Below are 72,089 nucleotides of genomic sequence, written 5' to 3' on the forward strand. Positions count from 1 at the left end.
CCCCCCGAGGGGAAAAAAAGATCATCTCCCCACTCCCAGTAAGAGCTAGGGATGAAAACGGACAGGGGTATGGTCGGATTCCATATTCTAACCTATATTTTCTTTTAAATTCGAAGCTCGGATAATATATCGCTCATCTAATATCCTATCCCATATTAATTATTCTTCGAATTAGATTCGAGAATGGATATCTATTTGTGTCTCTAATTCATAGATATTGAATATAATAAGATAATTAAAGTATTAAAAAGATATATCTCTACTATTATAAAAATTGAAGATGTTTTTCCCGGTATTTTGGTACGTCATCCGTGTATGAGTCAGTTTTCAAGTTCGTTTGATTTTGAAAATACATATCCGTATTTGAGTCGGTTTTTTAAATCGTTCACTTTTGGTAATACAAAAGGAATTATATAAGATATATGTTTAAAAAAACTCGCATGCTAACTTGAGACGATCGGATCGACTCCTAACTGCAGCTCATGATTTTCTATATATATATATATATATATATATATATATATATATATATATATATCCAAGCGAACTCCGACAATGAATTTCGTCTTAACTAAACCATATAACAATAACAAGATTAAAATAAACTTCACACGTTGTAATGCACAGACATTTTTTCTAGTCAAGAGAAAAATAATACATTACATGTGAGCTCGTAAATAGTGATTAACCAATCTTTTATCATATTTATTGGTGTATTTATAATAGGATTTTATACATATTTTATAATTTGAGACAAACGGGCGGATGTATATCTTCCCATATCCTAACCCATATTCTCTAACGAATTTAGATAATATCAGGTGTCCCGTTTTTCCTCCTATATTCCCGCGAGCCTCGAATCGGGTGGATGGGTGATCAAAAAAATACCCGCCCCATCTTCACCCGCAGCTATATAATATCATCCATCCATCATCTATTCGTTTCCATTTCTTGGCACCACCTCCGAGGCTCTGACTTCCTAGTTCCCACTTCCGAGCAAACCTAGCTAGTTGCTCACCGAGTCACCGTAGAGCTAGCCATGGCAGTCGCCGCAGGATCCGCCGCCGTGGCGTGCCTCCTGGTGGTCCTAGGCCTCGCGGCCGTGGCGGGGGTGGACGGCGCGACGGCGAGCTCCCACCCGGCCCCGGCGCCGGCGCCGGCGCCGGCCGTGGACTGCACCGCCGCTGAGGCGCTGAAGGTGGGGGCCTGCCTGGACTACGTGACGCCGGGCAACCCCCCGCGGAGCCAGCCGTCCAAGGCGTGCTGCGGGGAGGTGAAGGGCGTGCTCAAGGACATCGCCGGCGTGGGCTGCCTCTGCGCCGCCATCTCCACCCATGCGCTGCCCCTCCCGATCAACGCCACCCGCGTCTTGCACCTCCCCGCCGCCTGCGGCGCCGACGCCTCCGCCTTCACCATGTGCCTCGGTCAGTCAACGTACTTTGATCTGCTTCTTCTTTAATCTCTTCTTTTGTTGGGGGTAGCAAGTTTACAAATTCGTACATCCAAATTGCCTTGAATTTCAAATCTTATACTTTACTATCTCATCACCAAACCGTGCCTAGATCATGTTTTAGCGCCTCCTTTTTATTCTAGGATTTAGTTTTCAGGTTCGCAGTTTGCGTTAGGTATGTTTTCCATCACTTACAAAAACAAACCCGAACGTCTATTCAGCTTTGTTTGGATCACTCGATCGAAGAGTATTCTCGAAACAGAATTTCGTTAAATTGATTTGAGAAATTCAACTCAACAGACTTAATTGGCTGGTAGTACTGCTTGAGCTTAACAAACTAGTGAAACAAACATTGTTCTTTCGCATGGGCTTTAGTCCCTTTGGTTCATATTAATGGTATAAATGGGGGCCGCCATTCTGTTCCAAATTCAATCCCTTCAGGAGAAAATAAAATTGTACTCCCTCCGTATTTTAAAAGGAAGTCATTTAAGATAATGTTTAAGTTAAACCTTGAAAATATAAATCATGAATAACCCTCAAGCTGTTGAGTTTGAAAATATAAAAATTATATGAATAGATTTGTCATGAAAAATACTTTCATAAAAGTATACATATATCACTTTTCAATAAATATTTTTATAGAAACAAGAAGTCAAAGTTGTGTTTTGGAGATCGTGTCGCTGTCCAAAATGACTTCCTTTACGAGTACGGAAGGAGTATGTCAGCAAGGAGGGTAATACTACTTGTGCAAAGTCAGCGCTAAGCACATGCTAACCATTGAGTTGATGCTGACTGATCCTTGCTCCCAAAAGAGAGGCTGGAAGTATTAAGCAGTAAACAACAGAAAAGCATCTGACATCACGATCTAATTAATTCCCCGCTATGTACAATGTATGTGTCAGCTAGTGATCAGTGTTTTCAAGCTGAAATGAATGGCATTGGATTGTTGCTGCTAATAAGTAAACGTGCCTTAGTTTTGGATAAAGAGACACGACTGCCACTGGTAGCCTAGCGCTTTTCTTACATCTTACATTAAAAAAAAACAGAACCAAACATGCTAGCAGCTGCAAACACATGCATCCAATCCCCAATCTGTTCGATCTGAACAAATCCAGCACGCATCGCGCTAATCCACTACACACGAGCTCACCGTTGCACAATGCACATGCATGTTAAGGAACTGGGCAAAAATACAAAGCGCAATGCACACACAGCATAATGCGAGTAACAGGAAAACTTAGATTCAACAAGGTGATAACCACAAGTGGATAGAAAAAAGAAGTCTTGGAATTACCAAAAAGAAAAACTCACCATGAGGCGTGATCAAAGAAAAAAAAAACCCTCCGGGGACATCGGTGGGAACGAATTGACCACCGAGGCCGCCGAGTCCCCCTCCACCTCGTCCCCGGTGAATCGCCAAATTGCCCGATAGCCGAAATCGACTCCTCGCCACGGTGAACCACTGAATTGCCAGAGGTAGCCGAATCGCGCCCCTCCTGGCTCCCGCAATCTCAAAATAAGCAGCGTACGTGAAAGAGAAAAGGGAAGAGCAATCTCACTCCTGTCAGTCCTGAAAGGGTTTGAGGGGGAAGCCACACATTTGGTGGCATATCTCATTGATATGTATAGCAGGAGTACAGCCTCATAACAACTATAACGAGAGACTCGGTACAGTGTGCGTATGAAGTAGTTGATCGGGCTGCTACCTATCCATGCAAAGCTATCCATGCAAACAGGCTATGCCAGCTATACAAGATGTACACTACGCTAACACACCCCCACGGACTCAGCCGGGACAGGAGTTCACTAACGTTGAGGCTGGATCTGAAGTCGAGGAAGAGTGACGACGTCAGTCCTTTGGTGAAGACGTTGGCGAACTGAGCGGACGACAGGACGTGAAGAACTCGAACTTGGCCAAGAGCAACACGCTCATGGACAAAATGCAGGTCGAGCTCAATGTGTTTTGTTCGTTGGTGCTACACAGGATTAGCTGACATGTAGACGGCGGAGATGTTGTCGCAGAAGACGACCGTAGCTCGGTGAAGTGGTTGAGGAAGCTCACGGAGGAGTTGTCAAATCCAGGTTATTTCGGCGACCGCGTTGGCGACGCCGCGGTACTTGGCTTCGGCACTTGATCGTGAGACGGTAGGCTGGCGCTTAGCAAACTAAGACAGCAAATTGGAGCCGAGGAAGACGGAGAAGCCCGACGTCGATCGGCGAGTGTCGGGGCACCTAGCCTAGTTGGCGTCCGAGTAAGCGGTGAACTTGTTTGGCAACGAAGCCGATAGAAGTATGCCGTGACGCAGTGTACCTTTGATATAGCAGAGAACTCGCTTCACCAGGTTCAAGTGACCTTCACATGGATCATGCATGTGTAGACATATTTGTTGTACTGCATATGCTATGTCTGGCCTTGTGAATATCAGGTATTGGAGAGCTCCAGCCATGCTGCGATATGCTGTCGGGTCTGCAATGGCAACGCCTGTGGCGGCAGACAACTTGGACGAAGTGTCGACCGGAGTTGAGCATGGCTTGCACGACGTCATGTCGGCGCGATCAAGGAGATCGGTGGCATATTTCTCCTGATGCAGGAGCATTGTAGTGCCACTGCGATGGACTTGGACGCTGAGGAAGTGGTGTAGAGGGCCCATGTCCTTCATCGAAAATTCCGAGCTGAGGGCTTTGATGATGCGTTGCAGCAAGGAGGCACTTGATGCTGTCAATATTATGTCATCAACGTATAGTAGAAGGTACGCAGTGCCGAGAGAGCTCCGGAAGATGAACAGTGAGGAGTCCGATTTTGCCGCCGTGAAGCCAAGTCCAAGGACAAACGCTTTGAAGCGCTCGAACCAGGCCCGGAGAGCCTGTTTGAGGCTGTAAAGAGAAGGGTTCATGCAACATACGGCGTCGGGGTGCTTGGCATCGATGAAGCCGGTAGGTTGGCGACGGTAGACCGTTTCTGAGAGGTGACCATGGAGAAAGGCATTTTTAACGTCCAGTTGGTGTATTGGCCATTTGGACGTAAGGGCTAGGGAGAGGATAGCCCGAATAATGGTAGGTTTGATGACGGGGCTAAATGTTTCGCCAAAATCAACACCGGCCTTTGGGGAGAAACCGCGGAGAACCCATCATGCTTTGTAGCGTTCAAGGGAACCATCAGGATGGAATTTGTGTTTGAAAACCCATTTCCCGATGATTACATTGGCTCGGGGTGGTGGAGAGACAAGTTCCAGGTATTGTTGGAGGTGAGAGCCTAGAATTCCTCAACCATGGCTGCATGCCAATTCGGATCATTTAGGGCTGAACGAATAGACTTGGGAATAGGTGACAAAGTAGTGGCCGAAGCATGGAGGTTGAGCCGCTCGCGCGGGCTGCGGTGAATGCCAGAGTGAGACCGGGTTTGCATGCGAAGTGCTGCGGCAGCTGTAAGAGCATATGGTGCAGTGGCAGCTGTAGAAGCATATGGTGCGATCGGCGCAGATGGTGCAGTGGCGGTGTTTGGTGCGATCGGCGCGGTCGGCGGCATGGCAGTGGCTGCTGTTGGCTGGGTTGCAACTAGCGGTGCAGGTACTGCTGGGATGTCAAAGAAAGTCATATGTTTCATCAGGCGAGGTAGTGGTGGTGGCTGCAAAAGGGAACACGTTTTCGTCAAAGACGACATGGCGAGAGATGATGATTCGGCGAGAGACGAGATCCATGCAGCGGTAACCACGGTGGTTGGACGGATAGCCGAGGAAGACGCAAGCCGTCAAATGGGGAGAAAGTTTATGTGGTGCAGTGGAGGTGAGATTTGGGTAACATAAACAGCCAAAAACTTTTTGGTGGGTATAGGAGGGTGGTTTTTTGTATAAAGCTTCATGTGGTGTAGAGAGATCGCCTTGCACCAGGTTGGAGAATTCAGCCTGTAGATGGATCGCCTGTGTGGTCTTGTTGTAGCGGAAGAGGTTCTCGATGGACTGCCACATGGAGGCGGCGGTGCCGCCAGGGGCTATGACGATGCCGAGTATCTCCTAGGAGATGGAGCCGTAGATCCAGGAGAGGACAGTGTAGTCCATCTGTCGCCAGTCGGCGTCGACGGGTGGCGCGGAGGGGCTTGCCGGAGAGAGGTGGTGAGACAGCTCGAAGAGGGTACGCCAATGGGTGTAGTTGGACTTGGAGAGGTCGAGGACGACCGGGACGAGAGACTTGATGTGGACGGCGACGGCTTGGGACCAAAGCTGGGCACAGGCTGTCTTGGCTACTTCAGCAGCGGCGGCAGTGGCGGCGGTAGCGCTAGCGGCGGAGTCGTCTTGAGCCATTAGGGAGGGTTGGAGTGGTAGAGTTGTGGAAGCGGGAGATGTGGATCGTGAGATCAATCTGATACCATGAAAGGGTTTGAGGGGGACGCCACACATTTGGTGGCGTATCTCATTGATATATATAGCAGGATTACAGTCTCATAACAACCAGAACAAGAGACTCGGTACAGTGTGCGTATGACTAGGTACAAGTAGTTGATCAGGCTGCTACCTATCCATGCAAACAGACTATGCCAGCTATACAAGTTGTACAGTACGCTAACAAGTCCCGTGAACTCTTCGATCCTAAAAGGCCATTCAACGCGAAGAAAATTTCATATCTACCATTGCATAACTCAAAATAGCTTCGTTAGAATACCACTCTCAATAAGGACATTTTCGCCAAAATACCATCCCGGATGAAAATGCCCTTGCCTCTACCTCTTCCGCCTCCGGTACGAGGAAATGGCAATGGCACGCGGCACGGTAGCAGCGAAGATGAGGAGCGAACGACGACGGTCTTCTCCGGCTCCTACTTCAATGCAGCATCAGACCAACTTGCTCGCCTTTGGCCTCTGCGACGGCGCCGCCCCTATCGCCGGCGAGTTCGTCCGTCCCGCCTCGACACACCACCTCCGTCACCGGCGAGTTTGTCCCCATCAACATGGACGACGTTGGCAGGCCTCCTCCCATCGCGGTGGGTAAGATGAAAGGCAGGGACGACGGGTAGGGTAGCACCCCTATCGCCACCGGCAAGGTGGAACCGGTGGCACGACAGTGGAGGTAGCCGTTGCTGTCGGCAAGCTCTTGTGGTATTAGTGCGAGGAAGAAGAAGAACTGGGGCATTTTCGTCCAAAGTAGCATTTTGGTGAAGACGTCCTTGTTGAGAGTTGTATTCTAGCGAAGCCAATTTGAACGATGGTATTCTAGCGAATGCAACCTTATGCGATGGTAGATACGTAATTTTCTCCTCAACGGTTCGCCTAACCTTGCCTCTCACCACCCGAAGCGTCGTGAGTTAATGGGTTGGGAGCGAAAAAATGCCACCCGTTAACGAATCCCACATCAGAAACCGAAGCCTGATTCCTGCACCAATCTTGAAGCAATATTTATGGCCCACAAAGTCATCTGAAGATTCCAAATTTTCACTCACCTCCAAAATAGAGCAAAGCTGGGAAAAAAAGAGAAAATTCTTTAGTTACCCATGAGTTTTCACACAATCTTTTATGTGCCCCTAAATTTTACCTCATCCTTCATATGTCCCTAAGTTTTTATTTTGATCCCTTCCATACCATTGTTGTGAATTAACTGTTAGAACCAAAATGATTATATTGCCCTTTGCTTTCCTACTTTAAGAACAAAAGTTTCGTTATAAAAAAAGCTTAATCTATAATAAAATTAAAAGGACATGATTATTGATACCGGATTTTGAAAATAAAATTTAAATTTTCAAATATTTTACAAAAGATAACGAAATCCACAAATATGTTTTATTCAGAATTTGAAAACCAAAAAATGTTTCTTATTTGGTTTTAAATTTCAGCGAAATTTTGAATAAAATTCATCAAATCTTATTTGAAACTTATCTAAAAATCTAAGTTTTAGTTTTCAAATTTATGATCAAGTAATTATGTCATGTTTGTTTTTATAAACGAATCAACTTTATGTTGAGAGCCATGTTTTTTTTTTCAATCAACTACTAAGCATATGACATAAGTTACAAGATGTTTTAACTTTAGTAAATGTCAAACTACTCTAAGTTTGACTAACTCTGTAGGAAAAAGTAGTATATTTACAAAAACCAGTATATTTGATTAAATTTATAATTGAATAAATTTTTATAATATATTTGTGTTGGGTTAAAAATATTATTAATTTTTTTTACAAAATTAGTCAAACTTAGAGTAGTTTTTGACAAAAGTCAAATCGTCTTATAACCTAAAACAAATGAAACAAAAGAGAGTAGATATTTTGGGGCAAATCTAACGGTCAACTGACAGCCAACTCATATAATGAGTCTATAGTGGATAAAAATGAAAACTTAAGGGTACGTAGAGGATAAAGCAAAATTTAGGGACACAAATGAGATTAGACGAAAATTAATGGGTACATAAGATATTTTGTAAAAAAAAAAAAAATCCATCTCCCCATCCCCAGCAAGAGCTATAACATCCATCCATCCATCTATTCGCTTCCCTTTCCTTGCACCTCTGCTCCGACTTCCGAGCAAAGCCAAGTTGCTCACCGACTCACCCGTAGAGCTAGCTAGCCATGGCTGTTGCCGCAAGAGCCGCCGCCGTGGCGTGCCTCCTGGTCGTAGGCCTCGCGGCCGTGGCGGGGGTCGACGGCGCCACGGCGAGCTCCCCGGCCCCGGCGCCGGCCGTGGACTGCACGGCGGAGGCGCTGAAGTTGGCGGACTGCCTGGACTACGTGACCCCGGGGAAGACGGCGCCGAGCCGGCCGTCGAAGCTGTGCTGCGGGGAGGTGAAGGGCGCGCTCAAGGACAGCGCCGCCGTGGGCTGCCTGTGCGCCGCCTTCACCTCCAAGACGCTGCCCCTCCCGATCAACATCACCCGCGCCTTGCACCTCCCCGCCGCCTGCGGCGCCGACGCCTCCGCCTTCAGCAAGTGCCTCGGTCAGTCACCCTTCTGCTTCTTCTTCTTGTTTACTCTTCTTTGTTGGGTTAGCAAGTTTACAAATCTTTACGTCCAAAATTATACCTTGAATTTCAAATCTTACTTTACTTTCATCACCAAATCTTTCTAGGATTTAGTTTGCAGGTTCGCAGTTTGCGTTAGGTATGTTTCCGTCACTTACGAAAAGAAACCCGAACGTCTATTCAGCTTTTTTTTAGGACCATTCGCTCGATCGAAGAGTATATGCACAAACAGAATTTCGTTAAATTGATTTGATAAATTCAACTGAACAAACTTAATTGGTTGATACTGATAGTACTGCTGCTGACGAAGATGAGCTTATCTTTCTACAATAAAGCGTGAGCATTTATAACAAAATAGCGAAACAAGCATTGTTCTTTCACATGGGCTTTGGTCCATTTGGTTCACAATAATGGCATAAATGGGGGGCCGCCATTCTGTTCCTTATCCACAAACTGATGAGCTAGCAGTATTATTAGTTTTATATTCTCTACCTTTTTTCATTATCTTGTTGATTTGCGATCGATCGATTGCATGTGAATCCTAAATAGCTAGCTAGCAGAAAGATAAAGACAAGAGCATGTAGTCGAAAGAAACTTTTTTATCATCCTAATCACATCAGTATCTTGCAGGCAAGTACATACAGAAACTTTTACCATCCAAATCACATATCTTTGAATGCATTCCTATCTTACTGCCCTCTCCTGAAAAGGACATGATATTTTGCATTATTGCGCAAATCGAGCTAGATTAGAACAAGTAATAGTACAAATTGATTCCTAGAGATCTGGATCTTGGCCAACTTGTACATACTGATTGATAGTGCAGCTAGCTATGCAGTCACGGGGTTAGTTAAGCTTGGCTTAAGTCACGGGAGCGTCCAAGCTGCTGCAACCTTACTACTAGTCAGCTAGCTAGGCAGCCAAAACGTAATGCGAATTCTCGACTAGATCTGAGCCCAGACAGCGGCATGTTGATTCGTGGCATCGCTGAGAATGACAGCCACTACTACAGGACACGCAAATGCTCTCCATCTGGCACTCTGTGTGATCAGGCTAGCTAGCTTTGCCATCCAGTGTCTAGACATTTCTGTTCAGTGGACGTACTACACTACTAGTAGTAGCAGTAACAGATTTTGGATTGTACCAAACTGACAACAACTGATCGGTACAGTATGTGGTTTCTGCATTTTCCCTGCCCTATTTTGCTGGCAATGAGCATGCGTAGACAGTGATGTTTCTCTCTTGATTAATTTGTGAACTTGCAGCACCGGCGCCGTCGCCGTCCGTGGCCCCGGGGACATCGTCCGGCAGCGGCGGTGCGGCAGCGGCACCGGCGAAGGGCGCCGCCGCAGCGAGGTCTCCGATGGCATCGACCACCGCCGTGCTCGTCGTCGCCGCCGCCGTGGCAGCTCCTCTGCTCGCCTTCTTTCACTTCTGATCGAGGAGTCCTTTCGTAGCCTCATTACATTCTACAGTTTGTCGTTGTGATCGTGATTAGACTCGGTGACTTTTTGTTGTGACAATTTGAGTTTACTGCATGCATGCACCCTGCCGTGATTAATTTAGCTCTCCAGAGTGAGCATTCATATTTAAAATAGTTTCCGTGAGTTATTTTTAATTTGTATCGTTATATGTGCATCATATTATTAAGAGCGGTTAAATTTGACAAATTGGCTACAAAGTATTTTATATCAGAGTTAATTGGATATGACATTACAAATTTGCCGTATTGAAAAATAAGGAATTGCAAAATATCATTCGATAGAAAACCTACCTTCAAATCTTTACAGATTTTGAGCCATCGGATGAGCTTTGTGATTCGTGCTCCTGCTCTTCTCTTTAACTCGGGTGACCTTCTCGTCTTCTCCGTCACCGGCGGCACCCCAAACTTTGGTAGCGACCTACATACTACTAGGGTCCAAGATTGGGAAAAGGGTAGGGAGGGGGAGGGGAGTTCACTGGCTTTAAAGGGATGTTCGTGTGAGGTGTCAGCCTAGCGGTGGGTGGTGAGGTCCCGCCGCTGAAGTCACAGGGTCGAAAAGCGGGAAGTGGGCTGGTGTTGGCAGTTGTGGCAAAGCAGAAATAGTGGTTAGGAGGTGGCGGCTAGTGGTGGCAGATCCAACGACTGTGGGCTTTTCGGCAGCCAGCGAGGCCGATGGCACTTGTCTCCAGCGTTGGTGCAAGTAGTGTGCATCTGGCTCTAGTTAGCAGCGATAGCGTGAGGAGGATACAGGAGTTGAAGGAAAGAAGGAAGGGGTTTTAGGGTTTGGTTGCCTAGCACGAATCTTAAAGCCATTGGACGATCTAGAATTTGTAAGATTTCTAGCAGGTTTTTGGTCAAATGATTCATATGCAGTCCCTTGAAAAAAATACCAAATTTTACAAAATTCAAACTATGTCATTGCCATCAAGTGTTTTACCTCCTTCTCGTCGAACACCATTCCATCTGGATATGAGGCCAAGGGGTATCTAGCTCGCACCCTCTATGGGCCAGAACTGGCATTGATGACATCATATTAGTGCTGATTTCATTGAACTACATGGCAGGGTGCCGGTTTTTTACACGAACTAACACCTTTAAAAGAATTATGTGCCAGTTTTTTTTAACTAACCAGAATAAAAACCATCAACTCGAGCAGTGCACTTGGGGGAGGGCAAAAACATTTAACTCTAAAAGCACGTCAATGCCCTCGACCACTCCAATCTCCTCTCCCACTCTCCCTATCACCCTGATGGACGAGTCTCCTCTAACATGGATCACTAACATACAGTAACTCAAAGTCAGATGGTAGTATGTGGGCGGAGTTACACTGTGGTCCCTGTGGTCCATGGACCACCATAGAAATCTAGCCCAAGGCCCATCACCCCTATGCGTTACTTCTAGAAAAATATCAATGGCAACTGTTTTGCTTCGTTTTTTCGCTGCAACAAGCACCGCGTCCCTTCGTTTCTATCACAATTGTCGTACCCAATTTTCGATCACGCGAGTCGACGAGTCAGCGACGACAACCAAGGCAGTGAGGCACTAACGTGTGACGGCGGCAGCCGCCGGCAGGCAGGCAGCGCGCAGCGCCGCAGCAGACCAGCGGCATCCAGCATGGAGCAAGCAGTCAGCAGCACTCATCGCCAGCAGGCATGCAGCACCACAGCACAACACGGCAGTAGGTTCTCAACTTCTCATCTCCCCCTCCAGCCCTTGCTTCTCTCTTTCTCCTTTCTCCTCTAAAGGCCCTAACAGTAGGAATTTTCCTTTAGGTTCAAATGTTCAATATCATTTCAATTTTAGGATATCCGATTGGAATTGGGATGGTAAATTGAAACCTTGCAATCCTGTATAATCCCATTGTAGATTTGCTGAAAAATGAAGAGGGGTGGAGATATTGCATCTCTTTTTTAGAAATAAGAAACTTTTAGACTTGTTTATTTTAAGATATTTGTAAGACCTCTTTAATTTTTTGATGAGAATATGGTTGTTAAATTTTATCTCTGTGCGTACATCGGCATATTACATCCATAGTATTAAAAATAATAAGTTGAGTTGGACCACCCCACCTTGAAAACCTGGCTACGCCACTGGTGATAGAGGGTGATAGAGGGTCTGACCCCGATCAAACCAACAACTGGTGATGACTCCCACTGTTACAACCCTAGCCGATGAGCGGGGATGACTCCCTATCACTACGACCCTGGATCTTGAGCTCCTTTCCCACTCCTCTACCTCTCCTCATGACCTCAATCCGGCTCTCCAGCTCGCCCCTCCTCTCTACTATGGGGTCTAGATCAGACGGATCCAACAGATAAAGGTCGGGGAGCAGCTGAGATCTTTGTAGATGGAAAGAGTACACCTAATAATTTAGAATCCTTTATCATAGTGATAATTTTAAGGGGCTGCCTATGTGCCTTTTGATGTAAAAAAAATCTCAAATCTTGCAAATTCTGGACCTTTGGATCACTTTGAGATTCATGCAACATACCTAAACCCTAGTTTTTCTCCTTCTCTCATCAGTTTGCCCGCTGTTGCTGCTTTCACGCCCTCACATGCTCCTCCATCTCCTGCGGCATTGCTGCCTGGCCTCGTCGGCTGACCTAAAGGGGTCAACAGCAACGAGGTCCCACTAGCTGGCCTCCTCCCGTCCCCCCCTTGCCACCCATCATGTCCTCTTCCCCATCTTCAGTGGCTCCCTACCATCGGATTCGCCAACGGATCCACCACCACCGGCCATAGCCTCCTCACCAATCTCGTCATTTGCCCCCGCTGCCAACACCGGGCTACCGCCCACTACCATCCCCACAGCTCCGGTGCCTCGTCGCCCGCCTGTGTCCACTACCCACAGCCATCTCTCAGCCCTGGGAAAACCCCCTTTTCCCTCTCCCCCAACCCCAAACCCTAATCCATATGCCCCCTGATGGAGTTGGAGTTCTCAATAGCACCAAAGAAGAGGGAAGCTTGCGAGAGTCGGAGGAGAAGAAACACATGCACGAATCTTGACGCGGATCAAAGTGTCCAAAATACGTAAGATTTCATTCTCAAATTTTTGTCGAATGCTACTTAGACAAATCCAAAAATTTAAACCTGTAAATCTTTTATATTTGTAGATGGAGGGAGTAGGAGTCAACTTATGTAGTGTACATAGGTAACTACGTATGGTTAAGTATGATTAGTTGAAGCCTATTTAGTACAGCAGCTCAAATGACAAATCTTTTTAAGACTTTAAAGTACTCATTGAAATCAATGGCCAACACATCAGTAACTAGATATACTGTCGCCGTTTTTAAATATATACTACCTTCGTCCCATATAAATTATAATTCTAGTTTGTTTAGTATATATTAAGGTTTGAGAACAAAGACTATGATGCCCCTTATTTAATGGTGTATAGATAAGAGTGAATGGGTAGTTGAGGGTAAAATAGGGAGAAATTTGAATGGGAGTAGGACCATTAGTACTCTATTGTAACAATTATTTTCTGACAAATTTAAATCCAACAAATACAATTATTATGGGAAGAGGTAGTATGGTGCAGTTGACATTTATATATAACATTTGACTGTTCATCTTGTTAAAATACTATATTAAGTATTAATTCCTTTGTTATGATTTGTGTTATTATTAAATGCACTTTAAGTATGAACTATACTTTTTTTATATTTATATCACATTTTTAATAATATGAATGGTTAAGTGGGCAAAATTTGCTATAGGACACTAGATTGCTCCTAGTGTCCGAGAGCAAATTTAGTTTTGTGCCTTTCGCCACAGAACATTCTAGTTTTATGGTTCTTTTCTAAAAGACATGTGGTTTATTTTAAAATAGAGAGATAAAACTTTATAAAAGATGATTTTACACATGAACCGCCTTGCATTAATCAAATTTAAAATCATTTTGGTAGAATTTAAACATATTTTTGCAAAACTCAAAACTTGTCCCAAATTACTGGAATCAAATACATTCAAATTTTTCAAAAAATGAAAATTGAAATATTATTTTCTAACATTTAGACATTTTTTAAAATATTTTTATTCCTGTAACTTGTCACAGCTTTTAAATTTTGCAAATGTTTAGAATCAGCTAAAATTTGTTCAGATTTGAATATGCTAGGTGAACCCAAGGGTAAAAACATTATTTATAAAGTTTATCTCTCAATTTGAAGATATCATTAAAATAATGGACTGAATGTCTTTTAACAGAGCCATAAAATTAGAGTATCATGTGGTAAAATCGTAAAACTAGAGTGTCCTAAAGTAAATTTTGCCTAAGTAATATATACAAAACATCTATGAGTATGGAGGTAGTATGTAGGTGTTCTGGAAAAAAAATCACAAAAAGAACAGTATATATGAACGGTTCTGTATCCCTAAAAGCATTGTTAATTGATTCTTACCTCCGTATTTTTAGATTTTTTAACAAACATTTGGCTATTCATCTTATTTGATTTTTTACAAATATAAAAAAATATAAGTGATGCTTAAAAAACATTTGATAATAAATCAAATCACAATAAAATAAATTATAATTACATCAATTTTCAAATAAGATAAATGTTTAAATATATATAAAAAGAAAAAAAATCAAAGCGTTATATATTGAAAAAGGGAACGGAGTGGGCATATGCGAAGCATATATATAAGCCACGGATCAGTAATTCGCATGCTTGCCTACGCATGCGTGCAGGGGCGGCGGCCATGGCAGCTCGCACGTAAACGTTTGGATGGGTCTGAAGAATATGAGGACGAAGAAGAATATGAAACAAAGGAAGAGTGATCTTTTACTGCAGCAGAACTACAATTCTGGTGAAATATTATTTGGTAATCATGCTCATTCAGATCCTGCCATTAGCCATTATCGGTTTACTATTGAACACTATAACACAAATTTTTGAGCCACTATATCATCTTAACAAAACCATTTCTGACAGTCGTGCAGCCCCACCGCTCATCGATATCACCGGCCGTGCCACTGGTTGAGCCCCCGTGCGCTCGTTAACCCTGCTCGCGTCAGCCCCGCACTCCTCGGTACCAGGGGCGTCACCGCTGCTCTCCGTCACGATGGGGTGTGCCGTCGTTGTTCTCCTCGAAGTGAGTTGCACCACGCTGCTCTCTCCTCCAGCGATCTCCCTTCTCCTAGTGCCCTCAATCTCCCTCATCAACTTTCCAGTAGTAATGTGTCTCTGCTTTTCTCTAGACATCTAAGGTGCCTTATTGGTGTTCGATGAATTGCCAGCCCATACAGATAATTTTTTATTAGATTGATTCCTGATACTTGCAGACCAGTAAATTGCTAGTTTTTAATACAATAATAATTTAAGTTGTTTATCTCAATATAGATTGTCTAAATCAGGTAACTCTTGGATGAACATGCCTAGATTTCATTGGGAATCTAAGTTCAGCTTCTTTGGATTTTGATGAAAATGACTAGAAGCCTTACATATATGGCCTCAAATTTTATTTACTACATGCTCACACTTCCATATATGTAGCATAATTGCATAATATTATAAATTCAAGAAGCCTTTTTTGTAAACATAACTTAAAGTTTTGTATTTTGAGCTATTTGATACTGATACTAGGTAAAAGCTCAACTTTAGTTTGATATAAACTTAAGTGATGCGCACATATATGAAATTTTACTGAACAATTCTTTCTCACTAATCTTCTGTAGTTCTACTTGATTTGTTTCACCCTTTTTTGTAGTTCAACATCTTCTGCAGTTTTGCTTCATCATGTAATATGCTGATTCCCTGTTGTATGGCATCATTTTTTGCAGATGATTGTTGATTGGTCTTTTTGATGAAAAAGTATATAGAGGACATTTTTTTTACTTCAAATGATACTTCTAATGATTGACCATTGAAGAATGACTTCCATGGAACGGCGTCATATTTGATTTGTGACTTAAAAGCATTGTCTAACTGCTAGAAGTTAGGACCTTATGTAGAATTTTAATTAGTGCACAAGTTTGTACTGTTATGTATTATGTGAAGTAAAGACATGGATGTTCAATGGTAACTTATGTGCTTTTGTGAAAATTTTGCATGTGGACACTGTGATTCTTTGTAACCTGTGAACTTTGGATAGCATCTCTAGTTGTTTGATATATAGATGTTTAATGAATTATAATAATATTTGTAGGCATGTGTGTATGCCTATTTTGTGACAGCCAACCAGTCACTAAAGGTATTTCCTGACAACTAAATTCAGTCAGAAAAATGATGTTTCGTGACTGTTACTACCATCACAAAAAGATTTTCCCAACGGCCGGTATCTCATCGTCAGGAAAATGGCCAAAATTGATGAATTGGTGGTATAGCCTTTTTGGTGACAGCTAACCAGTCACTAAACGCCTCGTGACAGCTTGCCTTCACGGAATATTAGATTTCGTGACCAATCAAAGGTGACAGATGTTTCGTGACAGTTTGCTGTCACCAAACCTCTTTGTGACGGCTTTAGGGCTTTTGGTGACGATGAGGGGCAGTCGGCAGCCAAGGAGGTAGGCGCCCCAATCTCTGTACTCCTTGCCGTTCCACGGCGCCGGCGGGTCGTCGATTACCCGGCACCGGCGAGTGAGTGGCTCGTAGACGGTGATGCCCTTGTAGGTGAAATTCAGCCGCCGGAGCAGGAGGAGGGTGCCGCAGCTGTCGAGGATCTCACGGTAGGAGCGGAGGAAGTCATGGCCAGTGGAGACCGATGCCGGCAACGACGGGAGGAAGAAGGGTACCGGCCGTCTGCAAGAATGGAAATACGCTTCGATGGAATCTTCGTGTCCGGTCGAGTAGTGGCCGTAGACGGTTGGCCGGTGGAGGGAGCGGATGCGGCGGAGGAAGCCGGCGGCGTCGTCGGCGGCGACGACGCGGCGCCATCGCTTGCAGACGGAGGCGGCGCGGATGAGGCAGACGGGCGAGTCCAGGCGCAGGAGAATGGAGTCCAGCAGGTCGTCGCAGAGGAGCTCCATGGCAGGGCGATCGATCTGTGATTTCAATTAATGCAGATCGATTGAGCACAAGCTTAATTAATTAACAACAGAATACAGAATTAATATAGTATCTGAAACTGCCCCTTCTTCCTTTGATCACGCCCATGATCATATCTTTTCCGTTTCACTTTCAACAACTTTTCAACTACTTATCTTAATTCTTGTTCGTAGTGACATGCAAACCGCAACTGCTAATTGGTGGGTATCCAAGGGCCAAGGCTCCAAGCGCCCTACCCCGCGCGGCGCGCGGAAAGGAGGAAAGCCGGATGGGCGCGGGAAGAGGCTGCACGTGCGGTTTTTCTGTTTTTTTTCTGTTTTTTTTTCCTGTTTTTTTTTCAGTTTTTTTTCCTTCTTTTGGTTTTTTTACGTACATATACAACTAGATGGTTTTTTTTGTTTCTTTAAAACGTGCGCATACAAAGTTACATATAGTATACTTGTATATCTTTTTTATACACTAAAAGTGCATGCATATAAAAAAGGAAAAATTATGAATTACCCCCTAACTGTCGTGGTCGACTGAATTACCTCATAAACCTGAAAACCAGACATTGCTCACCTTAAACTTTCAATACCGGACGAACTACCCCCCTCGACCCAATCCAGAGTGGTTTTTTTCTACATGACGTACGCATGGCAATCCAGTCAATATTTTCTTATAAAAAATGGTGGGGTCCGCCTATCACTCTCTCATCTTCCCCTCTTCCTCTCTCTCTATGGCGACGTCAGGAGCGGCGTCCAGTGGCCGGCAGCGGGCGTGGCGGGGGGAGGGGGGTGACTACGGCGAGCGGCGGCAACAACGGCGAGGGCACGCTGCAAGCGGCTCTTCCACCCCCCTTCTCTCTCTCTCTTTATGGCGTCGTCGGGAGAGCGGACCCCGAGGCCAGTGGCAGGCGCAACAGGGAAGGTTATGGAGCTCGTGGGAAGGAATCGACGAGCCCGCCGTTATCTTGAGCTCCCTCAGCGACCCTCTTTCTTCTTCCTTCTTCTCCACTTCTCTCTTCCTATCCGCTGCCGGCGGCGGAGGTCCTCCCGCGCCTCTCCCTGCCGACGCTCGAACGACCTCCACCTCCTCCGCCGGGGAAGGCCGAGGAGGCGACGCACCTCGGCGGTGGCCGAGGACGAGCTCCCCCTCCCCTCGCCGCCACCGCCTGCCTCACCGTCCCCTTCTTCTGCTTCGGGAGCCCCGGGGACAAGGTAGGGCGCGAGCGCACCGGCGCCCGCAAGTGCGAGGGTGGAGGGCGAGCGGGTGGGGGATGCCAAGAGGGACATGGCGTCGGGCTCCGGCGACGAGTCCGCGGTCCACCGCCCATCCTTGAGCTGCATCAGCCTCGCCGCCCTCTCCCACCGTCGTCCTACCACCGTCCTCAGCTCCCTGAGCAGCCTCCGCCACTACCCGCCGCCATCTAACCACCCCCTGCTGCGTCTGCCCTCACTGCCGTCGTGCCTCCCTCACTCACCGCCGTTGCACTGCCGTCCACCGCTATCCTCGACACTCTGAGCGGCCTCCACCACCATCCGCCGCCCCAAGCTGCGTCTGCCCCCGCCGCCGTCCCGTCGTCCTCGTCCTCCAATGCCCTCCTCGGCGTCGCCCGCCGATGTCGTGTCCTCCCCACGCTCTACCGCATGCCGACCACCCGTCTGCTCCCCACGCGCTGCCGCCCACTGCCCGTCCACACGCTGCCGTGCTGTCGTGCGCCCGTGTGCGCTTTGCGCCCAAGAGAGAGAAGGGGAAAAGAGGGAAGAAGGTATGACAGGTAGGTTCCACCATTTTATTCAAAGAAAAATACTGACTAGATTGCCGCATGTACGCACGTAAGACAAAATAACTCTGGATTAAGTCGAAGGGTGTAATTTGTCTGGTATTGAAAATTCAGGTGAGTAATGTTTGGTTTTTGGGTTCAGGGGGATAATTCGATTGACCGCGATAGTTTGCGGGAGGGAGGTGGGTAATTTGTACTTTTTCCTATAAAAGATATACTCCCTCCGTCAAAAATAAGTTCGGTTTTACACAGTTCATGTCCGGTCTTTGATTGTTCAGTAGCCTCAGCTAGGCTTAAGGGAGGGGAGAGACAGGTGGTGCGGGCTAGGAGAGTGAGAGAGAGGAGAGGCCAGGGGAGTGGGAAATTTGGGTCCAACAAGAGTACTTTGCATGCTTATTGGGTTGTTTGAGGCTTATTTTTTTAATACATATGCGAAGTATAAAGTATATATATACTCTTTTCTATAATTCTTAGGTATACATATGAATACCTATGAATCATGGTGGGCTCGCGATCATAAACTGTAATGTTTGGATAAAAAGAGAATTCTGTGGGACTTGAAAATTCCACTAAAGATCAAGGTCTTTATGTGGTTTCTTCACAAGAAAGTAATTCTAACGAAAGATAACCTGGCTAAAAGAAAATGGGGAGGAGACAAACATTGTTCTTTCTGCTATGCACAAGAGACAATCCAATATCTTTTCTGAGTGTCATGTCGCTCAGTTTATTTGGAGATGTGTGTTTTTTGCTTTTAATACCCCCACCCCGTAACGCCAAAAACATTTTCGGTAATTGGCTTAGAGGTGTATCTAGGTCCATTAAGAAGATGATTCTAATTGGAGCTAGTGTTGTATGTTGGTCAATTTGGCGTTGTCGTAATGATAAAGTTTTTAATGGTAAATAATTATCTAACCCTATGCAGGTTATCTTCATGTCTTTCTACTGGTTCCACTTTTGGTCTACGATGCTACCACAGGAGGAGCAGGATACTATACGCAATGGTGCCTACACTCTTGGAATTTGTAGCCAAGGGTCTCTTATTCCACTATGGGTGGCGTAGTTCCATTAGAATTGCTAGCTAAAAAAAATTTATGTGGTTTAAAGCTAGTCAATAATAAAGGGGAGTTGGGGATTTGTCCCATCACCTTATTTCTCATTTTGATTTACTTTTACCTTACCTTTTTATTACTGTTAAACTTATAGTTGTGTGTCTTATGACAGAAGCAGGAGATGTAATCCATTTTCATTATCTAAAAATGGTGGCCTCGCCCCTGACCTGTTTACTAAGCCCAAAAGTATGCCATTCGCAGTGGATACACTTGCATACGTTGACGTTGAGTTTGAATTGGTTCTTCAACCACAATATACAAGATATAATACGTGTATCTCAAATAAATCTCAAGAAAACATTATACACGGTTTCGGCTGATGTGGTGAGTTGATGGCAATAAACCTGTTTAAGTCAGTGTGGAACCCACGTGGCATTAGGGCCCCTTACCTTATTCCCCACGTGAGTCACTGTCTTAACAAGTAGACCCACACTAACTCAATCGGGTTGACCACACTGAACTTGTCACATCAACCAAAATCAGAGACAATATTGCTCTTTGACCTTAGGTACTTTGGTATTACAAAGTTGAGAGACAGGTTATATTTGATATTGTGATTCAAGGACGTTATATTTGATATTGTGGTTAAAAGGACATAATTTAAACTCGACATCACGACGAGGGACCTAAAGTGGCCTTATTCCGGCCAAGCCAAAATAGTGACCTATTCGAAGAGGTGGGCTAACAAATTGGGCCCACCAAATTAGGCTTGGCCAGTTCACATTGTTGCTGTTTGCTTCTGCTGGATCAGTTTCATGGCGACATGGCGTACTGCTGGAGTGCTCTGTGATTTCTGGCAGTGCGCATTGGCCGTGCCGTCACCGCTATCACCAACCATGTTTCCCAATCAGACGAAGATACTCCTTCCGTGCTAAAGTAAACACAGTCATAAATTTTCGTGTTCAACTTCGATCATCCGTTTATTTAAAATTTTTTTTTATGATTAGCATTTTTATTATTATTAGATTATAAAACATGAGTTGTACTTTATACGTAACTTATGTATTTTTAGTTATTTGAAAAAAATTTCAAATAAGACGAACGATTAAAGTTGGACATAAAAAATCATGGTTGCGCTTATTTTGGGATGGGAGAAGTAAATTGCAAGGATCCCAACTATCTGTATTACAGTCAACAAGGCGTAACTTCTTTTAGGATGTGTTTAGATCTATTGGTGAAAATTTTTGTCGTGTCATATCAGATATACGGACACATTTAAAGTATTAAACGTACTATAATAACAAAACAAATTACAGATTCCGCCTGTAAACTACGAGAGAAATTTATTAAGCCTAATTGTAGCACCACATTGTCAAATCATGGAGCAATTAGGCTTAAAAGATTCGTCTCGCAATTTACACGCAATCTGTGTAATTAGTTATTTTTTATCTATATTTAATACTACTTCATACATATGTCTAAATATTCGATGTGATTTGGTGAAAAAATTTACCAGGGGATCTAAACAAGGCCTTAATACTCCCTCCAGAGTCCCAAAATAACTTGCACATTTTGTCCGATCAACTCAATTGTCCCACAAAGAAAGACTTTATCTTTTAAGCAATCGATGCACATTTTGGACCGAGCTCATCTCATTGGCGTGTGGCGTGTGTAAAGTAGATCAAAGATGGGAGTTATTTTGGACAGAGGTAGTAGTAAGTATTCTCAAATTATAGGAACTGATGCAAATAGAAAAAGGTGTATCAAATGCAATTTGCGGATCCAGCGTGGATGCTAGGGGGACTCGAGCCCCCCTACCCCGCCATTGATAGAAGCGGAGATGAAAGAGAAAGAATAGGGAGAAAATAAGCAGTAGAGGGGAACTGAAGGAAGAAGGAGACAAGTCCCTGGATCCGCCCTTGGATGCAAAGGTGAAATGAGATGAGCTACTAGTAGTTACACATCCCAGTTAGTTAATTACAAGCTGATACTTCTACGATCGAGTATATCAAGGCAGTAAACTACAGCTAGCATGTTATCAGAGTAATTGAAGTCATGACTGGTGCTACTAAGCTTTTACACCACAAATTAATCATACATGGCATATATGGCTTCTTTTAAAGAATATGTTTCGGTACTGAACTGACTACAAGGTTACCATTCCACTGCTCACCACTAAATTCAGGGGAGTCACTACAGAGAAAATCTCAAGCGTTGGGCATAGAATATTTGTAAGGTATAGCAATGCTACACAAAAAAAAAAGATTAGGAAAAACAACTCTACCATCAAATCATACAGGTTGCAATGAATACATGTTATAAAACTATTATGATGGCGTTGCGATAAATCATGTTTATGCAGTTCCACCAATTTATTTTAAACCTAGCGATTACAGGTACCATTGGCAAGTGAAGGCCAATGGAACGTCATCTTGCATAAAACTTTCATCATCCAATCAGCATTAAAATGGCATCCTAGTAAAGAAATGGATCTTGAAATCTCATGGGTTCAGTGGTTCCCTAATTTCACCCCTTCTTACAGCTTTTACCGCTACATACACAATGGACAACTCAGTGGAAGTAATAAGTCTATTGACAGCGAATACCCATATCTACTACCTCCAGCACAACACTAAAAAATAACATGAAGCAGCTGATCTAAACACCATGAGGTACCATATGTCTGCTAAAACATAAAAGGGCTAGCGCAGCAATGCCATGCTGCAATTCTAGTACAGTAGTACCTCAAGCTAAAAAATGGGCAAGTGCAAACTGTTTCAAGAAAAAGGGGCGAGGGCTTTGCTATTTATTGAAGGAGAATCAACCATATATATGTTCCTCATAAGTCATAACATACCATACAACGGTTGGGGTTTCAGTTCCTATCTGCAATTTGATAAAAAGAAGTGGCGAAATTGATGATAACTTAACTAACTGAGTAACATAAGTCATGCCAAAACCAATTCAAGTAGCAGAGCCAAGAGAAACAATACATATCTGTCTTAGGTCAACTAGACCAACATCACACAGCTTAAATAGAGCTTCCAGATCACCTTGAATGCTTCGACTCCTCTCAACTCAGGTTCGATTCCAGCTCGCTGAGACCTAAACCCGGCGTTGTTTGGGGAGTCGGCATCCGTTGTGTGGAAGTTGGGTCACATCGTGGATGTACATAATAGGAGATTGATCTCTTACTCTTTCACCCCGAAAACCTTCTCCCCAGCTCAAGATCACTTTCTTCTTTTTCTGGAAATAAGTAGATCCTTTCACTTTCATGACAACTGACTTTAAACCCATCTTTCTGGCGGATCGCCCGACATGTTCCGCAGTTGCTTCAGCAGCATATCGAGAAAGACGAGACCGCCCTTTTATTTACCCCAAACAACCTGCGGAGGCCCCAGTCTTTTTATTCCCCCTAGCATCTGTCACGGTCACAAAGGTCTTATTTTTCATCAGTAAGACATGGATAAAATCTCTCTTTCCTTTCACCAAAGATTGTTTGTGTTCGTCAAAGATGCGTGATGGGGTCCCAAAGTAGGAAGAGTTCTCGCCACCAGCTATCCTGGACCTTAATACAGAATGAGGCAGGAATGAACAATCAGCAGAACATGGAATACATAAATCATATGAGCGTACATGGAAATACCATTTGCCTACTCACATTGTGTCACCAAAACGTGGCGCATTATTGGCCTGTGTCCTAGCACGGTAGTCTTGACTCAGCTGTTGTGACTGCATTAGACGGTCTCCGTATGAAGGTTGGCGTGTGTCGCCGGGACTGGAGAACAAACCCAGACGTGAAGCAGTTTCAGACTGAGGAAGTGGAAAACCCTGGACGGACAGACAAAATCGATCTTGTCAAATTGTGAGATTCAGTGATTGATGCAGTCTGATCTCAGCATCTATGATAATATAACGAGGCGTAATATCGATATTCCACAAGGTGAATGAAAAAAAATGAGGCAGAGAAATTAAACTGAATTGAGCAAAATCTCTAAAGAGTACTTTGGTATGTACCGATGATTCAGCTGGGTGGCTCACATTAACCATTCTTATTATTACTGAAATATATTGTTGAAAGAGAAAAGGAAAGAAAATAATCTCTGCAATTACTGCTAACCAAGGTGAAAACATCCAGTGCGCTTGGGGATATCATCAATTCATCATTAGCTTCGAGATATACGTTATCCATGGCGCATACAAACAAGAGTACCTGGCCGTTGTAGGGGGCGGACGAGGAGTAGGCGGCGGCGGCGGCGCGGTTGAAGAGGCACCCGGGCGTGGACGGGGTGCGCGGCGCCGCGGTGGACCTGAGGAGGGAGGCGAAGAGGCGGCGGGACGCCATGGCCGTGAGATCGCCGGAGAACGCCCGGCCCGGATCTAAGGGGACGGGGGGGCTGGCTGGCTTGCTGGTGGTGCCCAACCCCGGCCTCACCCTCACTCCCTCACCCCCACCTCTCCTCTCCTCGCTCGCGGTGTCGCCGGAACCAGAGCACAGGTGTACTTCCCGACGGCGGCGGCGGCGGAGGAGGAGGAGGATGGGGAGAGAGGCGGCGGCCGGGGGTGGGAGGGAGTGCATAGGGTTTTCAAGTGGTGGGGACGAGTTCGGGATCCTAACTGACGCCGACAGGTGGGCCCAGTAGGCTAGTAGATGATCTCTCTGCCCCGAGAAAATTGGCATCATTCCATCATGATTAGCAGGTTTTTACATCGCAATTCGAATTCGCTAAAATGTCGCATTGAAATAAGGGACAGCATATGAGAATGTCCGTGCTCCGGGTGACTCTTTTTTGCATTTTTTTAGAGCCTGTTTAGTTCGCGAAAAGAAAATATTTGGGTGTTTCATTGGATGTCGGAAGGGTTTTTAGACACAATGAAAAAACTATAATTTTATAACTTGTCTGAAAACCGCGAGACGAATCTTTTGAGCCTAAGCTAATTAATCCGTCATTACTGATGCACTTATGGCTAATCATAAACTAATTAGGCTCAAAAGATTCGTCTCGCGATTTCCTCCCTAACTATGCAATTAGTTTTAATTTTTATCTATATTTAATGCTCCATATATGTGTCCAAAGATTTGATACGATGTTTTTGGGAAAAAAAATTGAGAACTAAACCAGGCCTTATATTCGTGTTGGAGTGGAGAAAGGGATTTGATTGTTCTTCGATTCTAGCTCTCTCGTACTCCCTCCGTCTTATAATATAAGGTATTCTGAGTTTTTGCTTGCACTGTTTGACCACTCGTATTATTCAAAAAATTTTAGAATTATTATTTTTTTTTGACATACTTTATTATCCAAAGTATTTTGAAATAAAAAACGAAAAGTTGTGCTTAAAATACTTTGGATAATAAAGTATGTCAAAAAAAATAATAATTCTAAAATTTTTTGAATAAGACGAGTGGTCAAACAGTGCAAGCAAAAACTCAAAATCCCTTATATTATGGGACGGAGGGAGTAATACAATTCATGCTTTATTTTTCCAAGCGTTATTGTGCACTGTTATAATATACGAATTTCATGCGCAATATGGGTATCGTTGTAGTTAGACAATTTATATCCAATTTATATCGGAATAAAAAAAACCCCTCAAACTGATAAATCCAATTGAATAAATTATCTATGTTTAAAAGAGTAATGTTGTTGATAAATCCCAATGTAGGACAAAAGATATTCTTATGTAATTTTAGATTTACATAAAAAATATTTTTTAAAAAATAACAGCCAAACACCATGGTATTCACTATTTAGTGCTTAAAAAAAGAATCCAGGGTATTTCAGTCACAAAATTTCTGGTAATTCCGAGAAAAATTCCGGAAAGTTTCCGACCGATTCCGAGTTCCGATGGAAACTGCCCTTATCATTTCCGATTCCGTTTCCGAGAAAATATTTCCGAATTCGTTTCCGTTTCTGAAAAATTCCGAAAAAATTCTGACCGACAGATTTCGTTTTCGAAAATAGGTCCAGAATCCGGAAAGTTTCCGTACCGTTTTCACCCCTAACTATGAGGTAGAGCAAAGGGAGGTGAATGGATAACTAATAAATGATTGAATTGGATGAATAAGTAGCTTTTTATCCAACGGTTGTTATCTTTGTACTAATATGATCTGATGGCTTAAAATTGTTGATGTTGTGGCTTCTTTACATGTATTACTTTATAGAAGTAAATACCCTTTAGTGGTTACCAACTATGTAAGAAGATAGGATAGGATTCCAAAAGGAGGCAATGGACAAATTTATAAGGGGTAACACGGACACTTCAAGGAATCCATATATTTAACACGGACACTTCAAGGAATCCATATATTTTCCTGCGTGGATTTTCCTAGGCCGTGAATTCAACCGAAATTACAGCCTATCCACTTGTCCCGTTCTTTTCTCCAACAAGAGTTGGATAGAGATTAAAATTTCCGTGGCACGTTTTTTAAACTGTTAAACGGTGCGTTTCGTGCGAAAACTTTCTATATAAAAGTTGCTTTAAAATATCATATTAATCTATTTTTTAAGTTTGCAATAATTAAAACTCAATCAATTATACATTAATACCACCTCTTTTTACGTAAAAAAACTTAATCTTCCAAGAACACCACCATAGGCTGAGAAATTGGGCCTATCAAATTAGCCTTACCCCTTCTGTGTATTGGGCTGCTTCTACCATAGCCGGCCTGGTATCACTTCCTTGTCCATTCTCGGAGAACAGAAAGATAGTTGCAGGCATTGGCAAAGCTGCACTGCCTGCGCGCGCGCACACGTGTATGTGAAACTCGAGTACATTCTCTAATTACAACGTGTTGAGAACTTCAGATTTTGGCCATCTCTAGATTCTATCCTAAAATTTTTCACCTTATCATATTGAACGTTTAAACACCTACATAAAGTATTAAATATTACGCTAAAAAATAACTAATTATACAGATTACGACTAATTTACGAGACGAATCTTTTAAGCCTAATTGCTCAATGATTTGACAATATAGTGCTACAGTAAATATTTACTAATGATGGATTAATTAGGCTTAATAAATTCGTCTCGCGGTTTACTAACGGATTATGGGCATGTTTGGATCCGGAGGGCTATTTAATAGTCCTCCGGAATCTTGTTATTTAGGTGTATTAAATGTAGATTACTGACAAAACCCATTCCATAACCCCTAGCCTATTTTGCGAGACGAATCTAACGAGGTATATTAATCCATGATTTGCTACAGTGATGCTACAGTAATCATCCGCTAATCATGGATTAATATACCTCGTTAGATTCGTCTCGCAAAATAGCCTAGGGGTTATGGAATGGGTTTTGTCAGTAATCTACATTTAATACTCCTAAATAGCAAAATTTCAGAGGGATATTTAATAGCCCGAAGCATCCAAACAGGCCCTATGTAATTAGTTTTTTTATTAGTGTCCAAACACCCTATGCAACGTCCTATATAATACCTGATGTGATACGTCAAAACTTTACATCCCTAGATCTAAACATCCCCTTTTTATGTATGATGATACTCCTATCTAGTAGCAATACTCTAGTAGTAAATATCACCGTAAGAATGCGAAACTTTCACTTTCTCTGTTAATACATGAGGGAAGCAATTCCTCAATCTGCATGGTTTGAATAAACAGAAAAGGGAAAAAAAATCCGACGCCCGATGCATGCATCTTTCTGGTCAGTGTCATCGTTGATCTGTAACATCGTCATCAGCTGATGTCGAGGGCGATCAATTTTTCTCCCGATCGTAGTTAATTACACATGGGGCGGCACATGACACGAGTAACCGGGAAATAATTAGTTGATCGATCGGCAATTTGAAACAGTATCCACGCTAACAGCGACAGGTTAATTTTCTCTCTTGGAAAAGAATAAAAGTGACACGACAAGCGGTGATCTGGCTAGTTAGTTACGTATGATCACTGTTTCGGATAACACAAGACTGCAGGGGATCATGACAATTAGGGAGTATATTAATTTGAGTCAGGTAGAAAGGAACACGGCACAAATTATAATTTACCTGTCAGTATTCAGCATGCATTGAGCACGTACTACGCATTAATAAGGATTATCTAAATCCTTGCGCCTACTGTGTGTGTATATATATATAAAATTTATTTAGTGCTCCATGGTGTCCGGGCTTCATGATTCAAATTGAGTATATACTCAATTCAAATGAGTATAATTTTTTTTAAATGTTTAGGTATTAATATTAACTACTTTACTAACTAGTTCAAAAACAAGTTTGAACTAAATTTAAACATATTTTTGTTAGATTTTGATTCTAGGTATATAGCATCCAAACATATAATTAGTTAGGTATGTAATATTGTATTGTGAAATAAAGTTAAATTTGAGTTGTTTTATTGCTAGGTATAGGTATGAATCGAATTCTTACAACTAGGTATATACTCACAATTTAAAAATTTGAACGAATTTATGTATTTCATACCATGGTACCCGGTACCCCCATATGAGTGTCATATATATATATATATATATATATATATACCGGTGTTTATCTATCTATAGATAAACAAACACGTACCTACGAACGTATGCAAAGTCCCTGTCATCCAAATAAGTTGAAACGAAGAACAGTGTCTGGTCCAACCGACCAAATTAAATTATACTCCTACTAGTAGAGGTGGAGTTGGTCGGTCCGGTCGGCATTTCGCATTCGTCCGGAACGATCGATCGATGGGCGGATGGATCGTGACGTACGCGCGCGAATCCAAATTCCACCGTGGAGGATGAATCGATCGGTGTCGTTGAAGCAGCCAGGTGGCTACGGGAGGTTAATTAATTTGAGTGACGGACGGACGGACGGCCGGCGTCAGTTTTGATATGATGGTGGGGGCCAGCGTTGCAGGTGTACGTGCATGTGGTGCACGTACGTGTCGCGTGCCACGTGTGGTTGGGTTTGGGTGGGAGTTGTGTGGCCTGGGCGAGAGGGTGAGAGGCCGGTGCCACGTGTGGAAGGGCAGGCAGATGGGCACAGCTATCGTCTCTTGTCGGCAGCGTATATACACCCCCTACCGGGGCTAGCATAGCAAGCAGCGGGACCGATCACCCAAACTACTTCCATCGACTCCAATCTGCAGCGTCTTCTTCTCGGTCTTTCATCCGCGTGCGCCATGCGGGAGGTAGCTAGTACGTAGTACCACGAGTACAAAGCAAGCAAAGCTACATGGGGTGTGTTCGGAAGCTCTTTTTCTAAACCGTCTCTCTCCTTTTTCACGTGTATGTTTTTCAAACTGTTGAACGGTACGTTTTTTAAAAATATTTTTATACAAAAGTTGCTTAAAAAATCAAATTAATCTATTTTTTAAAAAAATAGCTTACACTTAATTAATCTGTTTTCCGTGCGGAGGGTTCTGTTGGGAGGCTGTGGTGGCCTGTCTGCGCGCGACGTACGCCACGCGAACGAACCAGCCGCTCACGCTCACATTGTCCTGCACTGGACCTGGTGTGGTGCAAGCAGGGCACACACATTTACACATTTGGCCTCATCTTTCCACTTAAGCTTTTACTTATCAGCTAAAATTTAAATTTTCAAGTTTAAATTTGAAGTTGATTTTAAGATTTTTTATCGAAATTTATTTTATAGTCTTTACTTTTTAAACTATTAAGAACACGTATATAAAAGTTTTGTTCACAAATTATTTTTTTTAGAAAAAATATGCCATTTCGGTTATGGTTAAAATCAGCCAAACGATAGCTTCCATTGTGTTGAGTCGATTCAGAGAACCACGTAGTGTTGGTACACTATTTTGCATTTAAACTGACTATATATTACATTCCCGATTCCTCTAAGACTTTTGAAACTTTATCCTCCCTCCGTTTCAGGTAGTAATATATTTTAATTTTGGTCAAAGTCAAACTAATCTTTAACTAATTCTTAAAAAAATAATATTTACAACACTAGCATATGCTAGTTTTATTAAATCTATAATTGAATAAATTTTCATATTATATTTATCTTGTGTTAAAAATATTACTATTTTTTTATAAAATTAGTCAAACTTAAGTAGTTTAACTTTGAATAATCTGTAACCTGAAAGGGATGGGTACTACAGTACGATATTGCACGAGAGAATTCCACGTCAGGTGCGAACGAGAACGGCACATGGCTGTCAGCATGAGAACACATGCCAGCCCATGCCTTCCCGTCCCTAGATCCGCCATATCGTGGCGGCCGGCGAGAGCGACGAATCACCCCAGTCCTCAGCCCCGCGTGCGGAAAAGCCTATCCATTTTATGGTCATGCTGCTTGTCCTGCACACGGCTGGGCCTGGGCTCCTAGACAACCCCACACCGTGCGGCCCCCACCACCCGTGGGCCCACCTCGCCAGTCCAAACCAACGGCGCCCCGACGGGGTCCAAACGGCAGGCAGGGCTCGCCTATATATACCTCGGAGAAAGAAATTAATGGCTACTTTTCTTTTACGCTTCTCCCCTCCTCCCTACTACTGCTGGTGACTAGTTCTACTACCACTCAAAAACAACAAACATAGCTAGTGATCTGATTTGCATTCAGGTCGAGTGAACAACCCAACCAGCAAAAGATCGGAGGAACAGAAGGGTTTGGTTGGTTGTTCGGAGGAAGGAGCATTTCGTTTCGTTTCGGGTGAGCTGTCGTTTTTTCTCACGCTCTCCTCCTCCTCCTTGTTTGTTACAGTTCACGCTGTTCTTGATTCCCCCTTTGGATTTCACCTCATCAATCTCGCCTTCCCTTTCCTTTTGCATCGAGTTAATTTCCAGTTCCAACAGATGGAGATACTGTATATAAACACACACGTTTAATTATTTGCTGAATCTCCCCTAATCATTCCTCTTCTTTTGGCAGATTGATTCCCGGGTTTAACATATTATCATCCATGGCCCACGACTTGCACGACGACCTGGAGTTCGTCTCCGGCGACGACGACGACTACTACTTGGAGTTCGATCACGATCCCGGCCATGGCTTCCACACCTCCGCCGCCACTTCAGCCTCCCAGACGGTATGGGTTAATTCCGACTTCAAATTAATTATTTCTATATTTGTTTGTACGACCCAATATTTATGTTGATCACTAACAATCCTACAAGATAAACTGTTACATTACCTAAAGAAAAAAAATAAAATGATTAAGGGGGAAAAATATCTTTTGAGTTGGTGCGCCGTTACATCAACTTAGTTTGTCCATATATATGTCTGACAAACCATGGTCACAAGGTTTTTTTTTTCCAGTGAAAATTCATGTCTTCTTGTTTACATAGCGTTTGCCTTAGTTTGTGCAATTTCTGGTTATTCATGGACGTTTCAGGTAAAGATGCAATCAAAAAGCATGTCTGACACTATGGTCCTCACATATTCATAACGTTTGAAACAGATTATTCACAGGATTCTTGTCACGGATTATCTACTTAATTATAACGATATATTTAATACTTTTAGAAATAAACTTAACAAATAGCTTAAACAAGTAGTGGTCTAGAAAGATGTTATTTTTTACAGGCATGGATCAAATTATCCGCGGTACTAATCTAGTGAAGTAGCTGTAAAGAACGTAGTAATTGATAATTTTATATCCTTTGTTACAAAAGTAACATAGGGAACCACACTTTTGGGATGTTTGGGGGTTTTTTTTCTACCACAAATAACCTGGCTTGATAATGAACAGAAATGAGAGAAATTATCAATTGACTGTTGGGAGAGAACCCTGGTAGCTGCTACACGTCCAGAGCAACATACTTTTGCACTGGTTGTACCACTAATCTTTCTTTGTTGGAAAATTATACCCCTTTCTACTACAGTATATATAAATATATGGTTTATTGGATGAAAAAAGATGGGAGATTCAGTTCATTACTGCCAGTGGGATGTCATTGAATTTAGGGGAAAAGAAACAAATTAAATGAAGCACCAAAGACTATTCTCGGATTAAATTAATACAAAATTATATAATGTTAAGGTATTCCACTCATAATTCAATGTATTACATATTACATTATACTGCTCAATCTAATATGGTTTGACTGGTCAAAAGAAAACGAGAGAGGGAATTCTACAGTCTTTGATCAGAGAATTACATATATATATATATTCGCGTCAGCTATACCAAGAAAATTGCCAGTTTTTGCAAAGATTAGAAAAAAATGGTCATGCCAGAAAAGCAGAGTTCCATCTTCCCCAAAAGATCTCCGATTTTGTTTTACCAAAACTGCATAAAACTGCAGCTAATAGGTGCTCTCTATTTCAGAACAAGCAGATGGACGATACCGTGGGAACGGTTGAATTATAGCAGGAATCAGTATCGCGAGATGAGACTAAGGCAATATAAGAATTATGAGAACCTTACTATGCCGCGTGATGGACTAGAAAAGGTGAGATTCTTGTGTTTTTCTACTTAAAACAATACTCTTCCTCTTGCACTTAAATGTTTTTGGTTACATATATATATTATTCATTTGTTTCTCTAGGAATGCAAACAAGTGGAGAGAAAAGACACATTCTATGATTTTCATTTGAATACAAGACTTGTCAAGTCAACAATAGTTCATTTTCAGGTACCGATTTCCTCTGACCTGTCATTCAGATACTTGTATGCATAAGAAAGCTGGCGTATGCATTTGGGTGACCGCTTTATAGAAAGTTTTGAATTAACAATGCTAGTTAACTTTATGATTTGTTTGCATAGCACCCTATGAATGCTATACTATATTTTGTTCATCAATTTTTGAAAAATACATAACTAGATACCAACAGTCTAATTTCTAACCACAATTATTTATGGTAATAGAAATGGAAGAAGTTTCCCTCTCTTTCTTAAATAAAAAAGTCCACAAGCTTAAATAAAAATTCATCTATGTGGTATCAGCATCTATCATTATTATGCACATGATGTTTATCTAGCTTATTCTTAGGTTTGTTATGATTAACAAATAGTCTCCAAAATTTCGTACTGTTATGCATACCATTTGCATGTGCACAACCTGCATCACTATATTCTGTTTAATAAAGTGTACTGTCTGTACCTTTCTGCCCTTTTGTTTATATAGACATAATATTTACTGCAGGTTGTATGATGAGTTGAATCAAAATATGCTAAACTGAGATAGTTTTCGATACGAGCAAATTAACCCATGATATTAGGGCAGATGCAATATCTTACTTCCCAGGTGGATGGTCATTCTCAGCAGTCGGCGCAATTATACACGTGGAATATGGTATGATAGGATGTTTTATGATAGGCAGAACTGTTAAATAAGTCACCTCTGAGTTTTGTTGCAGGTTGGAGATGAGAGTTCAGAAATACATTATGCATCATCATTTTTGGTTGTACTTTATGCATTAATAGTGTATGAAGATTGCTCATCTTGTGCCGTGTATGTTGTTTAACTGCATGTTCTTGATTTGATTTTGTTGTGTTGCTAACTGTTCTGGGTAGCTAAAAACTACTAAGTGATACTAAATTCTTAATTAAAAAATAACAGTGAACAGTCCATTTTATCCTTTACCCATTAATAGCTCGATAGCTCCTTGCTGAACATAAAGGATAACTTTTGGTTGGCAGTAGCATCTGGATGTCTGCAAATTATAATATACTTGCCAGAAACTGATTCTTCTAGTCTTGTCTGCTTACTGGCACTGCTCTAGAGGTTCTGTGAGGAGGCACTTGGTACTAGTACATTAGAGGAATTGAAAAAGAAAATTCTTATTTCTGAACCATTTAGGTAGTGCCAGTTGAAATTTTTACTGTAAAAACTTGTCATTGACTTGCACGATCACATCTTGTAGTACCATTTGCATTCTATCCTATCAATTCCTCTGAAAATGTAAATGACCATGTTGTTGTGGACATCTCTGCAGCTGAGGAACCTGCTGTGGGCTACTTCCAAGCATGACGTGTATCTGATGCAGAACTACTCTGTCATGCACTGGTCTTCCCTGCTCCAGAGAGGAAAGGAAGTGCTCAATGTCGCGGGCCAACTCGCTCCCTCTCAGGTTTGCGCCTTCGGCTTTGCGACAAGTCGGTTAGCATTTTAGACCGTGCGCCACAAGTTCTCTAACTTGTGCCACTACCTGCTATTCAGAATGTCCGGGGAGCTATGCCGTTGTCGCGGGTGCAGATCAGTACCATGGCGGTGAAAGGCAACCTCATGGTGGCCGGTGGTTTCCAGGGTGAACTCATCTGCAAGGTATGAGCAACTGAACAGTGTACACTGCATACTTGTGGGTGTTTCTCTTGTAAGTATCTTTACTTAAGTTCACTGCTTCACCTTATGTCAGTATGTTGATAAACCTGGAGTGGCGTTTTGTACGAATCTGACCGGGAACAACAATTCCATCACGAATGCCGTGGACATCTACCAGGCACCAAAGTAAGCAAACCATCACAATTCTGGGTTTCAGAGCGAGTTGTAAATGGTTTAATTGGTAACTGAATTTTATGATATTTTTGAAATTCAGTGGCGGTACTCGAATTACGACCGCGAACAACGACTGCGTAGTCAGAACTTTCGACACCGAGAGATTCAGCCTCATTAGCCACTTTGCCTTTCCATGGTCGGTCAATGTGAGTATCGATCCTGTACTCTGAAATTGCTGAAGAATTTGTGTACTGTTCAGTTGCTGATCCATGATCCATGAGCTGAATTAATTTTTACATTGCAGAATACGTCGGTGAGCCCTGACGGCAAGCTGCTCGCGGTTCTTGGTGACAGCTCCGACTGCCTGATCGCCGATTCACAATCTGGCAAGGTACATGCAGAATTTTGCTCTATGTTCGCTTCCAAATTCAGAAATCAATTTCAGAAATCAGCTCTGAAATGCTGTGCGTGTTCTTGTGTCATCTTTTGGGAAGGAAATGGCGAGGCTGAAGGGTCACCTGGACTACTCGTTCTCGTCGGCGTGGCACCCCGACGGCCGTGTGGTCGCCACGGGGAACCAGGACAGGACGTGCCGGGTGTGGGACGTGCGCAACATGTCGCGGTCGGTGGCGGTGCTGGAGGGCCGGATCGGCGCCGTCAGGGGGCTCCGGTACTCGCCGGACGGCCGCTTCCTCGCCGCGTCGGAGCCCGCCGACTTCGTCCACGTCTACGACGCCGCCGCGGGCTACGCCGACGCGCAGGAGATCGACCTGTTCGGGGAGATCGCCGGCGTCGCGTTCAGCCCCGCCGGGAATAATGGCGGCGGCGGGGAGGCGCTGTTCGTCAGCATCGCCGACCGCACGTACGGCAGCCTGCTCGAGTTCCACCGGCGCCGCCGCCATGGCTACCTGGACTGCTACGTCTGATCGCCGCCGCCGCCGCCATGTCCGCCGCGGCAGTGCATCGCGTGCAAAGCTGTAAGCTTTGAAAAGGTGCAACGCAACACGGCGTTTTCGCGCGCTTTTTTTCTTGCGCTGCCGCGAGCCGAGACGTCAGTTGTTTTTTTTCTTTATTTAAAACTTTTGGCACGTTGCTGTTTTACATTGTATTTTTTTTGTATTGTACGGTGCAGTGTAGTGCTACATAGTACAGTATATATTTGGAGGCGGATATAACCTTAGAGCCAAATTAGAGCCAAATGACCGTCTATAAAAATATAAATCAAGGTGAAACATACCGTCCGTCTGTGAAAATAAATATAAATAGACTGGGATAGACTTTGTAGCTTTGTGTTGTACGAAAGTTCATTAATTTGGTAATGTACGTAAAGAACACTTTTGATGCTTTACAGTTAGTGTTGACTGCGTGCTAATGGAGACTGGATTATTCATGCCACGCTTCTGTAATTGATTTCTCCAGATATTGGATCAGCATAACCTTCTATATACTGTTTAATTTATCCGTATGAGTGACTCTTAATCTATAATCCCCTACTACTACTACCACAAAACATATGTGCGGGAGTAGGTAAAACCGACATCTATAGCGTCTTTTACACCCACGCGCCCACACACGGTAGCTCCAAAATCCAAATAACTGACATTTATCCTCAAATAGGTGCCGTTTTTAAAAAGAATCGACACTATTACTGGTGTCTTTTCAAAATAAAACTGACACTTATAATATATTCTAGGTGCCGTTTTAAAAAATCAAGCCGAGCCGACCGCGTCTTATCCACTCGCTCCCGTCCTTATCCCCTCCGAGGACCGCAAGAATGCAACCCCCTCTCGTTGTCTCGCAACTCTCATTGTGCCTTTCCTCTCGCAACTCTCTCTTTCCCTCTCACTCGCGACTCTCTCCCTCTCCTCCCCACCCACGAACACCGATGGCGTGGCGGGACCGGCCGGATCCGGCGCCACTCTTCCTCACAGTGGCGTCACTCTTCCTCACAGTGGCGTGTCCAGCGGTGCCTTCCTTCCCACCGGTAGCGGGATCAGCCGAATCAGGCACCACTCCTCAAAGTGGCGTGGCCAGCGGCCTCCCATGGTGAGGGAGCTTTGGGTGGCCTCCTCACAGTGTGGGCTCGGTGGGAGGCCTCCACTGCGGTGTGATGGATGGTGTAGTGGGCGGCCTCTCTCGGCGGCGTGACGGTCGGCCTCACCCGGTGGTGCGACGGGCGGCCTCACCATGGAGGGGCGCTGCGGGTATCGGTGGTGGGTGGGTGGCCTCTCCTCCCCGGCGGGCAGCCTTGACGGTGATGGGCGGGCGGCCTTGACGGTAGTGGGCAGGTGGCCAGATCGGGCTGGTGTTCTCGATGGCGGTCGGCGCACTGGCAGGAGGATTCACCACGGTGTACTCTCTTCCTTGTTGATTTTTAATTTTGTAATTTCGGTCTCTCTGTACTGTTGGATGCATGGCGATGAGACTGAGAGAAATTTGTTCTTGATTCTCGGTACATGGATGATGATAAATGTATTCTTGGATTTGGGATGGATGGTGATGGGATTGTGAGAAATTTATTCTTGATTCTTGATTGTGAGAAATGTGTTTTTAGATTTGGGTGATGGGGAGCTGCTTGATGCATGCATCGAACCAGATTTTTTTTTTTGGCTCGTGAAACCTCTTAGGTGCCGGTTGGGGGTTCTCATCCGACACCTATATGTATAATAGGTGTCGGCTGACGAAAAAAACAAGAGGCACTGACGACTTCGGTTCTACAACCGCGTGACCTCTTGTTCTTTTCGTCAGATGGATAGAAGGTCCCTCTAACCTAGAGCAAATAAATTAAGGTGATACTAAATGTTTACATATACTTCGTCCATTTTATATTATAAGACTTTCTAGCATTATACATATTCATATATATGTTAATGAATCTAGACATATATGTACCTAGATTCATTAATATCTATAAGAATGTGAGCAATGCTAGAAAGTCTTATAATCTGAAACGAAGGTAACTCTTTTCATGAGATAGGTTTTTGTGATTTTTTAGAAATTATTCTTCGCATGGACCATAGCCCACTCAATAATTCTAATACTTCCAAGCTCTGAACTGATTCGTCTAGGCTCCCATTTCAGTTGTATTGGGCCTCTATTATTACTAGCCCATGAGGACCTTTGCTTTGTTCAGGGCCTAGTGGGCCCAAACTCTTATGGGCTGCCTTGGGCCGATGCCACATTATTGCTTCGCTACCACCGTTTCCTCTTCGTCTTGTCCTACATATGGGTTTCTTTCGTCGTGCCATTTCACTGCAGCTTCTAATGTGTTCACATAAATTTCAAAGGAATGAATATAAATTATATTTATAAGCTGTTTCTTTCCTTCTATCTGTTATTCAATCTCTTCTTGTCATTACCGCCAAAACAAGGGAAATTAATTAAGGGAAAAACATAGCTGTAACTTGGAACAAGAGGACTTGCAATTGCTAGATCACCTGTCAGATGGAGCAGTTGGAACTTGGAAAAAGCCAGCAACCAACATGCATGCATGCAATCCCAGCAGACAAGACAAGGGCAGGGCATGCGATAGTCAAAGCATCTTTCCGCCGACGACAAAAAAAAAAGCGAATAAATATTTTCAAATTTCATTTCAGTCTCTGGTCAAGGCCGTACTACGTGCGTGCATTATACAAAGAGGCAATTAGGAGTAATCAAGAAGATGCAACCACAACCGCCTCCATCCATGCATGCATTGGATTCATATCTGCGTAGAAAAGGCGATCGATCGATCGCTTCAATCTCGATCAGATTGGCAGAATATATACTCTCTCTCTATAACTAGCTTGAAGTCGTACGTTCAATTCGATCAGTCACAATCTTAATTCCAGTTAGCTTTTTCTTCCTACTATAATTCTCTGTTTGTTTCTTGCGTGCTGCTACGTACTAAGTAGCTCTTTTTTCTCTGCAGGGAAAGCATATATATACGATCTTCAGCTTGATCTAACCTAACAAGAGAGGCTAGCTATAGCTTGCTTTACAGCGCATACAGCATGTGGGAAATGCATTGGGGGGCAGTAGCTTGGCTTGGCTATCTACTGTCTGAAGAAAGGCGCCGGGAAAAGCAAACACCCAAAATTCAGATCGCATTTGTGCAGGTATCTATCTTGCTTGCAATGCTAAGAGACTACTTGGTACCACTTGTATTGCTGCTGCTGCTAGTAGAAGTAGTAGAAGCAGTACAGGTTTGGTCATGGATGTCATGGAACACACACCTAAATTACTGACAAGAAGATGAGTCACTGATATCGATCGGGTTGCTGGTCAAAGGAAGCAAAGAGAGAGGCAATTAGAGTATCAATCTGATAATCTCCATGCATGCGATGCTGCGAGCGTGCAAACAACTTTCTTCAGCAGCGTGTGGCGGCCGATCTTTCTCTCGTTTTCTTTTATGTCGCTGTGTGTCTGCATCTGCATATGACCCGCATGTGCGGCGATCGGAGAGATCTCCCCCAAATTAGCCTAAGGGCTAAGCAACTGGGACTTTACAGCGTGCACGCTTGCATGCAATGCTGCTGCTACCTGCTACCGGAATGTTTCTGGAATAAAGCCCATTCATTGCCTGCCTGCCTGCCTGCCTGCCGGCCGGCCACAAATTATCTTTTCTTCACTTCTTCTTCTCCGTTCTTTCCCTGCCTGCAGCCTGCTAGCTCCATTTGTTTGACGTGCCTGCATGCAGGAATCAAGGCCTAATTGACACAATTGTACATTTGATAGCTTGATTTCAAGATACTAATACTACGTTCAGATTCGTAGTAGAATGGAGGAAGCGACAGGTATAACATCGATGCAGCCTAACGCGGTCAGAGTCAGAGATCCGATCCTGTTCAGGTTTTCGCACGAGCTAAAAAATTTCTAAAGAGAACCTCTCTCACTGTATTGTATATGCTTCTCTGCGAATCTTGACACCACCTTTCCAAGGTTCTGGTACCAAAGAATATGTTGCCGTATTCTCATGTACAGTTTGCTTTAATTGGAACACGACATTAACCATTTCAACATATAACATACTTAATTTTCTCTTTTCTGGCAGACGACTGCATGCTGGCCAAAGATTCAGTATGGCCTTACAGCAATATATATTAGACAAAGCCATACTACATTGTGCAGCATTTCGGTGACAGATTATGTACGCTACTAGCTATACAAGTATGCATAAACAACTAGTCATCAGGATAGGCAGAGACTATTTCTAATGTGCTGATTTCCAGTATGATCCATGGTCAAAAGGTTTAGGTCAGGATCACGTTAGTGCTGCAACGCTTCTATGTTTATTAACTAAACTTGGGACCAATGTTGACTGAACTGCATTCTCCTGTACTTCCCTGAAGGCATAGGTAGTTCATAGGTAGCTTCTTCACTGTATACAGTTACCAATAATTGACCAATGTTTACTTCACTGTACGTACATGACTATGACGATTACGGTTACCAATAATTGAGCCTTTTTGTCTACCGCTTGCAAGAGAAATTTTCTTTTTGAGATCGCGAAAGTTCTTGCGTACGGTGGGGAAAAAAGAAATAATCTGTATGTATCAGCACCATCTCTCCTGTCGTGCACTTTCGGTTATAAGCAAGACAGTTAGTTTAGATGCCGTACGTGATTATATATGACAAAATGTGCTGATTATATATTTATTATCCATTTCCTGAAAAAAAAGAAGGTGTGACGGCAAAGTACCTCTTGTCAACAGTTTAATCATTTAATTAGTTGGTATACTGATTATATACTTGCATGGCAATTCATTAGATTAATTTTCTCAAATATTCCGAGGAATAATAATAGACATCTCCAGGGGAACGTATGTGCCCTGGATTTATGTGCAGTAGATATCATTGGAGTTGGAGTTGGAGAGGATACGCGCGGGTAATAACACACCATCTCATACGAATAGGTTGGTCAATATATATATATAGTATCAAAATCAAAATCTAACATTAACTATTTTATATATTACTCTTGCAATCTAAATCTACTATTGGAGAAATTCAAAAGTCCAAAACAACTTTTAGAACACAGAGATTACATATTCGATGCCAATTCAATCATTATCAATAATTAATTATTTGAAAGAATCTAGGTCACGACATTTCATGCCACCAATCCTTTTAGACATATATGCAGTATAAATGTTTAATCACCCTTATTCATCAATGCATAATACTTTTTCGAAGCTCCATATATTCTTCTAGCTATCCAAAGGGGATCTATGGAGTCCATGTGCATATCATGCGGTTTGGTAGTAGGCAATTCCCAAGTTAATTAAAGAAATTAATAGGGAATAATTCAAGTCTTGCTCAGGCCACTTCTCTTGTGTGCCTTATCTACATATCTTACCTAGTGAAAAGTGAATCGCAAGTGCAATATTAATCAGGATGAGCCACATCATTCGATGAAGCCATTGGATCAAGAAAAAGAGAGAAATACATTGATGTTAAACTTTTGGAGCCTTCCAGCAATTCGGAAATGATAGAGAGCAAAGAAAGAAAGGTGCATTGGCTGGCTGTGATGCAACTTTGCATTATGCACACAGTAAGAATTATTTTACAAATAAACCTCATCCTTTATTTACAAATGATATTTGAAAAATATTTATGAATGGACTTCTAGATTATAGGCTTATATTTTATCTATAGATAATCCTCACAACCTACTAATTTTAAATTACTATAAACTTTACTATCATAAAATTAGCCTAAGTACTAGAATTTGATATGGTATATGTAGGATACTACAGTTTGCTATCATGTTGGTGTACTAATGGAATTTGCTATGATTTTAATTTGTAAATTTGATTCTGTTGATATTTTATTTATAATAATAATTAAGGTATATTTGTACATGTCTTCTTAGTAATCAAGAAAAGAGGGCTTGACAGAAAAGCCATAATATTTACTATTTTGTATTAAAAGTTTAAAATTTAAGATCATCTACAATTAGCTCATACTTAACAACATGAAACTTTGTTTATTGATGCCCTTTTATATTACATGCTCATATACACATATAACACGATGGTTAAAGTCACGCGAATGTGTGACATGATAGGCTAGTATATACTAATTGGTTACTCTCCGAGGGGCTCTCACATTAACCAGAACAATCGAGTAGTTCATTTGATGAATTATATTGTCGTGTTAAGAGCCTGTGTTAAGTAAATCATGTAATTATAAATAGTGTGAACTCTAATGTAAAAATTCCAAATTTTAACTACTAATAAATATGATATCGTACCTATCTTGGACTCTTAATTTGGAATATTATTAATTTAATTATAAAGTTCAAAATTCATAGTTAATAAGTTGTTACTAACATTTTAATATAAGCAACTATAATTTCAATTTCAAGGTAACCAACATGTTTAATTAACATAATGTTAAAATTTTAATATTTGTGGTTTCAGTAATAATAGCACGTAGAAAACTAGTATATCTAAACTTCAAAGCAGATAATGCACAAGATTTATATTGTCTAAACTTCAAAATTACAAGTTAAATAATTTTGACAAATATCTTAGACTATTTATTATCTTTTTAATTATCAAACAGTATAATACATTTTTGTGTTTAAATAACTGTAATGCGTAATTACTGGTGATAAACTACAATCAACCATGGAACTATAATCGATTTCCAGTTTCTCACAATGACCTACATATGAGTGGAGTTTGCTGTTGAATTAGTCTTTTGTACATGCATAGCTTTTTTTACCATTAATTTCTCATGCATGTGCTTGTACATGTTGAGTTGTCTAATTAGTTGAGCTATGGCTAATAAGCTGTAGAAAAATGAATGAAACAACCCAGAATAATTTGTGGGTAAAACTTTATATTTATATTATTTGTGGTTTAAAAGCCAATGCTGAAAAATAAACTACAATAAGGAAACCTTAAAATCAACTCTACAATAAAGTTTCAAAATTTAAAATATTAGTAGCGGCCGATAAGACAACAAACAAACAAATGATGAGAATGTTTATATTAAATCAGCCTTTTAATCAATATGCTCAAAAGAAATTCCTGGTAGTATGCAAAATTGGTACCAGCGCCACCAATAAGTAAGAACATCCTTTTCATTTTTTTAAAAAAAACTAAAGAAATTTTCATTTTTGAAGAATGTAATGCTAAATGCATGTAACTTTCTGATTTCTCATATAGCATACAAGTTGTGTATATTCTCTCTTCCACAAATATATGATATCTTGGGTCTGAGTACTCTACATAGTATTACTTTTACGGTTATTTATTTATTACAATGTATTGGAACAAATGTATTAAAAAATTTATGCATGGAAGAAATATGTACTATCTATGTTATCTTTTATTTTGGCAATCCAAATTGTTAGCATAGTCAAATTTTGTTGCGGTTTGCTTTCATTAGGTTGCAATTTGTAAGTAGTATTCAAGTACTTACAAATGCTACAATTTGTCCTTTAGAAAAACATAGACGATGCTAGGAGTTCTTAAGAAATTTCTTGTGTTTAGAAAGGAATTCATGTTACCTTATCATATACAATTATTAAGGTGAAGCAATGACAGAATCTAGTCGTGAATACATAGTTATAACATAATGCCAAATTGTTCCAAGCATCATAATGATGGTTTTAACTTTTTAAGATGCAATTGAAGGAAAAGTAGCATATATCTAGATCAAGGCATTTATTGTAGAGGGGAAAAAACTAAGTTGCAGGTATATGAGATTGATCTCATAAGGTCATGCGAGCAGGAAAGTTTTCCTTTACTTTTTTAAACATCATCTTTTTTAACTTTAGGATTTCAACTACTAATGCATTTCATCTCCTAAGACTAAGAGGGACGCCCTCAGCAGCATATGACATTTTTTTTCGCAAATACGCAAAATGATTGCACGTCAATATATTAGAAAAAAAGCAATATATATGACATATATATCCATGGGCCATCTAGTACTATCTACCAATGAGCCGATCGAGGCTACATCCACCATCCTAAGGGGTGTCTACAATATATATCCAGAATCACTACTCGGTACACGAGGGTACCATATGCCCTCCGTGGGCTCATACACACACACATATATGAAAAGGAAGGTTTATGTCCTCTAATACCACGTACAACATTCTAGCTGTCAATATTCACATCACCTTGGGTTTTTAAGGAGCAGGCTCATACACACATAGCACTTCACTTATCATTTCAATCATGCATCAGGTATATTTACAAAATGTTTCACTTTCCTGTTTAGATGAATTCTTCCTCAGAAATAAGGATCCTCTGTGTGTGTGTGTGTGTGTGTGAATAAGCAAGCTGCATCAATGATCATGATCATTTAGACTGTTAGTGGCATGAGGATTGACATGTCGTAGGAGGTACACAACATTGTTGTTACACTCTATAGGGGCTGAAAAACACTAACTGATCAGAACTTGGTCAGGAGGAGGGGCAAGTCGATGGCATCAACTAAGACCTTTTGCAGCATTCTTGTGAAAGCAAGGCTAGGGGGCCTGCACACTGGAGGTGAGCTCATCAAGAGAAAGAGGAGGGTAAGAGGAAGAAGAACGAGTACAAAGTGAAACACTTTGTAAAAAATTTCTAGTCCAAAGTGAAAAGAGTACTGCAAGAATCTGTAATTTTCTTGGCGGTCAAAAACCGCCAAAGTTTATTATTCCGTCAGTCGATCGCCAAATAAAAACCGCCAAGTCTAGAATGCCAGGGATATTCAGATTACTTGGCAGCTAACCGTAAGAGAATGTTTTCTTGGTGGTCGGCCAAGCAAATTAAGAAGATTGTGAACTTCCGAAAGCTCCAAGAAATGTAACCTGTCGGTCTGAACCGACAAGAATATATCTTTCCTTGGCTGCCGAGAAACCGCCAAGGAAATTACTTATCCTTGATAGTTGAAACTGCCAAGGAAATTACTTATTCTTGACAGTTTGTACCGCCAAGAAAGATTATCCTTGTCGTCCACCAAGAATAACTTGTTGATGTCCAAAACTAGTGGCTCGCTCCTAGTCCAAACTGCAATGGTGATTAAAAAATGTGGCCCAACATGAAATTCACTCATCTTTCTTAGAAGTGTAATGTATATTCCAATTATATCGCAAGCTATCATTTTGTAGGCGACAAATTTGTTAGTTGTAGCAATGGCTAGGGGCCCTTGAGGTGTTTTTTTTTAAGAACACCCTTGAGGTGTCCAAGTGGTATTTTCTATTGGCTAGTGTGAAAACAATGGCTATGGTGCATGCATGGATGAATATAATGAGGAAATTAAGTTATAAATATGTCTTATAACAAGTTGCCAAATTGTTTCAAGAATCCTAATGATGGTTTTATGATGCCTATGGAAAGGAGCGAAGCCCATATATATATTTATATTCTTATTGTGGTAATCTATAAATATTTTTACCCTAAATTTGGTTAATATATACAATTAATTAATTTCAAAGATAAAAACATATTTTCCTGTTGAATGAGCTAGGAAATTGAAAATAAAAATGTTCACATGACACAATTCATCCAACATTAAACTTAGAAAGTAAAAAATAAGAGAAAATTTATGGTCCTTGAGAGGTATCTAAAAAATTTTGGTATAACTTCTAGTACCGGAGGTACCGAGAGATACTAAATTTTACGAAAATATGGTACTTCTTCAAGGACCGAAAAATTACTAAAAAAAAAAGAATTCCCAAATCGATCTAAAGCACGATTGTTATTTCAATATACACATGATCTTTGAGAATTGAATATTGTGGTTAATCACTTGGGCATAATCCAGCAAATGGACTAGTAATCATAAGATACGGTCATAACATATATGTCTAAAAGTATATCATTTATGTAAGGCATGACGTAAAGAATCAAAACTAATTTTGTTAACTAGGTGTCTACATAATAGTTCTCATCAGGATGCTCCAGAAAGGTTATATAGAAGATGGTATATATATTTAATTGGCTAGTTTTAACAAGATGCCTAGCATAATATAATTTTATTTGCAAGTGCATGCACATGTTCTACTTGTTCCAGATATTTGCTGACTAGGATGTGCTATCATGACAGAAATTTTGTAGGTACAAATTTAATTAAAACAGGGATGATACCATATTACCATGAACCAGTGTCCAGTAATATGCTTATCTTATATTTGATCAAAGAAAAGCTACTTATTAGCATATAATTTTTCATAGCATACAAACACCAATATATATGGCCATATCTTCATTAATTTGATATTGGTAGTAGAGCTAGCAGAAGAATCTGATACAAATCTTTGTGGCAATAAGAATGCGCTAATTAAGCAACTAGAGGGACAGACAGAATAATATGGAGCAATTTGGTTTCAGGAGAAAACTTTGTTATGGTATTGGCCCGGAAGTGGCCAAGAGGGCTTGCACACCGAGGTGTATAGATCATTAAACAAGCTTATATGGTTAGAATTTTTAGGAGCCCACAACCTAGTGATGCATGAGATATATATTGATAGTGATAGCATTGCAACTTTAGTTCAAAGAGAACAAAAACAAAGGTATCCCATAAGCTCAACCTTTTGAAAAATAAGAGATGTGTTATATATTAAGCAAGGTTCAGTGTTGTGGTGGCTTGTTGATATTTCGTTGGCTGCTGCTCTAACTAAATTTAGCACAATCTCATCTTATTATACTTAGTGCCATCTCAGGTAGTCAGGTGACCCTTTTGTTTGTGTTAGAGATGCACTTCTGCACTTCCAAATGCTGGCCACTTCCCTATGTATGCATATATGCAAATCAATATACATGTTTATTATTTCAAAGACCTTATGATTATAAATTCTTTTGCACCACCTTGTAAGGCTATAAATAGCTCTATAACCCCATTTGTAAACTTAAGTGCAATGGAAAAAATATAATATAATCAAAGGTGATCCCTCGGAAACTCCCTTTTCTAGGAATCGGCAGGCTAGCTGGCCTGGCAGGAATATGATTTCTTTGGGACATCATATTAACCTGTGTATGTAGAAACCCTCTATATCATAGCCTGCGATGTAGCAAATGTCCACCTCATTGTGTTAGAATTAATAATCTATCAATCTCACATTTAAGAACTAGAACACCATCATAACTTAAGATGCGGAAGCGTACAGAAACTGTAGCCATGGTTGTGAGTTGAATTGGCGGCGAGGGTTTTGATCTTCCAAAACAATAGGCAAACCTAATTTCTCCAACTATTGACGGGATATAGTGGATTGGTTCGTTCTCTGCTTTGGGGACTTGACCCTGTAGGAGAACTTGAGCTGTTGGATTCCTATTCTAATCCATCACAGAATAGGAAACAACATCCGGTCTCTACACGTATACAAATCTATGTTTCTGTAGTTAGATGTTTTGGCCCCAATACAACTCTAGTTGATCACTTTATTTTTGGGCCAACTGTCATAATAGCCATAATATGTGTATGTGCATCCACCTAATAGGAAATTATTCTAACACATTGCACTTTGTATAATATTTTCAACAATCACTTAGTTTTATTTTCAATTTTGACTAACTAATACTTGAAAGTTACTAGCTAATATAACAATAATACATTTGAGGAAAAAAACTGTATATGTGTTTTTTGAATATATATAGAAGAAGAGTTTTTTTTCCAGTCTCTATAATGTTGTTGACACATGTTTTTTTTAAAAGAAGAAGATTAATTAATGCTGACACATTTTCAATTAAAAGAATATATAGCAAAGCACCTTCGGGTGCATTATCGCTATATAAACAAAAACATTTTTAAAATGCACATACTCTTTACAATATTTTTTTTACAAATGCTTCTTTTTGTCTATAACAACAGAATAAAAGCATTTTGTGGCAGAATTAAATATATAATCGTGCCAGTACCTGTTGATGAAAAACACGAGGCCTGGGAGATCTGCTTAACTCCAGTGCAGGTCCAAAGCTCGCCTTCGGGTGTGTTAGCGTGCCAGTTGATTTGATCCTGCAATCAACAAGAAATAGAGACAAAGAGACCGCAGTTAAATCTATAAATGATAGCCGATCGGCTAGGTGCCGATGACATATCATTTATCTTTGAGTCGATGTCATATGTGAATCGATCGGCGGTCGTAAATAGACAATAAAGAACTAAATCTATTTGATCGGCTATAGATATTAACAATATATAGTTCTTATATCGGTATATACTTAAATCAAGTAATTAGGATAGATCGGTCGCCATGCCGAGATAGTATAAATCACTTAGATCGAAATATATATTAATAACAGGATTATATATGTTTATAGCATAGCCGATCAGATAGATCTAGCATGTATCGGCTAATACTCCGATACTACTCCATATCAAGATATCAAAACAAGTATAATATATCAAACAAAAGCCTAATATACTTAAGTGCAATAAGATCTTGACACAAAGGGCGGATTTAACATGTCAATGAAGCATATAGAGCGAATATAGTTAAATCAGATAAGATCGGATGAAACTCCGATACTACCCTAATCGGCAACCAGAAGGCAGGTTAGAGATTGGTATTCTAAGCACGACTTAATAGATCAAACTCAACTGATGCAGCATTAAGTATGAAAAGAAGAACAATATCTAGACAATCAAGTCACTGGAAATTTCATAGAGTGGTAGATATCTTACATAATCTAAATCAACGTCGGAATCTAACCTAATAGGCTGCCCTCCACCGACAGATGTTAGCCGATCATAGGTTAGATAGCGATATTGCCAGAGATTATGTAAGATATATGATAACTCGACGAATTACATAAACAAGATTAGAGTATCATAAAGATGGAAGCACTAATCCCGAGAACACAAGCCGTCATAACAAGTTTTACCTCTTGTTGAAGATCGAAACCGATGCAGCTCAACCCGAAAGTAAGAACTCGTCGAAATAAAACTAAAGCAAAAAGGTGGCGATGCGCCGAAATTGTATTGAACGTGTGTTTTTTAATTACATAGGGCTCGGGGTCTATTTATACCCGAGAATTACAGGATATGTCCATACCGGACACGACTATTATCTCTAACAAACTCTAAGATAACATAAGTCTTTGCGGCAGACTTTTGCCCATATTTATCTCTAAGAAATTTACATAAAATATCCTAATTAATAGATACAATTGCCTTCCTAGGACTTTATCCATGTATGGCAATCATCTTGAAGTACGTCAACTTAAACCCGATATCGAATACAAGTCGTATTGTCGGAATCGGCTGCATCACTTAACCTAGTCTGACTCGGACTTAGCCGATTCTAATTGTAGCCGATCCGGACTCCAGTCGATTCTTGCTCTGTTCTTAAATCGATCTCCGCCTTCAGCTCCACTTTGATCTAATCCTCTTTTCCGATGCTGATATTACCAAATTTGGTCGTTAACACATGCCCCCCAAGTCCGGAATTATTGGTAATGTTTCTGATTTGCTTAACATCGACTCCGAGCAAGTTTCGCACTTTACCGTTCTCCGACCGTTATTCAAGCGCTTTAAATACTAACCGTTGCCCCCGAGAAATCTCACACCGTTACTCCCGTTTTCACCGCTCAAACGAAACTCTGCCTTCTCTCTCTCCGGCGATTCTTCCAACGCACAAGGCGATTTCCAGGCGACTTCATCCCTAGCGAGATCTCCACCCGCAACGATGTCATCCTCCGCCAGCCCGTCTGCCGCGTCATCAGCTGAGTATGCCGAGGTAAGTCCCCATCGGCTAGATCCCCTTTCTCAATAGCAGATCGGTTTTCCTTGCCTCACATTGCTCTTCTTCTTTCCGATTGCTTTGGATTTGCAGCACCTTTCCAACCTAGTTGTGATTCCCAGCCTGTCGCATGAAAACCACTATTTTCTGGGTCCAATCGGCAATCTTGACCCCACTGATTTTATCATTGGTGAAACCAACAGGATCCCCTTTAGGCTAGCCAACCCTAACCTGAGCCACTAGAAAAACACTTTCAAGTCTTGGCCATCTCTTGAGAAAACCACCCCTGAGAAAAGTTTGATCACATGGTACCAACGCGTATCGGCTAGTAAGAAAGTTCACTAGGATGAAATTGGAATCGGCCAAGCACTTGACCTAACCATAGCCAACTCAGCTAAGGACGAGCTCTTAATGGCAGCTGCCTCTTATTTTTGGTCCAACACCATTAACGCTTTCTTGTTCAACCAAGGGCCGATGACTCCAATTTTGATCGACATTACCATGATCACTGGTTTAGATGTAACTTCATCGGCTAATCCCATGAGCATGAACACCAAAAATCAGTTTGATTTCAGAACCAAAAGCATAGGTGGTTGGTCTGGCTATGTGGCGGCATATATGGGCCAAGGATCTGTTACCCCTCGAGAGCATGTAGCTTTCTTGCTCATGTGGCTGGAAAAGTTCCGCTTCTGTGGATCCAGTTGTGGCCTTACAACTAACTGGCAATTTGTAGCCGAAGCCTTAGAATCAAAGAAAGAATTTCCATTAGGCAAGATCCTCCTCGGCTACTTATACCAAACATTGAACAACGCATCGGCCAAAATAGCCGTTGGCTCAGTAGTTGGTGCAGGTGGACCATGGTGGCTGCTGCAAACCTGGTTGAACCTGATGGTTAAGAAAGTTGTCAATCGACCGCCTATGACAGAAGCTGAGTTCCCATTGCCAGAGCCGATTGTAGGAGACGATGGAGAAGAACGCACTCATCGCAGATGCACATCATACGGAGAATATGCATCCACACCAACCGATGCTGGAGTGAAGCTATCGGTTGAGCTGCTCAAGGACTGGTTCTGCAGCTTCTACGAAGGTTTTAAGAAAGATGCACGGATCTGGTTTCCTTATGAAGACTCAGCAGATCTTGAACTTCCATCAGACTTTAGATTTGAAGACATTAATCATGAAAAATTCCAAAAATCCAGAGAAGTTCTTATAGCTGCAATCAGCCCATGCATCCTTCCTGTCGGCATTCACCAAGGGAGAAACATCCAAGTCTCCTATGAATTTTATCACCCAATGAGCTCGGCCAGACAACTTGGATTGGGCCAACTCCCAATCGGCTTATTCTTTGCCGACAAGATTCAGTGCCGAGGAGAAATCACATCCACTCTAATGATGGATCGGCTACTTAACCTACCAGGACCCTCTCTGGGCAGTATTGATAATATTAAGTTGGCAGGATTTAGAAGCAAAAACTTTGACAGATGGTGGGGTAAATGGAAGCTGCATCTATTTCATCAATCAGCCTCAATGTACATGACAGATCTATTCCCTGATGTCATACCCCAGGTAAACTTTGTCATTACTAAATTGCAAAACGGTTAGCCGATTCATTACTTGACTAATCTTTTGTTCCTGTTTTGCAGACAATAGAGTCCTCCCCTCCACATCAAAGTAACAGTGGCAGGAACATTGAATATACTCCAAGTCTAATTCCGAATGGAGGCGGACTATCTCCCCCAGTTATCGGCTACCATGCCCCCAAGACTTCAACTCTCATTCACGGCCTAACCAGGGAACCAGCCGATGTAGGCAAGAAAAGGAAAACCAGATCATCGGCCGTGAGTACCTTGGCCTTAGCTCCAAAGAAAAAGGTCAAGTTCAAGAAAACTAAACCGATTGATAAGCCGACTGATGATCTGCCTGCCTTGGATCCATCTATTGAACAAGCTCTAGATGAAGAGGAAATTGGTGAAGATGTTGACCAGGCTGTAGCCGAAATGAGTGACACAGAAAGAACACCATCGGCTTCACCCAAGCAAACGCCTCCAACTCCTTCTGCCCCCGTTCATTTTACAAGAGTAAACATCTCTCTTTGACTTCTTCTGAAATTACCTCCCTCTTCGGCTAATTACTCATAGACTTTGTGGTTGCAGAAGAAGCAAACTGCTGTGAAGAAAAAATCAGCAGCAACAATTGTCAAGTCGGCCCCACCAGTAAGATGTCTTTAATTCTTTTACTTAATCAATCTCAACCGGCTCTATATAACAGTTGTCTATTCTACAGCCTCCTCCTCCTTCTCCTCCTGTACAGCAATCATCAAGTGACCAGACTCCATCGACTGTGGGGAGTCATCACATCGAGGAGGAAGAACAACCAGCTGCTCCTGCTATCCCAGTAAGTTTTCCTTTGTCTCAATAATTAGATCGGCTACATTTTACCCAACTTTTACTCTTTTCAAAATTGTCTCTGCAGGTTTTAGCCGATCTTTTCTCTTTTGACATTAGAGATTATCTTGATGAGGCAGAAGAAGATACTCCTCTATCTGACAATGTAAAGAGAACACTTCAAGATATCTCTCAACGGCTAGAAGCATCTTCTTTAGATAGCTTGGTAGTTGACTGTGGATCAATTAGGACACGGCTGCATGAAGTTCAAGCTCTGATTCCCGAAGAATTGGCCGATGTCCTAACTCCAGCCGCTTATCTTAAACAACATCAGTTCAAGCTGGAAAAAGCCAAGCTAAGACTAGCCGAACGCCGTGAGCGCAAGGAGATTGAAGCCACAATCCAGGTCGATCGGCAGCTTGTGCATGAAGAAAAAGTCAAACTCGATCAGCTATCTGAGGGTCCGATTAAATCCAATATTGATCGGCTCGAAGCTCGCAAGATCGATCTCTTGGCACGGCTTGAAGAATGCAATGCTGAACTGGATATGGAGCACAAAAAGCTAGCCGATCTCCCAAAATCTATCGAAGAACAAAAGGCAAGGCTCAAATCGGCTATTAAGAATGTTGCTGACCTAACCAAGTCCCTGAAGGTCATCTCTGGAACTGATGCTCAAGATGCCCAAGCTATTGAAGAAGTTGAACAAATTAGGTAAAGGGCTATTTCGGCTATCCAGCAGTACTTATCTCAATAACTCTTGTGTAATAGGACTTAGAAATTTTTGTAATCGGCTAAGATACCATAATACCCCGCTGTTTTAACAATACCTTTGTGCCGATTAATACAACTTCTAAATTTGCTCAAAAATTTTCATTTTCATGATGCGATTTTTGAATATATGTGCCCCCCTAATTTTATAATGTCAATAGCATTAATAAAATTATAAAAGCAACTTAGGGCGATATAGTAATACCGGCCATTGCACATCGGTAAACCATAACCGATTACAATTTGAAAAAAACGACTAAGGGCGATATAACAATATCGGCCATTGTACATCGGTAAACCACAACCGATTACAATTGGAAAAAACGACTAAGGGCGATACAACAATATCGGCCATCTCTAAGCGATGAAAATTCTTCGGCTATGATGTATCGGTAACATCAGCCGATCATGCATTAACCCAAATACTTGGGTAATATTTCTTCAAATACTTGCCATTTAGTGCTCTACCATAAACATCTCCATCGAGTCCTTGCAACATATAAGCTCCTTTAGACACAACTCTATAAATTTGAAACGGTCCTTCCCAATTCGGTGACCAGTTGCCGAATTTGCTATCTCGAGTTCCAATCGGCAAAATCAACTTCCATACAAGTTCACCTTCCAAAAAATCCTTGGGTACCACTTTCTTATTGTAATGCCGAGCAACACGCTCCTTATCCTTGGTAACTTTTGCAATGGCTCGCAACTGTGACTGAACCAGATCTTCCCTCTCATCGGCCATAAGGTTATAATACTCATCGGCTATTAAATCATCTTGCAACTCAATTCTCCTCGAGCCGATTCTAACTTCCCATGGCAGAACAGCCTCATGTCCATAAACAAGTTTGTAAGGAGGGACTTGGATCGATCCATGACAAGCCATCCGATAAGACCACAACGCTTCGGCCAACCGAGTATGCCATTGCCGAGGATAATCAGAAATCTTCCGTTTAATCAATTTGATCAAGCTCTTGTTAGATGCCTCGGCCTGCCCATTAGCTTGCGCATAATATGGCGAAGAATTCAACAACTTGATACCCATGCTATCGGCAAATTGAACAAACTCGTCGGACACAAAGATTGAACCTTGATCAGTTGTAATAGTTTGAGGAATACCAAACCGGTAGATTATATGTTCTTGAAAAAATTGAATTGCATCCCCAGAATCAACTTTCTTCAAAGGAATCGCCTCTACCCATTTGGTGAAATAATCAGTCGCCACCAATATAAACTTATGTCCCTTACTCGATGGTGGACTTATCATACCGATCATATCAATTCCCCAACCTCTGAATGGCCATGGCTTAATAATAGGATTCATAGCCGACGTCGGCGCTCGCTGAATTGCTCCAAACTTCTGACAATCTTGACACCCTTTATAATATCTGAAACAATCTTCCAGCATTGTCGGCCAAAAATACCCTGCACACCGAAGTAACCACTTCATCTTATGAGCCGATTGATGAGTACCACAAATTCCTTCATGAACTTCGCCGATTGCAACTTTAGCCTGATCGGCACTCAAACACTTAAGTAACACTCCATCAATCGTCCGATAGTAAAGCTCATCATACAATAGAGTATACTTCAACGCCTTATATCTCAATTTCCTAGAAGCCGATTGAGATGGATTATGTAAATATTGATGCACATCATACCTCCAATCATCGGCTGTTATTGCTGCAACCTCAACATTAACATCTTTGATCATCGGCTTATACTCCGATGCTCCCTGGGCTAAATCATTAGCTTCAATATTTTGTTCTCGAGACACATGCTTTAAAGTAACCAACTGAAACCCCTTCATCAATTCTTAGCACTTCTCATTATAAACTATTAACGTATCATTCTTGCATTTATATTCTCCTGCCAATTGACTGATTACCAGCAAAGTGCAAAGTATCCCCCATGATTTCAATAGCATCGGCTTCAACTTCCTTGAGTAATTGCAACCCTTTGAGCACTACCTCATACTCGGCCTGATTATTAGTCGCATAAGGTTTAATAGTATAAGCAAACTCAAAACATGACCCCCTAGGAGAAACTATAACTAGGCCGATACCACAACCATGAGTACACACCGATCCATCAAAGAATAAAGTCCATGGCACAATTTCAACCGAGCCGATTGAATCATCACCATGTTCCACAATAAAATCGGCTATAGCTTGTCCCTTAATCGCCTTCAGTGACTCATACCGAAGATCAAACTCAGTTAAGGAAAATATCCACTTTTCAACCCTTCCTTTCAATATTGGAGCCGATAACATGTATTTGACAACATCGGCCTTGCATATAACAGTACACTCGTTGGATAGTAGATAATGCCTCAACCTTGTACATGAAAAATACAGACACAAGCACAACTTCTCCACAAGGGAATATCTAGTTTCAGCATCCAAGAGCCGACGACTGAGATAAAATACAACGCGCTCTTTTCCATCCAACTCCTGAATCAAGACTGAGCCGATTGACTTCTCACCAGCCGATAAATACAATCTAAAAGGTATCCCTTTCTGTGGAGGAATCAAAACAGGAGGAGAGCTAAGATATTTTTTAATATTATCCAAAGCCTTTTGCTGCTCTGCCCCCCAAGTAAACTGCTGATCGGCTTTCAATCTCAACAGTGGAACCTTCCGGACAAATTAGAAATAAACCTTCTAACAAAATTTATCTTGCCGATCATCTCTTGTAATTCTGTCTTGTTCTCTGGAGGCTGAATCTTCTTGATCACATTAATACTCATTTGAGTCACCTCAATCCCCCTCTCATGAACAAGAAATCCCAAAAACTGGCCAGCCGATACACCAAAAGCACATTTTGTCGGATTCATCTTCAAGCCATATTTTCTAGTTCTCTCGAAAACCTTCCTCAAATCGGCTATGTGGTCTTCTATTTCTTTAGACTTAACAACCACATCATCAATGTAAACTTTAACCAACCAGCCGATTAGATCATGATATATGTAATTCATGACTCTTTCATATGTAGCTCCAGCACTCTTCAAGCCGAAAGTCATTACAACCCATTCAAATAAGCCAATTGCACCAGGACACCTAAAAGCTGTCTTATGGATATCTTCTTCAGCCATAAAGATTTGATTATATCCTGCGTTTCCATCCATAAAACTCAAAATTTTATTCCCTAACGCAGCATCAACCAGCTGATCGGCTACTGGCATTGGGTATTTATCCTTCGGGGTAGCTTTATTCAGATCTCGGAAATCAATGCACACCCTGACCTTGCCATTCTTCTTAATAACAGGAACTATACTAGAAACCCATTCAGCATATCGGCAAGGACGAATAAAACCAGCATCATATAATCGTTTAATTTCGGCTTTGACAGGTTCAAGCATATCGGCTTTGCATCTTCTCGGAGGTTGCTGGTGTGGCCTAACCCCTGGTTTGATAGGTAGCCGATGTTCTACAATCGATCGGCTGAGTCCAGGCATCTCATAATACTCCCAAGCAAAGCAATCTCTGAATTCTTTCAACAGCTCTATCAACTTGGCTCTAAATTCCGCAGATAAATTCTTACTAATAAATGTCGGCCTTGGTCGATCACCTGGACCTATATCAATTTCTTCCAAATCATCGGCCGACATAAAACCCTACCCTTGTTTGTCATCGAGATCATCTACCGTGTCCTTGTTGTAGACATCTGAACCCTCCACAATGCCCTCAAAATAACAGCTTGGGTTCTCCATCTTCAATTGGTTGTATATTAGAATCAGACACTTTTAGAAAATCTCCATCCCAAACTTTTCCAGATAAACAATCGAGACCATCCATCTCCCAAAGAGCTAAATCAGCACCTGCAACATTGACTGACCTGTCGGCTGGCACAATTTGAATCTTGTCGCCTTGCCACTGAATCAAGCATTGATGCATGGTTGAAGGAATGCAACAATTAGCATGAATCCAATCCCTTCCAAGCAACAAGCTATAAGAACCCTTCCCATCGATGACAAAGAATGTTGTAGGGATAGTCTTGTTGCCAACTGTCAGTTCCACATTCAAAACTCCTTTGGTTTCCGATGGATTGCCGCCAAAGTCTTTGAGCACCATGTTTGTCTTGATGAGATCTTCAACGTTCCTGCCCAACTTCCTGAACGTAGCGTACGGCATCAGGTTCACTGCAGCCCCACCATCGACCATCATCTTGGACATCGGCTTCCCATTGACATAACCATTTATATACAATGGCTTAAGGTGCCGATTCTCTGTCCCCTCTGGCTTCTCAAAAATCGCCTACTCTGGCGACAAAATCAATTTAGCCAATTCTTCTTCAACTTCATTGATATCAGCTTGCTTGGTTCCAAACTCAGCAGGCAACGTGAAAACCTTGTTGACCGAAGCAGTTACGACGCTTTTTCCTTTAGCTAACCTTTTTGCCTCATCAGCTGTGGCTTCACCAGTTACAGGAACATGATTCTTAACACGCCACTCCTGCCTCGGCTTTGTTTTCTTCAGCCGATGGTTAATTTCCTGTTCGACCTCCTGAAAGCGCTCCCTGTTCCTCAATCTCTGAACCCTTCTCTTCTGATTCTTCGTGAAAATACCAGAAGGACACCACTGATTTTTCCTAATTTCATTGTCCTCTTGGCCATGATCTTGATTAACTGGACCCAATCTTTGATGAACAGGAACTCTTGTCTGCCTTAGCCGATTGCTCCTACTATATGATCGGCTTGAACTCTCGGCAATATCACTGCACCCAGGACAATCTTCAATAGATGGCAGCCTCATACCTTCATTCCAACAGAATCTAAAGAACTCACAACCCCAATGAGGATCAAAACCATCGTCGTTTTCTTCATGATGCTTCGCCTGCTGCTTGTCATACTTCCTCTGATATTTATTGATAATCTTAGCCGAATTCACCTGAAAACCCCTTGCACGGCCCCTATCGGCTGTTTGGCCAGCTGTATGCACCATATTAATAGGAAAAGGATTGCCATCAACCTTCATCGGCCTCTTAGAGTCGTCAAACTTGATTTTGCCTCCTTCAATAGCCGCTTGGATCTGCTGCCTGAAGACCTTGTAATCATTAGTCATATGAGACCAAGAATTATGCCATTTGCAATACCTTTTCTTGCCCAATTCTTCAGCCGATGGAATTGTGTTACCGGCAGGAAGTTGAATCTGCTTCTCTCGGAGTAGCAAGTCAAAAATTTTATCAGCCTTGGTTATATCAAAGTCATACCTCTCCTCTTTACCTGAGCTTTTTACCCAGTGGCATGGTATAACCTTCTTACTCCTTACCCACTCGGCTGCAGCTATCTCAGAATCATCATCCTCATCATCCGATCCATACATATAAGGGCAAACATGATTCACCTTCCTAGAATTTTTCCTAGCCTCTACATACCTTTGTTCATGCAAGGCTACCTTCTGTGTAATGTGTGACAAGCTTTCAAAGTCTTCAGATGAGAACTTTTCCCTGATTGGGGCAATCATACCCTGAAAAGCCAAATCGGCTAACTGGGCATCAGTCAAACTCAAGCTGTAACACTTATTTCTCATCTCCCTGAATCTCTGAATATACTCATGTACTGGCTCATCATGCTTTTGCTTGATCAACATCAGATCAGACAATTTCATCTCATGAATCCCACTCTAGAAATAGCTATGAAACTGCTTTTCTAAATCAGCCCAGCTGTTAATTGATCCATATGGTAAAGAAGAAAACCAAGTAAAGGCTGACCCATCTAAAGACAACCGGAATAATCTAATTCTTAAGGCATCCACAGCCGATGCTTCACCGCATTGAGCTAAAAATCGGCTAATGTGCTCATAAGTTGATGTATTATCTTGCCCTGAGAACTTTGAAAAATCTGGAACTTTGAACCGGTTAGGTAAAGGAACTCTCTCAAACTATTCAGGATATGGCTGTCGATATAGATTTCCAGCATCTTTCGGCCTGAGCCCGAACTGCTCCTTTATGACATCTGCAATCAAATCGGCCCATGGCCGTTGTTGAGGTGTCCCTTGAGGTTGTTGCGGCATAGGTTCAAATTGATTGTACTGAGGAACAAACTGGGGCTGAGCCGATCCCACCTGCTGGTACTGAACATGAGGTGATGGTGGCTGATATTGATAATTCAAATTGCCCCCCTGGTAATTTTGAAGGTCTGGCTGAATATTACGCACCAAATGTTCCGGAATAACTTGAGGAACAACTGTGCCATCTGGTTGTACATGATGAACTAAGTGTTCTGGGACAACTTGATTTGCAACATGCTGCACGGGCTGACCACCAGGTATCGTAAACCCAGCCGATGCATTCATCGGACCTTGCTGCTGAATCGGCTGAACGACCTGTTGCCTTAGTGGCGTCTGCTGAATCGGCTGCAAAATCTGTTGTCTTGATGGCGTCTGTTGAACTGGTTGCACAACCTGCTACCTTGGTGGTGTTTGCTGAATCGGTTGCTGCTGGGTTGGATCAACAGTGTTTTGAGTAGTCAAAAACATAGATGCAACCTGGTCTTGTGTTAGCCGATCCACATTCTGTCCAGCGCGTTGTGGCTGTTCTCTTATCAGCAATCGGGGATTAACCAATTGGCCTGGAGCCGAAGGTGGTACAGTAGGTGCGGGAGCCGATGCTGGTGCCACCGGCTAAGCAGATGGAGCAATAGAATGAGCTGCTTGAACGGGTGGATGAGTATTGGTGATTAAAGGCCGATAATTTGGAAATACTCCTCCTTGCAAATAAATTGGGCCTGCAGCATGGTATTAAGCTATTGTACCATCGACCATTGACTTCATCATATTTGACAATGTATTGACTAACACCCTAGACTGATTGATCAAAGCATTGTGGACGACATAGTCAACCCGATATTGGAAGTTATTGAAAAACTCCTGTGATGCATTGCCATCCTGATTAAAATTTCCTCCCTGCAACCTCTGAGCACCATCACCTTGAACTCCATGCACCCCATCACCTTGAACTCCATGGACTCCTTGAGAATTGTCACCTTGGCTTCCTAGAGAACCGTCTGTAGCACTTTTGTCACTCGATTGAGCCGAGCCGTCTGGAGCTTGTTTCCCATCTTCACCTCTAGAAGAACTGGTCCCAGGATCATCAGCAACTACCTTTACCTTATACTTCTGAACAAGTGTTCCCTTGCGAGTCTACATGAATGAGTTCAAGAATTGATCCCGTGCCTGCTGCATCATCGCATCAAAATCTTTCTTTTGATCAGGTGTGAATTTTTCCGGATCGATAGGCACGACGTTCGCTTCATTGACGTCGGTCAATCCTACCTTCTGGATCTTTTCCTTGACAGTGCCTGGGCTAGCCGAGGATGGTGACAGCGGTAGTTTCTTGGCCATCGGGAAGAATTGCTTGCTGACTTCTTATCGGTCCCACCAGGCGTGCCAAAAGCGTGTTGATGAAAAACACGAGGCCTGGGAGATCTGCTTAACTCCAGTGCAGGTCCAAAGCTCGCCTTCGGGTGTGTTAGCGTGCCAGTTGATTTGATCCTGCAATCAACAAGAAATAGAGACAAAGAGACCGCGGTTAAATATATAAATGATAACCGATCGGCTAGGTGCCGATGACATATCATTTATCTTTGAGCAGATGTCATATGTGAATCGATTGGCGGTCGTAAATAGACAATAAAGAACTAAATCTATTTGATCGGCTGTAGATATTAACAATATATAGTTCTTATATCGATATATATACTTAAATCAAGTGATTAGGATAGATCGGTCGCCATGCCGAGACAGTATAAATCACTTAGATCGAAATATATATTAATAACAAGATTATATATGTTTATAGCATAGCCGATCAGATAGATCTAGCATGTATCGGCTAATACTCCGATACTACTTCATATCAAGATATCAAAACAAGTATAATATATCAAATAAAAGCCTAATATACTTAAGTGCAATAAGATCTTGACACAAAGGGCGGATTTAACATGTCAATGAAGTATATAGAGCGAATATAGTTAAATCAGATAAGATCGGCTGAAACTCCGATACTACCCTAATCGGCAACCAGAAGGCAGGTTAGAGATTGGTATTCTAAGCACGACTTAATAGATCAAACTCAACTGATGCAGCATTAAGTATGAAAAGAAGAACAATATCTAGACAATCAAGTCGCTGGAAGTTTCATAGAGTGGTAGATATCTTACATAATCTAAATCAACGTCGGAATCTAACCTAATCGGCTGCCCTCCACCGACAGATGTTACCCGATCGTAGGTTAGATAGCGATATTACCAGAGATTATGTAAGACATATGATAACTTGACGAATTACATAAACAAGATTAGAGTATCATAAAGATGGAAGCACTAATCCCGAGAACACAAGCCGTCATAACAAGTTTTACCTCATGTTGAAGATCGAAACCGATGCAGCTCTACCTGAAAGCAAGAACTCGTCGAAATAAAACTAAAGCAAAAAAGGTGGCGATGCGCCAAAATTTTATTTTATGTGTGTTTTTTAATTACATAGGGCTCGGGGTCTATTTATACCCGAGAATTACAAGATATGTCCATACCGGACACGGCTATTATCTCTAACAAACTCTAAAATACCATACGTCTTTGCGGCAGACTTTTGCCCATATTTATCTCTAAGAAATTTACATAAAATATCCTAATTAATAGATACAATTGCCTTCCTAGGACTTTATCCATGTATGGCAATTATCTTGAAGTACGTCAACTTAAACCCGATATCGAATACAAGTCGTATTGTCGGAATCGGCTGCATCACTTAACCCAGTCTGACTCGGACTTAGCCGATTCTAATCGTAGCCGATCCGGACTCTAGCCGATTCTTGCTCTGTTCTCGAATCGATCTCCGCCTTCGGCTCCACTTCGATCTAATCCTCTTTTCCGATGCTGATATTACCAAATTTTGTCGTTAACAGTACCATGGCAACTGTTGTTTTTTTTTAAAAAAAATGTGTACCCTTGCTAGCTCATATATATTTGTGTGCTAACCACATCCAATCCTCACGTGATTGCCTTTTTATATGTCACTACTTAAAAAAGACAATTATTATCGGCTTCGCTTGAACCATATTTTTGGTTAATGTGATAAACCAAACCAACGGTAGTGTTTAACTACCAATTAATGGCATGGGCTTGCAAGGGATTCGATGGTCCAAACAATCTTGAATCCATTGAATCCCCTACCGGTGATTAGTGCTACATCCGCCTAGCCACATAAGCATACCACTTATGCTCGAGGTGAAGGCAAGGGAACACGATTTTTGACACAGTACCACTGGAAGCCATTTGAGTCAATAATATTCGATGTTTTACTACTGTTTTGTGCTTAAAGGTTAGTGACACCCGTTATGTTTGATTTACAGCAAAATTTACTTACTAATTAATTTGCCATAGGTTATTGTTTTGGTTCTTTTTAGTGTTGATCAAGTAGAGGTCAAACTCTTGTAACTAGCTGGTGGGCTGCGCAATTGCGCGGCTAGCACCCATACAAAATTATATATAATTTTTAATTTGATTTTACTTAAAATTTATTAAATAATTATTTCGTTGTCTTAAGACTTTGAAAGACCAAACCATATCACCCTCGTGTTTTTAATTTTATAAGTTTTTAAAAGTCACACCAGTTGCTACCCCTTATTTCTGTCATATCATTCTTTATTTGCTTGCTCGATTTATCATTGTTTCTATTCATTCTCTTTGGATCCTTTAAAAATTAGATCGTATAGTTTTTAGAGTTTATTGTCTCATTAGGTTTCGTTTTTATAATTTCTAAAAATCCCGTAAAGCGCTGCCATTATACTCTTCTACAGCCGTCCACTGCCTCCTCTTTATTGTCATTCGTATTTTAAAAATCGAACATAATTATTGTTTAGGTTCACTTTTTTACTTTCTAGAAGTTCCGCCAAAATATCAGTGACTTTGTCACTGTACTCCTCTACGGCTCGCTCGCTGTCTCCCTTCTTTATTGTCATTGAGATTTTAAAATCAAACATAATTATCATTAGGATTGTTTTTTTTACTTTTAGAAGCATGAACGTTTAAAAATTAGACCTTAATAGTTTTTAGAGTTTATTGTCTTGTTGGGTTGCATTTTTTATAATTTTTAGAAATACCGTCAAACACTGCCACTATACTCCTCTACAACCCGTCCGCCGTCTACTCTTTATTGTCATTGGGATTCTAAAAATCGAACATAACTATCATTGGAATTCATTTTTCACTTGATAGAAGTCCCACCAAATATCGGCGGCTGCCATTGTACTCCTGTACAACCTGCCCGCTACCTCTTTTTTTTTTGTCATTGAGATTTTAAAAATCAAATATGATTATCATTGGGTTTTTTTTACTTTATAGAAGTCCCGCCAACCGCCTTGACGATTACTTTACGACCTGCCCATCGTCATTCCTTTAAATCGTCATTAGGATTATTCTTTTTGGTGTTTTATTAATAGTTCGTAGATGTCCCAACAATCGCCACCACTCAACTCCATTATAGGACTGTTAATTAAGCTCACCATGTGTTTTAGATGGTCTTTTCTTTCAATAGTCTTTATTTTTTATCACCAATTTTAGTTATTTATAAATTGTATTCTTAATTCAAATCTTTTTTTCTTTTTCTAATTTCAGAATTTATTTTATTTTTTTTCGACTTTTAATATTTTTATTTTTTATTTTCAACATCAATTGTTTTGAAATTGTATTCCTGCTTGAACTCTCGTTTTTATTTGTCTAATTTCGAATTTTATTTTCTATTCCGAATTTTCATTAACCTCGTATCGGGTTCTCATATGTACTCTTATTTCAATATTGCTTATATTTAATTCGAATTTCAGTTAATTTTAAATTGTATCCTACTTGAACTCTTCTTTTCTTTTTTACTAATTTCTATTTTTTATTTTTTATTCCGAATTTTAATAATCTCATACTTTGTTTTTATATGTACTCTTCTCAATAGTGCTTATTTTTAATTCCGAATTTCAGTTATTTTTAAATTATATTTCTACTTAAACTCTTCTTTTATTTTTCTTTTTTCTAATTTCAGATTTTTTTTTTATTTTTTATTCCAAATATTAATTAATCTCGTATTGAGTTGTTATATGAACTCTTCTTTCAATAGTGCCTATTTTTAATTCCGAATTTCAGTAATTTTTAATTTGTATTTCTAGTTGGATTCTCTTTTTCTTTTTCTCCATTAATGTGGGAATTTCTAGTCTCCACAGCGAACGTGGTGCCTCATTTCAAAGCTTTCTTCATAATATAACTAGCTGAGTGGCCCGCGCGATTGCGCGGCTAGCACCCAAACAAAATCATATATTTTTTAGTATGATTTTACTTAAAATTTATTAAATAGCTATCTCGTTGTCTTAAGATTTTGAAATACCAAACCTTACCATCCCGTGTTTCTAACTATATAGTTTTTTAAAAGTCACACCAATTGCTACCCCTTATGTCATCTCCATCCTTTAAAAATTAGATCTTATAGTTTTTAGAGTTTATTGTCACGTTGGGTTTCGTTTTTATAATCTCTAGACGTCTCGTCAAACGTTGCCATTATATTTCTCTATGGCCCATCAACTGTCTCTTATCTTTGTTGTCATTGAGATTTTAAAAATCGAACATAATTATCATTTGGGTTCATTTTTACTTTCTAGAAGTCTCGCCAAACCGTCAGCGGCTTTGCCATTATACTTCTCTACGGCTCGCCCGTTGTCTCCCTTCTTTATTGTCATTGAGATTTTAAAATCGAACATGATTATCATTATTTTTTTTTACTTTTTAGAAGTTCCGAACCTTTAAAAATTGGACATTTTAGTTTTTAGAGTTTATTGTCTTGTTGGGTTTCATTTTTTATAATTTTAGAAGTCTCATCAAACGATGCCACTATGCTCCTCTACTGCCCGTCCACCGTCTACTATTTACTGTCATTGTGATTCTAAAAATCGAACATAACTATCGTTGAATTTTATTTTTTATTTTCTAGAAGTCCCTTCAACCGTCGGCGGCTCTGCAACAATACTCCTATACACCCCGCCCACTACTTCTCCTTTTTATTATCATTGAGACTTTAAAAATCGAATATGGTTATCAATGGGGTTTATTTTTTCTTACTTTCTAGAAGTCCCGGCAACCGCCTTACTCGTTTGCTTCACGACCCGCTTGTCATCCCACCTTTTAATCGTCATTAGGATTCTATTTGGTGTTTTATTAATAGTTTTTATATGTCGTATCAACCGCCACCACTCTACTCCATTATAGGTCGGTTACTTAATTTATCTCGTCATGTGTTTTAGATGGTCTTTTCTTTCAGTAGTCTTTATTTTTATCACAAATTTTAGTTATTTATAAATTGTATTCCTAATTGAATCTTATTTTTCCTTTTCTAATTTCGGAATTTATTTTTTAAAATTTTTTAATTAATATTGTATTGTGTTCTTTTAATATTTTTATTTTTTATTTTCAATTTCAGTTGTTTCAAAATTGGATTTCTACTTGAAATCTCTTTTAATTTTTCTATTTTTGGATATTATTTTATTTTTTATTCTGAATTTTAATTAATCTCGTATTGGGTTCTTATATGGATTGTTCTTTCAATATTGCTTATTTTTAATTCAGAATTTCAGATAATTTTATTCCTTCTTGAAATCTTATTTTATTTTACTTTTGCTAATTTTGGATTTATTTTTATTTTTATTCCTAATTTTAATTAATCTCGTATTGGATCCTTATATAAACTCTTCTTTTAATATTCCTTATTTTTAATTCCGAATTTCAGCTATTTTAAAATTGTATTTCTACTTGGACTATCCTTTTCTTTTCTAATTTTGCATTTTATTTTATTTTTATTTTGAATTTTGATTAATCTCGTATCTGGTTCTTATGTGGTAACTTCTTTCAATATTGCTTATTTTTAATTCCGAATTTCAGCTATTTTTAAATTGTATTTTTACTTGGACTCTCCTTTTTTATTCTAATTTTAGATTTTATTTTATTTTTATTTTGAATTTTGATTAATCTCGTATTGGGTTCTTATATAGAAACTTCTTTCAATATTGCTTATTTTTAATTCTAAATTTCAGCTATTTTTAGATTTTATTTCTACTTGGACTCTCCTTTTCTTTTTTTTTTCTTTTTCACCGATTAATGTGGGAATTTCTATCCCCCACAGCGAACGTGGTGCTTCCTTTTAAAGCTGTTTTAATAATATAATAGATAATAGACAGATGTTTTAGTGTAGACATAATACTTCCTCCTATCATAAATATTAGATATTTACTACAGGAATTTGTCAAACTTTTTATAATTTCACTATCAATATTTTCTTAAATTCTTAATTTACAAACTTAAATTTTGACCACAAATTTGGCTGTAAAAAACTGATTATAATGCTCGACAAATTACTGTACATGCATCTTATAGCATACTCTATATTGGAAAAAAAACAATACTATGTATCATACAAATTACTGCCTTGGTTCTAGAATGGTCTAGAAGGTCCGGTCCATTCTTTTTTTTTTTTGGCGGGAGGTGAGTATCACTATTGGCTCTTGCATAGTTTGTATTGTCTAGGTCATTGGGTGGATGGCGTGGGCATTTCTAAGTCTTTGGATCGGAAATGATGAGCACCATTGTTTGTGCTACACACGAGAATTGAGTTGCCGATTTTAGAACCGGTAGCAATGACCTATATCGATTCAGAACTTGCATCATATCGATTCAGAACGAGTCAAACATGAACTAGTAGAGAACTAGGGATCTTGTTTTTTTATACCAGTGTGTGTATATCTTTTACACAAGTTAGCTGTAAAAAAAACACAAAATTCTGACAGATATTTATCCTTAAAACTGTTAGATTTTCACTTTTTTATGACTAAAATATAATGAATTTAAATATAAGACTTTGCATATATGTGCAATACTATTGGGAGTAAATGTTCAATTTTTTATAGAATTTTTTGTGACATTTGCTAGTTGTTGTGCACGGAAAACTTGTGTGTATAGAATATGTTCCCCACTTATATACTTCGAAATTATCATGAAAAGAAATGGTACATTTCACACTGAATTGGCCACCTGCATTTATATATATTATGCTCGAACTATGGCAATAAATGTGTTATATGTTCTGGTCCATTAATTTCATATTATCATTATATAAACACATGGTCTCCCAACTTACCACCTCAACATATATGAGAGGGACATATACCAATTACCACTATCATTTGCAAATAAGCAATGACCACACTACATTTGTGCTAGGATGCTGCTTAACAAACGTGTACAAATATAGCAAGCAAGCCTAGGCACACAAAAGCTGGCCGGGAGAAGCCAAAAACAAAAAAAAAAAGAGAGAGACATATGAAAAGGACCATGGACTTTTGCCAACAAATCACCCTGCCTTTCCATATCACCCAATCATAAATTCCAGTCACCTTCCCATTACAACCTGCATAGCTGCTCACCTTTTCTACCATCCTTTCTATCCTCTTTCTTCTTTTCTCTCTTTCTCCTATCAACTTAGCAACATCACATGCTGCATCAATATCAGCTACCGATCCATGCCGCAAAACCACCCGCGCCGCAACACGCGTAGTGTACGCTTCCTCTCTCTGTCTCCTTACGCTCGCTGTCTCCTTACACCGTGTTTAGTTCCAAAGTTACTTTTCAAAACTTTCAATTTTTTCATCACATCAAAACTTTCCTACACACATAAACTTTCAACTTTTTCATCACATCGTTCTAATTTCAATCAAACTTTCAATTTTTATGTGAACTAAACACAGCCTTAGCCCGACATTCGCAGTGTCAGATCAAGCGACACATCAGATCCATCGCATTGGCACTTCGATCGTCACGTAGTTGGTGCAGAGGTCGAAAGTTTTTTTATCGAACTTTTTTCTTTTAGAAAAAAAAGAGAGAGAAATGCTAGGTCGACAGTGTGGATGGATGGATCGTTAGTTCGGTACAGGCGACATTGGATTTGGTGCTAGCTAGCTAGTGGGTGTGTTGCTTTTTCGGATGGTGCAAGGTGGCTGGCCGCGTGTTGTGATTTGCGATGGTTATAGGAAAGGTGATGGACTGGTCTGGCAGACCTAACACCTTGTGCTCGCTTTTGACCTTGGACGATCGACACTTGCGCCCATGGAACTGGCGTACTGCATGCTACGGCTGTGATTAGATCGAGGGTGTTTACATAGCGTAAAGTTTCGACGTGTCACATCAGGTATACATACATATATTTTAAGTATTAAACATAGACTAAAAATAAAACAAATCATCCACCTGTACACTGCGAAATAAATTTATTAAGCCTAATTAATTCGTTATTAGCAAATGTTTACTGTAGCACCACATTATTAGATCATGGAGCAATTAGACTTAAAATATTCATCTCGCAATTTACACACAATCTGTGTAATTAGTTTTTTTTTATATTTAATACTCTATGCATGTGTCCAAACATTCGATGTGATATGGTGAAAAATTTTACCAGGGGATCTAAACATGGCCTACATTTCGTCTCTGTATTGAGCAAGCAAAAGGCAACATAAAAGTTTGTAAACGACATTTGTGAGAGAAAATGCATGGCACGATACTGTGGAAAGATCGAAGTGATATTATGTTGCTCTGTAGTGGATATATACTAGCCGTACGGCCCTCTTGTTTTCGACTTACCAATCGTATAATTTAAACAGATTATTTTATTCTATCGTATTATTTAAATCACTTGTTTCAATGTATTTAGTATATTTCTCAAATATTTAAATTATTTATATAATAATATAGATATTACGCAGCAACAATCCACCGAATAATCTAAATCAAACATGACTCACATTGTTTTGCTACTAAAAAAACTCAGATAGGTGCCGGATTTTTCAACCGACATCTTACATGCGTCACCGATGTGAAGAATCAAGGCTACCGGTTTGGGAACCGATAGCTTTAAGGTTCTACGAATGAAAAAAAAAAGCGGCTCGATGCATCGGCTTGATATGAGTTGATGCTCGAGCCAAGAACACGCACATAAACCGAATAAAAAAATCTCACAAATCCAACAACAATAAATCATAATCATCCTAGAAAGTTACACGCATAACATTCAAAAAAAAACTAAATCAAATCAACACAAATCAATACATGGAAGCCTCTGTCGTTACTAGATCGATGTTTGTGCACTCGAACTCGAGCACCTTGATTGTAACGATCTTGTCAAGGGGCTTGCAGAGTGAGCAGTACATGATGGCGCGCTAACGCATGCCTGATCTCCTTGTATAGTTCGTAGACCTCGACGCGGATTGGGTACTTCTGCCTCTCCCCTAACCCTCCCAATCCCGCCACCGCCACCACCTTTTCCCGCATCTCCTCGACTATGGTCGATCGCCTACCAACCCACCCGCATCTACCTTTCTGGCACCTCCCCTCCCGAAACCGACCGCACAGCTGGCCTCCCGACGGCAATAGACGAGAGAGGAGAGGAGGATGGGAAAGGGAAGGGGGGGAGAGAGAGAGAGAGGAGGCGAGGAGAGAAGGATGGAGAATGGAAGGACGGGAGATCCCGATCCGACAGGCTATCCCGACGGTGATCTCACAGTGGGTGTGGGTAAAGGAGGGGAGGGAAGGATGGGAGAGAGGGGGGAGGGGAGGATGAGGAGGACAAGATAACGCCGAGTAGTACTTCTCGTGGGTGTGGTGCTAAAAATATCTCGCTCTCATCCGCCGGTTTTGCTCAGCTTGATTTTTATGGGTACGTGTCAACGTTTCAGGTCACGATTACGGTATTTGCATGGTATGGTGATTGTTGGTATCATGGTATATGCGAGATTGAGGTAAAAGAGATGGAGACAAGGATTTATATAGGTTCGGGCCACTTATATGATAGGTAATAGCCCTACTCCTGTTGGCCGAAGCCGGTGTTGCTCTTTATTCGTCTAAATCACACAAGTACATTAATTGGGATAACCTATCTAGCTGTCGTCGACTTGGCGGCATGGATAACCAATACGTAGTCGACGACAGGGTAGTCTTCCTCCTCGAGTACGAGATCAGAGATGACGCTAGATCCCTCTTGTCGGCCTCCACAGGCTCCATACGCGGTCTATCTAGGCTTATCCCTGACATTGATGTCTGGCAGCATGTGTTGGCTTGTGTATTGTGCGTCGATCTGTTGCTGTGTCCTCTCTCCCCATAGGGGTCTTGTATTTATAACCATATATGTCCCCTTATCCAAGTAGAACTAGCGAAACCAATATGGATACAATCCGAATAGTTCTTGTCGTTTTCATATATAACTCTACTTGTCCTTTCTTATTCGGAATTCTTTCTATATAGGAGGTATGATTTCGTATAAGACTTAGTATATGGTGGGCCCCGTCGAGCTTAGTCGATTACTACTGGGTATGTGGTATCCATAACCCTAACAGCACGCTATTTTTTTTAAAAAAACACCTATAATATATTATAGGTATTGATTTCTTAATTAACCGATACCTATAATATATTAAATATGTCGGGTTTTTTTTAAAACCGGCACCTGCAGTATTGATGTTGATTTTTCTCTAAAACCAACATATATAGTTGCTCAAAGGTGTCGGTTCTATTTTTTTTTTATTCTGTGAAGATGGAAAAAATTCTATAGGTATCGGTTTTAGTATTTCTGGTACCTATAGTGCCGTGTCTTTTGTGATGATCTCTAATAGTGTTTTTGGTTCACTATATTGTTATAGCTGAAAATTTTAGACCGCTCTTCCAAGAAATATTAAGGATTATGGGAAATGGCACTAGGTCGAGAGAGAATATTAAGGAGGACAGAAATAGGTAGAAGGGAGTGAAAGAGATCTCAATCATCCATTAGGGATTTGTATTTATGACTATATTTTTCACTAATAGATAAGTAAATCATTTTTACAACGTAAATTGTCTTATAGATACCGTGTATATATTTAAGTTTCAATATTTATATTGTAATTTTACTAATACATAATGTATGGAAGAATTAGATTTAAAAGCAATTTATTATCTACCTAAATAAGAAGATAGGAGAGATAAAAACATACCTACATATCATATCCAGAGAGAGAAATTGCGCCGAGCAAAAAACTGACTAAAATTAAGCAAATAAAATATGACGTCGTAATTCTAGCAATTCCGGATTTAATTAGTCCTCGAGACAACGGATTAGCCAAGAAAATCACATAGATATATATGCACAATAGATATATATGCACAAACATGATCAACATTTCCGATGGATAGATAATTGCTCAAAACACGGCGTACGCACGGTGATGGATCGATGAAGCGACCGAGAGTCGACAGACTATCGATGGGGCGTGTACGTCTGTCTGTCCAACTGAGAGAGGCCGACGCCGGCCTCAATCGAGACAGATCACGCACATATCACTGACGACGACGACGATGATGAGTACCAGCTAACCACCGACCATTACACCCCAAAAATTAACACACGGCAACGCCACTAGCACTACTAGCTCGATCGCGTCTCGTCCGCGCGCGACGCGTTTGCCTCCGTACGCGCCTTCTTCTCCCTCCCTTTTTCTCCTCGATCGAGCAAGTGCCATGATCTCTAGCGATCGATGCGTTTTAAGTGTTGCACATTAATACTCCTATTATTAAGGGAACGTATCCTATACACACATGCCTTCACGTGTACATACCGTGTACACCAACTAAAAATTATCACAAAAAATTCTAGGAAAATTCATACATGTACTTTCAATAGTATTACATCTACGTGCAAAGTCGCATCTTCAAATTCATTCTACATAGAGAATAACAAAAAAGATAAAATTCTGACAAAATTGCAACCTTAAAACTGTCAGATTTTTTGTTTTTTTTGTTACGGCTAAAATATAATGAATTTGACGTTAAGATTTTAACCCTAGGTGTAATATAATTGAAAGTATGTGTATGATTTTTTTCTAGATTTTTTTGGTGACATTTTTTAGTTGGTGTGCACATGTGTACACGTGAGGGCCTGTGTGCATAGGATATGTTGCCTATTATTAAAATTAATACTGTAGTATTACTCCTTCCATTCTAAATTATTCGTAGTAAGTTGTAACCTTAAGGGGCAGAGCTAGGTAGAAGAAGGGGTGCCGAGGAACTTGGTAAGAAAGTACTCCCTCCGTTCCCTTCGTCCCAGAATATAAGAAGCTTTAGAGTTGAACACGATTATTAAAAAAGGAGGTAAAGTGAGTGGTGGAGGGTTGTGATGGGATGAGTAGTGGAGATAGGTGGGAAAAGTGAATGGTGAAGGGTTGTGATTGATGGGTAAGAGAATGTTGGTGGAGAAGTTGTTATATTTTAAGACAAATCCTAAGGACTAAAAGTTGTTATATTTTGGGACGGAATGAATATTTTTTAAGCTATAATTAATCTAATTTCACTATATTTGCATCCCGCTCAATCCAAACTCAGATAATCATACAGTATAAACTTAATTTAAAGTAGAGTAAAGCAAGTGAGTGGCACCTCTTTTCATTTCTTTCTAGCTCCGCCCATGTAACCTTGTCCTAAATCAAACAGGCATATTTTGACCATTTTTTTATAAACTAATAGTTTAACGTCATAAGATTTACATTTTTTATTCACAGTAAAAAATAATTTTATTATATATACAATTTATATGTTTTAACTACATAACATTTTAAAAAATTGATAGTCAAAAATATAAAAGGTTCACTTGGGTTAAAACTAGAGTGGCAACTAATTTAAAACAGGGGAACATATATAATCCATAATAGGAAAGAAGATGCATGCATTTGCGATCAGAAAAATTAAAAACATATCTCCAACCTCACCAATTAATTAATTAATTAACAACACCTATTAACTGCTCGACAGCGAGCTAAAGCGACGACCCAAAGTAGCCAAGCAACCGTCCATGGCTTCAAGTCAGCATGCCCAGCAAATTAATCAAGATTGCAAACACATATACTTATATATATAGTTACATGTTGCATTTCATTGTGGGCACAGGTGTACGAATCCTTGACTTGCAAGTGGTTGGTGACTTGGTGTGTGTGGTGGCCACAAATATATAATTGCTGTTTGCAAACATAATTAAGCGTCGACGCTTCCCCTATAGAGAGTATAGACCCGGTGCAAATGTCAACTAAATTGACACGATCAACATCACAATTAATTCATTTAGGTGTTCCTTGCAAAAACAAGGGGGTCAATTTGCTGCTAATTAAATACCCACGACGACTTTTCGGTTAACATACATCAGCTGAAGCTACT

At 40.8% G+C, this 72,089-nt stretch overlaps 4 protein-coding genes across 6 annotated transcripts; 2 read left to right on the plus strand and 2 right to left on the minus strand.

The window, feature by feature from the left end:
• Positions 1–958: 958 nt before the first annotated feature.
• LOC4332993 (non-specific lipid transfer protein-like 1) lies at positions 959–10,118 on the plus strand. Of its 2 annotated transcripts, none has more exons than NM_001402164.1 (2): positions 959–1,424; positions 9,652–10,118. In NM_001402164.1, the coding sequence occupies exons 1-2, from the start codon at positions 1,040–1,042 to the stop codon at positions 9,822–9,824; spliced, it is 558 nt and encodes a 185-aa protein (NP_001389093.1). In that variant the 5' UTR covers positions 959–1,039; the 3' UTR covers positions 9,825–10,118. The 2 variants fall into 2 exon arrangements, with proteins under 2 accessions (NP_001389093.1, NP_001389094.1); NM_001402165.1 differs by lacking the exon at positions 959–1,424 and adding an exon at positions 7,924–8,362 and having other exon boundaries at positions 9,652–10,075.
• A 5,865-nt stretch (positions 10,119–15,983) lies between these two features.
• Positions 15,984–17,074, minus strand: LOC136355591 (uncharacterized). The gene has a single exon (XM_066308332.1). The coding sequence runs from the start codon at positions 16,834–16,836 to the stop codon at positions 16,273–16,275; it is 564 nt and encodes a 187-aa protein (XP_066164429.1). The 5' UTR covers positions 16,837–17,074; the 3' UTR covers positions 15,984–16,272.
• A 5,370-nt stretch (positions 17,075–22,444) lies between these two features.
• LOC4332994 (uncharacterized) lies at positions 22,445–24,224 on the minus strand. The gene is made up of 3 exons (XM_015772525.3): positions 23,883–24,224; positions 23,331–23,500; positions 22,445–23,237 (listed from the first exon to the last, which is right to left on the minus strand). Exons 1-3 carry the CDS (start codon positions 24,012–24,014, stop codon positions 23,042–23,044), a joined length of 498 nt encoding a protein of 165 aa, XP_015628011.2. The 5' UTR covers positions 24,015–24,224; the 3' UTR covers positions 22,445–23,041.
• A 5,867-nt stretch (positions 24,225–30,091) lies between these two features.
• LOC4332995 (uncharacterized WD repeat-containing protein C2A9.03) lies at positions 30,092–35,363 on the plus strand. 2 transcript variants are annotated; one of them, XM_015777155.3, is made up of 10 exons: positions 30,092–30,287; positions 30,507–30,663; positions 31,906–32,029; positions 32,126–32,212; positions 33,516–33,650; positions 33,740–33,844; positions 33,936–34,027; positions 34,116–34,221; positions 34,320–34,406; positions 34,510–35,363. In XM_015777155.3, the coding sequence occupies exons 2-10, from the start codon at positions 30,623–30,625 to the stop codon at positions 34,939–34,941; spliced, it is 1,209 nt and encodes a 402-aa protein (XP_015632641.1). In that variant the 5' UTR covers positions 30,092–30,287; positions 30,507–30,622; the 3' UTR covers positions 34,942–35,363. The 2 variants fall into 2 exon arrangements, with proteins under 2 accessions (XP_015632641.1, XP_015632642.1); XM_015777156.3 differs by lacking the exons at positions 30,092–30,287; positions 30,507–30,663; positions 31,906–32,029; positions 32,126–32,212 and adding an exon at positions 32,661–32,872.
• The last annotated feature ends 36,726 nt before the right edge of the window (positions 35,364–72,089 follow it).

The sequence above is a fragment of the Oryza sativa genome, chromosome 3 (assembly GCF_034140825.1).
Source record: "Oryza sativa Japonica Group chromosome 3, ASM3414082v1".
Taxonomy (NCBI): domain Eukaryota; kingdom Viridiplantae; phylum Streptophyta; class Magnoliopsida; order Poales; family Poaceae; genus Oryza; species Oryza sativa.

Coding starts and splice junctions, on each gene's coding strand:
- LOC4332993 (NM_001402164.1), top strand. CDS start 1,040: ATGGCAGTCGCCGCAGGATCCGCCGCCGTGGCGTGCCTCCTGGTGGTC. Junction 1,425..9,651: donor CGCCTTCACCATGTGCCTCG/GTCAGTCAACGT, acceptor GTGAACTTGCAG/CACCGGCGCCGTCGCCGTCC.
- LOC136355591 (XM_066308332.1), bottom strand. CDS start 16,836: ATGGAGCTCCTCTGCGACGACCTGCTGGACTCCATTCTCCTGCGCCTG.
- LOC4332994 (XM_015772525.3), bottom strand. CDS start 24,014: ATGGCGTCCCGCCGCCTCTTCGCCTCCCTCCTCAGGTCCACCGCGGCG. Junction 23,501..23,882: donor CCGCCCCCTACAACGGCCAG/GTACTCTTGTTT, acceptor CTGTCCGTCCAG/GGTTTTCCACTTCCTCAGTC. Junction 23,238..23,330: donor CCACGTTTTGGTGACACAAT/GTGAGTAGGCAA, acceptor TTCTGTATTAAG/GTCCAGGATAGCTGGTGGCG.
- LOC4332995 (XM_015777155.3), top strand. CDS start 30,623: ATGGCTTCCACACCTCCGCCGCCACTTCAGCCTCCCAGACG. Junction 32,213..33,515: donor CAACAATAGTTCATTTTCAG/GTACCGATTTCC, acceptor ACATCTCTGCAG/CTGAGGAACCTGCTGTGGGC. Junction 33,845..33,935: donor AGGGTGAACTCATCTGCAAG/GTATGAGCAACT, acceptor ACCTTATGTCAG/TATGTTGATAAACCTGGAGT.